Below are 72,089 nucleotides of genomic sequence, written 5' to 3' on the forward strand. Positions count from 1 at the left end.
AGAGCATTCACAAATTCCATTATTGATATTTGTTATGTATAAAATACCAACATATATATATGAACTTCAACATTTCTTATAAACATTTTATATCATTTATATAGATATTTGTGCAATTCTTCTCTATTGAAATCTAAATTATGAAGAGGCATGCCAACTATATCTTACGATGGTTGTGTCTCAGACACAATATTTAGTCCATAAGAGTGTTTACTATGTGTATGTGCAGACATTTATGTAGTTACATAGACAGTTATGTCTACACACATATATGTACACACAGATGTACATATGCTTGTAAACTGTTATAGACAATGAAAGGGCTAACAAAATTCCTTGATATTTCATGAAAATAGCCTAGCTTTTGTGTTCCCAGTTTTTTTGGGATCTACAAGTTCTCTTCTCCCAGAAGTATAGGTATGATACATATGAAACAGACTTTTGTATCAGTAAAAATAAATGCATTCCCCCCATTACAAAAAGAAAACAAATGTGATTTAGTTTTAAGGTTCTTCCATTTATATGCTGATTTCCTCTACCTAGAAAGCATATTCTCCACTTAAAAACACTATAGGAAATCTGGGCTTCCCTGGTGGCACAAGGGGTTAAGCACCACACTATGAAGCAATCCGAAGACTCTGTAGCATGAATTCAATCCCCAGACAGCCAGGGAGCAAGCCACATGGCACAGCAGACCTCTCCTGACTCTCGCGCTGTTCTGCTCAACAGTGTATTTCAGTAGATTTGCTGGTTCTGCTCCCCACTCTGCCTCTGGTGAATCCTCTCACCCCCAACCCCCGCATCTCTGGCCTGTATCCCAGCCCTTGTATACATAAATAAATCAATCTTTAAAAAAAAATAAACACTATGGGAAATCATAATGGGAGGCAACAGAAATGAGAACCTCACTGCTCAAGATAGGAGTCAATTTGAGTGCCTATCTTAGGGACTATTTCTTGTAGTCAAAATCCCTGGGTAAAATTGTCTCCCTAGGCCTCCCCAGTGGTGCAGCGGTTGAGTGACACGCTGTGAAGCTGTCCGCAGCCTCTGTAGCGCCGGTTCGATTCCCTGCCGGCCAGGGAGAACCCCACATGGCACAGCAGACCTCTCCTGCCTTGCCCACTGCTCCCATCAGCAGTGTCTTCCCTCCGTCTGCCTGTTCTGCTCCCGACTCTGGCTCTGGTGAATTCTCTCACCCTCCCATGCTTCTGACCTGTACCCCAGTTCTTGTATAAAATAAATAAATAAATCTTTAAAAAAATAAAATTGTCTCCCACTCTTCCATCTGTGAACCTGTTTACCCACCCCATATTTGAGCTTTGCTTACACTGTCTTTATAAAAGTCAAATTATATGACTTATACTTATTTTAGGCAAACATTATTTTATGACATTTTCAAATTATTTTACCTTCCAGAACTCAGTTATATTCTCAAAACACTTACAGAATTGGGTCTCCTTGGTGGTGCAGCAGGTTGAGTGCAGCACTGTGAAACAGTCCGCAGCCTCTGCAGCGCAGGTTCGATTCCCAGCCAGCCAGGAAGATACACACATGGTGCGACAGACCTCTCCTGTCTCATCCACTGCTCCCCTCAGCAGTGTTTTTTGTCTATCTGCCTGTTCTGCTCCCCTCTCTGTCTGGTAAATTATCTCACCCTCCCGCACTTCTGGCCTGTACCCTATTTCTTGTAAAAATAAATAAATCTTTAAAATATAAATAAATACTTACAAAATTGCTTTAGAAAGAACTGTTAATCCCTTCACATTAAAACTGTAAAAAATAATTAGTACAAAAAATGATGAATGACAAAAAAATCATAGCTGCTTACAGAACAAGACATGAAGATAATATTTCTAGGATGAAGATAACATATGGGCTATTTTATCTGCAGGCATGCCCCAGGCATTATCTAACAAGGTGGGGAAAGGTTATAGCAATCAGCTAGAGAAGATCCCCAATTCTCCTTTCCCTTTCTACTTCATATTTCTTAAACATTAAACCATGGAGATTCTTAAGCCCTAGAGTGACTGAATTTCAGAAACTTGGAATGTTTTTGAACTTTCTTCTTATCAAGGGAGAAATGCAGGGTTACCAAGTTCATACTGAAACTCAAGGGACAGAAATACAAATATTTCATACTATAAAAAATGAACCACCGTTTAGCCTTTAACTTTTTTTCTTTTTTTAAATTTTATATATTTTTACATCATTTTTCATTTTTGCACAATGTATGCATTTTCATCTTGGTTATAGTCCCCATACAATTCCCACCCCCCTTGTTTTGATCCTACTCCCTCCTCCCCCCATAGTGTGTCTCTGGTTTACAGTTGTTTGTTGATTTTGATTTTTACTTTATTGTGAAAACACGCAAAATTTGATTTAATTGCAGCAAAGTATAAGGTTGTAATGTTCCTATCCCATTATTATTGGGCAGCTGTTATATGTTTAGGGTGATGGGAGAGAAGATGGGGCAGGCAGGCTGATTTGAAGCAGGGCCCATATCAGAATCCAACATTCCCTTTGTTACCCAAATCTGTTACCTAAACATCCACTTTTACTGCTGATAGCGCTGCAAAGGTGTTCTGTTTAGTAACCAGAGATTATAGGACTGCCTTACAACAAATTGCTTTATAACATTGGTTCTCAAATTGTCTTTCATACTTAATGGTTTCCCATGGCCATTATTATTCAAGAGCTAGTGATGCTGTAAAAAAAAAATCTATGAATTTAGAAAGACACTATCCAAGTTCAATAATCACAAACAAATATGGAATATTATAATGTCAGAACAAACTCAGCAATTGAGGACCTATTAATAGATCCTGCTGATTTATTTTGACTTTTGTCATATATGAAGTTATTCTTTTGAGACTTTCCCAGCAGGAATTTCCATGGCAAAATGAAAAATTTTTCTAAGTCAAAAAATGGATATGATGACCTCAGGAAAGTCCTTCAGGTTTTCATATCCCAGGATATCAAATACAAGACAAGCAAACAAACGTACAGCAAAAAATATATATAAATAAAAAAATACCAGGGCCTCCCTGGTGGTGCAAGGAGTTGTGACGCAACCTATGAAGCTATCCACAGCCACTGTAGCACAAGTTTGATGCCCGGCCAGGGAGCTACCCAAATGATGCAGCAGACCTCTCCTGACTTGCTGGCTCGCTCCCCTCGGCAGTGTATTGCAGTCTATCTGCCTGTTCTTTCCCCCACTTTGTCTTTGGTGAGTCCTTTCATCCTCCCTCACCTCTGGCTTATACCCCAGTTCTTGAATGCATAAATCAATAAATCTTTTAAAAACAGCATTTTAAATATACACATTTTCTATACACATGTTCATATTGGTTTATATGAGAAAATGCTAAATCATAAGCTGATCTGATTTTTTCTTCACTTTTTTTTCTTGCTAGCATGCACATTTTAGGTTTGGCTTTCTATAATGTGGAATTAGCAGTATCATTGCAAATTTGAAATTGCCATATACTCTTTTATACAACTGCTTAGCATAGCACCCTCCATTTTTCTCCAGAGAACTACAAACAACTACACACTTACCTGATGCTGATCATACTGTTTATACAAAGCAGATGCTGACAGAGCTATATCTGGCATATAAGAATTAAAATTCATAGCCACATGTCAGAAATGTTGCTGAGGATGCACTGCTAAAAAAAAAAATCTAATATTTTAATACACCATGTGCTATACTCAAGCAAAATAAATGTATGCTTAAAGAGAAAAACATCTATTTTCTTCCTTTTTTAAGGGCTAATACAGCTATTTTGAGAACATTTGTTCACTGCGAGTAAGGGAATCAATCTAGAACTCTTAACAGAAATTTATAATACTTTCCCACTTATCCATTGTAAATCCTTTTTCTTGAGTTCTTTGCTTATCACTTCTATCATTTTTATAACATCATTCACCTACAATGATAGAAGAAAAATTGGAGATTTTTTTTTCCCTACTAACCAGGAATTATATGGAAATTACAGAATATAGTATGTGTTTGTCTCTCTCTCCTTTTTCTCTCTGAGTCCTTTTTCTCTCTCCCTCTCTCCATATTTTAGTCTTTTACAGACTAACCTCACATGTTAATTTCTCACCTACATTCTCCGAATTATATAACCATACAATATTCTTACAATACTTGTAATTCCTATAATCAGTTCTACCAAAATAAATGAAATGGAAATACATCTTAAAAAAAAAAAAAGATAGTAACATAAGTTCTAGATGTACTGAGGATAACAATAAAAAAGAAATATCCCCTCTGTAGCAAGAAACCTGATATCTGCACCAGATGGGTGTATGCAGCCTACTGCAGTCCTGATAAAAGATGGATAGAGATCAGTTGGAGGAAACCTTTTAAAGCTCTATTTTTGTTGGCCTGCTCTGTAAGAAAAGATAATAACAATAACCTAGATTGTAAGGTGAGTTTCTATGAAAACCAGTGCAGGCAGAAAATAGATTTCATTTCTGAATTACATACAGTTTTGGAAACCAATGTCACCCTAATCTAGTTTATATATATATACTAGAGTCTCCATCCTACACCAAGTCTTCAACATTATCACTTAGAAAAATTGTCTTCTCCAAATTTTTACTGTCTGTAAGATATTAAGATGGAACCCTGGCCTCAGGAGCCAAATGTAAACTAGAAAGATAAAATAATTTACATAAAATCAAGGTTAATCTATTGTCGATAATAAAGAAAATCAAATTTCAATCAGAGAATATTCTATGTGAAAAAGAATAACTTCATAATTCTAAATATCACTCAGAGTGAAAATATGTAATACCTTTGGATATAAAATTAAAAGGTTTTAATATATATGTAACAAAGTGGCATTTTTTTAAAGCTAAGTCTAAAGAACTGCAGAGACAGAGACAGATATGATAATTATTCTAAGAAACTAGAGAAAAGCTGCCTCCTCTGTAGATATATCATTTGGAACAAATTAAATCAAAACCAATACTAAGGTGGATTGCAAAGAAAGAAGATCTTCAAAGGATGTATGTTGAGTTTTTATTGCTAAAATTGTGTACTCTTTCTAAAAGAATGTATTATACTTATGAAAATTGACAATTTAACAGGCCATAAAGTAAATGCTAATGAATTCCAAATTTTAGGTAATACCAACTATATTTTGTAACTATTATGATGGGGGCCTCCCTGGTGGTGCAGGCTGTTGAGTGCTGCACTGTGAAGCTATCCGCAGCCCCTGCAGCTCGGGTTTGATCCCAGCCAGCCAATGAGAATCCCACATGGTGAAGCATACCTCTCTTGTCTTGCCCGCTGCTCCCTTCAGCAGTGTATTTCATCAGTCTGCCTGTTCTGTTCCCTGCTCTGTCTCTGGTGAATCTTCCCACCCTCCCACGCATCTGGCCTATACCCCAGTTCTTGTATAAAAAAAAAAAATAAATATTATGATGTAAGATCAAACATCAACTAATACAAGAATAAAAGCAAGAGAATAATATAAGATCTGTCTTCCAGGAAATAAAAAAATTGAATGGAAAAAATCAATAAATATGGAAGTCTTGAAAAGAGAAATACATAATAAATTTACAGATGCTCTAGAAAATAATTTTGATATTAAAATACAATTATTTAATTTATGTGATACCACTAGACAGATTTTTTTAGAAAATGTATTGCAATAATTATATCAAAATAATACAATAATTATACATCCAATTTATAAAGGATGATAGAACAACAGAGCAAGCATCACAGTCACCTTTATCATTTCCAGCATCCTCATCATCAACATCATCACCATCATAATAATCATCATGAGTGCATTTCCATGCATAACTTTTAAGATTTTAACATGATAAATGAGATAACTCCCCAAATACAAGTTCTTTTTTAAGTTTAGAGTACTCTAAATGTATAAAATATTGTGTTCGTGTAACAAAAGTTTTTTTTTTTTTTTCAAATCAGACTTTCACTATTCTGCTTATTGTTTTATCTTGCTCATTCACTTTAGAGAGGTTTCAATGGTAAACTAGTGTAACATAACTTGTGTCCTGTCCAACAGGCCTGCACTGTTTCAGAGTCACTTTGATGCTGGGTGAGCAAGTTATATTTGCTTTGTTGAAACTCTTATAATGTTATTTAGCCTTGAATAAGAATCCATGGGGATGATATAATTGCAGGCTTAGGCAGACTTCATCATCATGTACAAGTTTGTGCATACCATCATATATTAAGTGGCAATTAAATAGTTTTGGAATGAAATACATTTTCAGTTCATGTCTCTTACTGCATAACTCTTTGTCTCTGAAAAGCAATTCTGCAGTATGAACTCAGAAGTTCATTTTTGCTTAGTCTTTTGTGTTTTCCCTTTCTTATAAGACCAGAGGAATGAGTAAATGGGGCAGGGGTATTAATAAGAGAACAGCGATAATTCAATTCAGAATTTGGAGTTGACTTTGGTCCCATCCAACTTCCATTGCTGATACTTACACCTTTTTTATTCACAGACATTTCCCCCTAATTTTGCCATTAGTACACTCATTAGTCGTGTTCTCTATTCATATTACATGGGAATATTTGCAACCATCACATTCCTGCCAGAAATGCCTAATGGTACTTGCCAGTTATCAAATTATACACAAAATGCAATGATAAAATAGCATGCCTTAAGTGTATTTTGAGACTCTAGACCTGCATGGTCCAAGAAAGTAGTTATTAGCCATAGATGCCTATTTGAAATTTGATTAAAATACACAGAATTAAAAACAAGCTCCTTAGTGATCCTAAGTCACATATCAAGTATTCAGTGGTCATTTCCGATGAGTGGCTACCCTTCTGGGTTTTGGACAACTCAGACACAGAGCATTTCAATCACAGCTTAAATGTTAGTAGGATTGTGCTACTCCACATTCACAATAGTCTCTGTAATAATACAATCAAATATATTTGGAAAATGCTATGCATCTCACTATTTTATTGTATACTTGAGAGATATAGTTCACTAAATGCTGTAATCGTTTTATTTTTTTTTAAGATTTAATTATTTATTTATACAAGCACTGGGTATAGTCAGAAGCATGGGAGGGTAAGAGAATTCACTAGAGCCAGAGCGGGGAACAGAACAGGCAGACCGACGAAATACACTGCTGAGGGGAGCAGCAGGAGCTGCAGGAGAGCTCTGTCCCACCATGTGGGACTGACCCTCCCAGGGAGGCCAGGGATTGAACCTGTGCTGCAGAGGCTGCAGGCAGCTTCACAGCCCAGCGCTCAATCACTGCACCACCAGGGGAGGTCCTGTAATCATTTTAAACCTAATGTTTCCCAGATTAAATTACTTAATCATCATCACTCTATCTCCATTCAGGCAAAAGCTAGTGTTCCTTGGAACTCACTTTGAAGGAATGTAAAATAATATTTAGCATGATTTATTTCACTAAGCAATAGTAAAAGCAATTCACTTGACTCTCACTTATGATAAGCTTGAAATATAACATAAATATAAATTTAATAACTTTTTAAAACATGTTCCAACATATGTTCTAGAGCACATAAGCAGACTGACAGAAACTCTCCTTTTAAGATAAAAGCTACTCCAAAAATGCCAGGAGGCCTCTTTTGCTTTGTTTTTAATGGGGGGATTATGCAAAATTTCACAGTTTTAATTTGTATATAAAAGCAAAGACTTGTTGATCAATGGAGTTACTAAAAAACTTAATTGGCATGTATAAATATTAGCTGCTAGCTGGATGTTCTGACTTAGCACTCTAAAAAAAGTGGAACATACACAAAGTATTTTTAAAGAAACAGAGCGTCCAATTTATATGTACATAATAAATATGTTAAATGTTCAAAATTTAGGTGGATAATAATTTGTAATCAATACATTATCAATATTGAATGAAGTCGGTTAAGGTTTTATTTTGTTCTTCTTAAATATAAACATTTAATTATCATATTAGCAGTGCTGCTCTTAGTTATTATATAATATTATATTAATGGCTCTTTGATAGTAGAAAATTGCTGATTGTTTTGTCATTTGGATTGGTAATTTGTACTGCTTCAATTATTTAATATAATCGAATTCATGGGCCATTTTAAGTTGGCCAGCATTAAAAAAGAGATTTTAAACACTTCTAAATTTATGTCATTAGTGAATGATAAAATCATTTCCAGATTTTACAGTTAACCTGAAATGCAGCCTATTATTCTTTGCTTTATAATATATCTTCTCAATACTGAACATTAAAATTATATTGCGGTAAATGCATTTTCTGTGGTAGGAAGAAAGGACACATATATCTGAAAAACAAGGGTGATCACAAAGGGAGCAAATAAAAAGAAATCTTATCCTGATGTAGAGAGGGAAGCATCAACCCCATACTGAAGAGGTTAGCATTTCAGAAGTCACAGCAAGACAGCTTGTGCTTGCACACTGAATATGTAAAACCAGTCCTTTTGTGGATAAACAAAGCCTGTCAGAAATCAGAAGATAGCATATCAGAGCTGAAGTTTGCCCTTTTGGGCTGATATACGAATCATTGTTAATAGCTAACAGTTTGAAAATATAAGAATTAATAAGAAATATATAGAATATTTTAACCTTTATCACAGAATAAAAGTTATCTGTGATAAGAACTTTGCCTTTTCCACTGGTCTTCACCTATAAAAGTGAAGGTGGTGTAAAATAAAGTTAAATTAAATATGCAGTGGAATGGAACCAAGTATATGACTGTGTGTAAAAGACATGCATATGAAAGAAAAATCTTGAGTGACTGCATTACAAAAGGCATTTCTCAATTTAGAGCACTAGCTCATCAAACTATCCAGAAAACACTTTCAAACAGCTCCTGCAAAGAGGAATAAGCATTCCTTCTTATTTATTACTTAATTGTTTTGCATTTAAAAATAACATCTAAAAAAAGCGAAGCACATGTATGACTAAATGAAGGAAAAATTAGAAATAAGAAAAAAATAACACTTACCAATGTATTGCTTTTAATCATGTCCAAACCTAGAGACCCTCTATAATATTTTTTGTTTTTTCCCCTAGGTTTGTGAAATTGATCAAGGTGAAGAGACTATTCCAAATTTTCACAAATCCACTAAGTTCATTAATCATACATTTATTCATTTAGGAATTTGTATATGTGTGTGTGTATGAAAATATATATGTATGTATTTGCTCATCATATCTTACAGAACATTGACTGTCGAAATATTTATTAAGTTGCATTACTTTAGTTGAATATTGAAGCAAATTCTGACAATTGCTTTTAATTTATTTTAAGTGAACAGAATAACTAATATCAATGGTCCACCTTTAAACTATTATTTGCCTTCAGTCCCAACCTACTCTACTTCAAGATTAAATCCTACATCACAGCATGAAAGACTTAATTTATTATATATTTTTCACATAATTTTACTTTTTGTTTTTCAATTATTTACTTTTTAATCTCTTCAGTTAATCTGTAACTTCTCAAATAAGTACCCATTTATTGTCCCAATTTTGAATGAATGCCTCAATCACAGCTAAATGCTTGGCAGTCTTTTCACAATAAACTTGTTGAGTATCTGTAATATCTAATGTACTAAATGGAGTCAAAGAGTATATGATGTAGTCCTGATTGAAAGAGAAGTGATGGATGTTTTTCTTCTTTCTTTCTTTCTCTCTCTCTCTCTCTTTCTTTCTTTATATTAATTGAGGTAATATTTGGACATCCCCATCAAGTATTACCACCACAGTGCATCCACCACCAAATCACCCACAGTCCACACCCTTAGTCCACTGCACTCCCTACCCTCTATGTGCTCCCTGCCCTTGGTGCTTCAGTTCTCTAGTCTTAAGCTTGTCTTTACCAGACTCTTAGTTTAGTTACTTCATATTCCACATATTCGTGACACCACCCAGCATTTACCTTTCTCCTTTGACTTATTTCACTTAGCTTTATCCCTTGCAGCTCCATCCATGTAGTCGCAAATGGCATGTGTTTATGTTTTTTGGAGTTAGTTTCCCATTGTGTATAGATGCCACATAATCTTGTTCTATGCATCTGTTTTGGGCATTTAGGTTGTCTCCATAATTAAGATGAATGCTTTTCATAAAAATAATTCAAATTTATTTGACATGATGTTGCCATAATCAACAATATTAAAACTTATACTTTAACCATTTAGGCAGTTGACCACATGACCGCAGTTTAGGTGAAAGTTTCAGTGACAGCTCCAGAGCATCACTTTGGAGATATATTCTGTGATGCTTAAATTGTAATTCTGGGGCCTCCCTGGTGGTGCAAGGGGTTAAGATGCTGCACTATGAAGCTTTCCACAGCCACTGCAGCACGAGTTCGATCCCTGACCGGGGAGGTGACCCACATGGTGCAGCAGACCTCTCCTGCCTCGCCTACTGCTCCTCTCAGCAGTGTATTTCAGTCAATCTGCCTTTTCTGCTCCCCACTCTGTCTCTGGTGAATCCACGCACCCACCGCATCTCTCGCCTGCATCCCAGCTCTTGTGTGCATAAATAAATAAATCTTAAAAAAAAACAAACACACAGATAAATAAATTGTAATTCTGGCTGATTTATACATTTGTTTGCTGACTTTTTAAAAATTTTATTTAAATAAGTTTTGCTTTTATATTTAAAGTACTGCATGAAGAAAGCAGTACTTTGAGCAATTATAACACTCTAATATTGTTTTCTTTGTTCACTGTTAGTCATTTTATATACCTATAAGGTGACTGTACTAGGCAGTATCAGAAATGGCTCCCCAAGAGTCCTTCTTCTGATATTTATGTATCAGTGTAATGAGGCCTACACGGTAAAGAACAGATTTCAGTCTCTTTCTAGCAGTTAGCAATAAATAAAGCCCCTTAATCCAATAACTCAGGTGAACTGAAGTCTGTGATCAACCACATGAGGTCTGGAAGCAGATTCATCCCTGCTTGTCCAGGTAGTACATTAACTGCAACTTGATACCTTGATTTCAGTCAACCTGGCCCAGACACAGAGATCCCAACAAAACTGCCCATGGATTCCTAATCCATATGAATTATGTGATAATGACAGTTCATTACTTTAAGGGTAATTATTACATTGTTGTAATAATTACATTGTTGTAATAATTACTAATGAATTACTAATTATTAATAATTACTAATAACTAATGAAATCTTAGACATAAAACATATGAAGGAATATCCCTATATACATGGTATAATCATGGCAATAGTAGTGTAGCTATAATAACTTGTAATGAATATGCATGCCTAATTTACCAGACAAAACATTAAAGATACCATTGGGATATTATTAAATCTTTATGCTAGGTCATTATTACTATTTTTAGAAAATCTGGCAAAAACCTGTGGAAATGCTAGAGTATCTCCCTTAAAGTTTAGGATAATATGGTGCATAGGTAAAATCACAGGTTCTAGATTTTCCCTATGCATCTTTGTTCCTCTGTTCTGTTTATTACATAATTTTAATCCCATTTTTAAAATACATGTTTAATCTCTTTTGTCAAATCCATTAGGTTTCATCACCCATGAACTGACAATGCAGTGGTATACAAAGATTTGGTGGTGAATACCAAAGGCAAAATTCATATTTCTGTTGATTTAGATACCTATTGATATCTTCTTAATTCCACCATTCATGTACATGTCCAACACACATCTTTTGTGACCACCAAGGGCCCTAAAATTATGGACTATATGAAAGGTGTAATGCTTCTACTGAACTGTGGATCTAGATCATTAAAGACTAAAGTAATTAAGCATTGTGAATAAAAACAACCTAGAAGCAAGTCTTTCTCTAGTCTTTCTCATTTATACAGCATCTAACTGCCTTTAGATTTTAGAAGATTTTGCTTATAAACATTTAACCTTTGTTTCAATGATTAATTGGAAACAGGGACGGTCATTTCACATTGCATGATCACTTATTAATGTATATATCTCATATATTCCCAACTTAATGCAAACACGAAAATACAAGGAATTCAAGAATGCATAAACAGGATCTCCCTGGTGGTGCAGGGATTATGTCTCAGAGCTATCAAGCTATTGCCAGACACTGTGGCATAAGTATTATCCCTAGCCAGGGAGCTGTCCCTCATGGCACAGCAGACCTCTCCTGTATCCTCTGCTGCTCCCCTCAGTAGTGCATTTCAGTAGATCTGACTATTCTACTCTTCACTCTGTCTCTGGAGAATCCCCTCAACCCCCCCAACACCTCTGGCCTATACCCCAGTTCTTGTATGCATAAATAAATAAAAATAAATCTTAAAAAAATGCATCAAGTATATTTTACCATTCAATTTTTTTATAGAGTGGTTCCAAATTTAGCCTGTTGACAACATTTGACTTCCTGTGTACTGGAGGTATTCAATAGTACCTTCATTTCCAAATTCGCTCATTGAAAATGTCTCCAAAAGTTAAAATTTAGTTATACTTACTTCATTTTATATTCCTGTTTTCTATTCATATGGCAAACTAAAGGGTGTTTTGCTCTTCATTATTTCAAAAATAAGCCTGTTCAATCTATAAAAATAATTATTCCTAAAAGTGAAAAACTTAAGACCAAGATAAAAACAGTATCTGGAAAACATTTCATTTTAAATACAATATCTAATGTCAAGGCCAAAAATAGCTTAATGTGTTATTTCTTGATATATCTGCTGCATTGACTAAAATCACTCTACTTGAATAGGTAGATAAAAATATGATATAATAAAAAAACTTTTTTTGCTGCATATTTACATCTTATGTTTTCTTTTGGGTACTATGCTTTATTATTAAAATGAAATAGTTAATCAAGTTATGAGTATACTGAATTCAAATTACACCAGGATCAAGGGTAACTTTTACCAAAAAAAAAAAAAAAAGTTATTCAGAAACAACTTTCTACAGTGTAGAATTTACTATCAGTTTCTGGAAGGTGGCTGAAATAGGAAGATGCACCTATTTCAAATTAGGGTTTTCATAAGGGGACATGTAAGAGAATATTTAAAAAAGGAATAGAAATGTTGAATGGGTAGAGTCTTGGAAAAGAGTTTAAAGTTTTAATATATGGACTCAAGGGTGTAAGGGATGGGAATAAACAGAAATAACCACTTGGGAATTAATAAAGTTAATGGAAAGAAGTGAATTCATTCAAGTAAATAAACATGGTAGACATTTCATTCAGGGATAAAGTTGTTCAAGTTTATGATAAAATGCAGGTGATGGTTATGAAATAGATATTGTTAATGAAGTTAAGATGAAACACACTGAGTTACAGGATTCAGGGGGCCAGTATTCTGCCCCTCTGTCTACTATTTTCTATACTTACTCTTTTTACCACTGTAACAGAGGTGGAAAACACAAACTGGTTAGCAGAAAAAGACAAAAATGTGCATATCTGGAAGATATACATCTCAAAGAGTGGGTTTTTCTAAAAACAGAAATTCCACATTTGAGAAGGAAGTAACTTTGAGCAAGGAAAGTGGTAGTATACTACTATATACAACACTTTTAATAAGAAAGAGCACAATAAACAATTTTCATGTCAAAAACTCTGAAGAACTCAGTGACTTATTAAGGAGAGCATGTTAAAGGTAATTTAAGAGACAAGAAGAAAATATTCTAAAATCAGGTGAAATATAAAGGAGGATGAGTTTACATAAAATAGAGAGGAGGCTGTGGAGAAAGGATGAGCAAGAGGATAGAGGCCACCTTGCTGAAGCAGGGGTATAATCAAAGTCATAACTGGGAATCTGGGTTTGAAGAAATGGTGTGTGATTGGATAGAACAATGCGGTAGAAACAACTAGATACAACCTTTAAGTGACACTGGGTTAAGAAAATACCCTGTACTTAAACAATTAAAGACAATGGTTAGTTTTAGAGTTTAGATAATATTCTCTGTTTGCAAGATAGATTTTAGGTTGAAGTCATGTTAGTTGATTGTAGTTGTCAGTTTAAAATCAAAATAGAATGTCAGTGTTCAGGATATATAAATTATTGATATACTACTGTTTTTCTTTAAAATAAATGAACTAAAGATGAGCCACAAATAACATTATTTTTAAAAACCACTGGAGAGATGATAACACAAAGAAATGCACATGAACTTCCAGAAAATGACGGTCATTTGGGGGGTGGGAAGAAAATACCCCTCAGTTGTTTTTATCACTGGTAAAGCAGTAGGTTGAGAAATAATCTGCTATTTTGAGAGAGATGGAGAATTGAGACAAATGTTTGACATATCTTTTACTCTTAATGGAAGACATGATGGATAAAATTGTGAGGAGTTCAAGTCACAGCTCCCGACTACACTCACACACTCTTGATTTCTAATGGGCCTTCACCACTTGCAGGAGGTAGTGGCAGGGCAGAAGACTGACATCCCTGCTCCCTTACACCCTGCCCCAAAGGTCTAACTCATTGTAGGAAAGTATCATTGACCGACTGAAGGCAAGTATAAAGGGAGCAAAGAGAGAGACACCCTGGAATTCTTGAGACTTTCCTAGTATGCACGAAAACAGACTTCCAAAGGCAGAGAAAAAAGTAGGAACGTTGGGAAAATCCCTCCTAGAGATTACACTAAGGCGTTCATTAGGAGCACCACAAAATGCTTTAAAGTCTCTCCCGGGATCAAAAAAGACAAACGCATGCCATTTCTGGCAACATGAATGGAGCTGGACAGAATTACACTAAGTGAAATAAGTCAGAAAAACAAAGACAAATACTAGATGGTGTCATTTATGTGTAGAATATAGATAAACCAGAAAAAGTGGTAGTAGGAGAGCTATGGCAACATCACCTGAAGGGGGGTGGTGCAATATACTTCCAAACTACAAACAACAATGATGTAAGCTAATGTACTGCAATACAAACAAATAAATAAAAGAATGAATGAAGAAATAAATAATTTTTAGTAATAGGTGAATAACCAGGGCTTATGTTGTTGGTCAATAATGGTAGATTGTTAAGTAATGATTTTGTATTACAGGTGATTTTCTGTAGTTGCACTTCAGGTATGCTATAAAAGAATACATTTCTGATTTAATTGCATGAAATGAAAAATGTAGTCAACATTTCTTAATTGTATTTTTTTTATAAATGTCATTCATTGGTCTATAAGTTTTTGAAAGTGGTGGTGAAATGTCCAAGTGCAATTGTTGATTAGTTTATTTGTTGGTCTTAGCCCTTGGAATCAAAGCTATACATTCAAAGATTATTTTATCTTTTTTTATTTTATTGACTTATGTATTCAAATTTCCTAGAAAGGACCACAAAAGTAAACCTTCAATATATGTTCCTTGATTATATCAATATAATTTTACATTATGTGTTCTTTTATATATTTCAAGTATGTATATTTTCAGGACATTGCATACTTTGACGAATTATTTTCATTAATTCCCAATGTGCCTCAAATCAATAATTTGTTACTTAAATTTTTTGGAAATTTTGGAATTGCATGGAGGCCCTATCTTTCTACATCTGCTTATTTTTGAAATTCCCTTATACATCCTGTTTTCCTGCTGAGTTGAGGAAACTGATCTTTTCATAAATTTATTATGTACATATACATGTGTTCATAATTCATAAAATTCAATTTAAATCCTATGTAACTAAAACACAAAACATGGCATAGGATATTAACTGCAATTCAGAAGCTGCAATGCCCATCACAAGATATAATATCTCCACCCAAAAGAAAACACTTGTTTGATTTCCATCACCATGAAAAATTTTATCCTCTGATAGTAATATGAGTGGAACCTTACTGTATATTATTTGTGTAGACTACCTTCAGATAATACACTTGTGAGATTCAACCTTGATGATTCAGTTAGCTGTAATTCATTAATGTTTTATGTGTAGTATTAACTGTATAGTGATAATATTTTTATATGTAACTCCACAGAAAAATCTGTTCTTCCAGTTTGCATTTAATAAAAATGATGTTATGAACATTTGCATAGGTGTATTTTTCTATAAAAACATAGACAATTCTCTTGGGCATATAATGGCTAAGTCACAATTGAGTTTCAGTTTGTATTTCCAAAAAGCTTCTCAAACTTGTTATTCAGTTTACTCTCCTTCTAGATACTTCTAACAAAGTTACTTGTTTTACATAATTGCGGTTGCTTTTCTCAGTCTTTGTTTTTACTATTTTTCTACAGTTATATGGAGAAGCAGCCATCCAAAGCACCCCTATTCCTCCTCCACTGTTATACCTACACGTTTACAGTGAACATGTAAAATATCATCTTCTTTCACATAATCCTTATCCATGGTCAAACTTCATTTTCTTCAAATTTCCTGCACCTCTTATTTGGATTTGCCAGAATCTTGCTCATTCAGCAGCATCCTGAATTGTGCAACCTGATCCACAACTCCTGTATATCATTGTGGTGCTGTGGAAGCATCTTATACCCTTAAATCATATAGCATTATAAACCAATAAAAATAAATAAATATAAAACAAATTTGTATTTACAGAATGTTTTGTTCACTATTATTTTATGTGCAACACTGGTTTTGAATAAACAATTCATTTTGCAATAACAACATTAATATTGATGGTAGAATGACTGAAGTCTAGGAAGTTTGCTTGTTTTACATATTTTTCTCAGCTGGTACAGACTATTTTCATGGAAAATTGATGATTTAGTAATGAAATGACTACACTTGAAGTATATTGTCCTACAGGATGTGGCATATGCAAACATTCATTTGTATATACTGGGATAAACAATTATGTTGGGTATGACAAAAGTTTGCTACACAGGATAGCCTAGACATCTTTAAGGAGTTCCTTTAGGAATTCAGTTGAATACTGAGCAGGGCATGCATGGGAGGAAACTACTTAAGGACAGAGTTCTCAAGGGAGAACTACTGAGAGCATTAAAGGAAAACAATCTCCAGGGCGGCTCACAAAGTGCCAGGAATATTGCCTTTTATCACCAAGCATGGTGAAAAATATCATGATTCATGGGGCATCAGGGAGAGTATCCAGAAAGTCTTGGTCCAATAGTGGGAGATATTCACCCTAGCCTAAAGGCTCTTCCGTCTCTGACTAATAGAGTATTAAAGTAAGATTGAAAGGGAGAAAACCACTTTTTAAGACACAGTGAAATATCAGAATAGAGTTCCCCTTCCTCCCTTTCATCCTCCCTCCCATCTTTCCTTTATTCTTTTCTTTGCCCTTTTCTCTAGGTGTCTGCAAGTAATTGAATACTCATGCCAAGCCACTAGAGTATGATTTGGAAATTATGTCAGAGAGAACAAATGCCTTTTAAATGGTACCCAAATGGCCCCAAAGAATTAATGAACCTGATATTCTTCCTGAACCAGTTTCATTTTAAAGAAGCCCTTTCACAGATGAGGTGTGTGGCTAATTATAATTGCACATTTGGCTAGCTGCTTAGTCATGCAAAATGAGTGATATTATGGGTCATGAGTAACCAACCATCTTGCCATATGGACATAATTTTCTGAATAGCTTCTATCTTTTTTAAGACGTTATGAAAATAACTTCTTATTGAGAAATAAAATGTTTTTTGCAGTTTTACAAAATTATTTCCATTAAATATCATGGGGTAAGTTTAAAAGTATTACATTTACAGGTAACCATTTTCAAATGTCCTATTTAATGAAACAGAGTAAATCCTGCAATGGTGTTAAACAATATAACTGTCTTATTTTTTACATGGAAATCTCTAGCAGGATCTTAACAGAGTACAGTGGAGGATTTGGAAATCAACATGAAAGATACCAATAGAGGATAAGGTGATTCATATTTCTTCTCCAAAGTATAAGGCAGGCATGAGATATCTTTTATAACCATTCTGTGTCAGATTCTATTTGATAGGAAAATTCTCTGAGCATGATTAACAGTACCAGTCTTCTCTGTACATTCATGGGATATTTTGACATAGAAAGAGAACTTTTTTATATCTGCTATTGACTGTAATAGCAAAATTTAGTATTCACTCAGTTAACAAGTTATACTTCACATAAACTAATACTATGGCCATTAACATGAAGCCATCAAATAAAAATGTAGAGTAACTTCTTGCTCTAAGTAATTAGCTTATATAAATACTGAAGATGAAAATATAAATCTAAATGAGTAACGTTGGGGAGGTAGCATATTGAACAGGCACATCACTTTCATTATTACCATAAGCATGCAACAGTTAGAACTATTTCATAATTCCTGTGAATTTTTTTTTCATATTCTTTAGATAGTTATAGTTCCATGAACTCTTTAAGATACTCAAGGTGAAGATGAGAAAATTCTTTTATAATTCTTAAATCAGTGGTTCTCACAACTTATTGTCTACAACATACATTAGACATTAAATAAGTCAATTCTTAATATTACTTATAAAAAGAAAAAAAAATACTGCCTTTGGAAAATGTTCCATTTTTTATGTGTGTGTGCATATATTCATGTGTGCACATGTGTACATAACTGGACATATAAATGCTATTTAGGATTCTTTCAGTTTAAACAGCTCAATCTTTTTGAAGTTTAAAAGGGAATATGTTGATGTAATCAGATAAAAATGTTTATGTGAGGTATTGTGTTAAGTATGGTTTGATCCCAAAGCTTGTCCCGACCCGCGGGATTCGTAGGCACGAAAAGAGAAGGGCTGAGGATTGAAATGAGGGGCTTGAGACAACTTGACGCTAGTGGTTGCGTCTTTATTTTTCCTTTACCTTCTCTTACTTTTAAATGTCTTTCTTTTCCCTGTCTTTCTACCTTCCCTGGCCGCCTCTCTGCTCCTCTCACAGTATCTTCCTCTCGCAGTATCTTCTCGCAGTCTCCTCACAGTATCCTATCCTACTCTCCCGTGGTTCCCTTCTTATACCCTGGTAGCTCCTCCCATCGTACCTCCCAATCTCACGTGATTTACAGGAAAACACAGTGGTTTCTCAGTAGGGGAAACGGTAAATTGAAACCTAACTCATCGCGGGCATGCACAACACGGCACATGCTCCAGGCAGCTCCGGACAAAAGCTCAAACAATATGTGGCTTGGCATTCATGCCATCTGAAATATCTTTCTATTTCTTTAATTCTCAGGCTCCCTGAATCTCCTATGAGACATCAACCTTTCTTTGATGGCATCAAACAGAAATAGAGAGTGTGTCTATGTGTCTCCTTTGATATAATCCATAAAAATATAGTCTTTCTGGCAAAGATAAAGGCTGAAATCTAACCCTGATCTTTTTCCATAACCAGAGAAATGTGATGCTTGGCTTGGAACTGTGAATTTTAGGATTGATTAATTCTAAAATAAGGAATGAAGTTGATCATCCAAAGTAAAGGTACAAGAAATGTTACAGGGCAGTTCTTCAAATAAATTTAAAATTGTATTTCCAAAAACACAATGAATGCATGTATAGGTGAAAAATTATTTCCACTCTTAATCATGGCATAATATATATAACGTATAGGTTATATCCCAAACTAATCCTCTTCTCACTAGATATTTGAGTTAACCATTTGACAGCTTGGGGACACTGTGATCTATTCTTTCTATATCCTCTTATTTGATATTCTGATTCTCTGCTATATCCATCTTTGCATATTATGATGGCTGATATGATATGTGCCATTTTATACTTTATCACATGTTCAATTATTGATTGCTCAAGGATGACCCACTAATTACAGAAAATTTCTAATCTACCTACAATTGTTCAGAATTTAGAAGACAAATTTATGCAATTCTAAAATTTTATGAGGCTTCTGTTGTTATTACAATGATTGCTGATTGGGATTGTGTGTATACTTGATTTTGGATGAGTTGTTATGGTTGTTTATAATCTTGATGTAAGCATAATAATAAAAATTACAGAGGTTGAATGATGCCTCAAAAATTAATTATACAACATTAAGGAAAGAAGGGATGTAGGAAGACAGAAAAATGAAAATGGAGGTGTGGGCAAAGGAGTAAGGGATGAAGGATGAAAGGAAAAAATCTAAGACTATCAATCAAAATAAACCACCTCCTGAGTAGGTAGTGTGAAATGTTAGCCTACGTCTCTAATAATTTCAAACAATAATAAACACTCTCTCATAATTGAGTATCTTATTGTCTAAAAGGACATTTTAATTATCACATTTTTGTTTATTTTCTATTTAAAATATAAATTTTCTTTAGAAAAATTAATTAATATGATTGTATTTAATATAAAATAATATAGACTATGAAAACACACTGATAAAAGTTGGGGGATCATCACTTCCCATTTGTACATCAGAATTAGAAATTCTAACATTTATAAAATATTTACATTCTATTTTATCTTTAAAACATTTAAGTATATATAAAATGAGCAACTATACCTTTTTGCATTGATTTGAAACTCAAATACACTCAATAATTGTGTTCAATATACCAGGACATTAGAAAAATACTTGTATGTTCATAAAATGAAAAAATAATGCTTTCAACCATTATTTGTACATTTGGATAGTTACAAATAATTGTTTTTAGTTGTGTTCTAACAATTTACCCCAGATCCTTTTTAAAAATTACTATATACACTCTCACCTTCCCGCGCTTCTGACTGTACCCAGTGCATGTATAAACAAAAAACAAACAAATAAATAAATAAAACATGCCTCTATAAAAAAAAAAAGTTACTATATACAAATGTTTTGTTAACCTTTTATAGACATCAGTTCAGTTAACACTTTCAGCAAACATTGTTTTTAAGGAAACCAAGTTTAGACTAGGTAAGTCAGATACCCATTTTCAAGGTATTCTAAATGGGATCAAAGCTCTGACATTTAAGCCTTTCTCTTAAACACCATAAATTATAATTATAATAATTAATTAGTAATATTCATATTTTTACATTACAGTATTGCAAAATCCCTAGTAAGATCATTAGCCATTAGTAAATGTTTAAAGTGATATGATTAATTTCATTCTTCTCTAACAAATAAAGTTTATTCAAAGGTTAAAAATATTAACACAAATGTTTACTTGTAGATTGAAAAAATATATTTAGGATTAAACCATAATAATTTATACCTTATGTAAATAAAATTCATTTATTTCAATAGTCTGTTATAACAAAATTAATAACCATACTGAAGAAGGTAAGCCATGTATCTTTTTCTCATTGTTGATAATTCTACTTTGTTGTTCAAAGGTTTATACTGGAAGTTTCGAACTATTCAAGTGGATAATTAAGTTTGGGGGAACTCAAATGATAGATGGAATTGGTGTTAATTAAAGTACTTGCCTGGGGCCTGTACAGGGCTCTCTAAAAGAAAATTATTTCCCCCCAAAGCAGTTATCATGAATATTCTCCCTAATATCCTCTTCAAAAGTGTAGAAAATAAACTATTATTTGATTTCCTTTCTAAATGTGATTCACAACCTAGAAATATTATATATATAAAGACCTTTCATTCCCAAGTAAGTATACTATAGAGTAAGCTACCTAGAAAAGAATTTTAAAAAAGAGTGGGCCATCCAAAACTGGGGTATTAAAATATTAGGTTCTTCCAAGAAGTATAGTATTTTTATTTATAGTATTTAATTTAAAAAATTTCAGAGCTTAGCCATAACACGAGACTCTAGAGATTTTATTTTAAATAGTGAAGTGGATTTCTATCTGAAAATAATATAGTGTGCTACATCAGGAAGATCCAAAGAGGTTGAAAAAACCATGTACATAAAATGAATACCTGTAACTCATTAATTGATAATGTGACTTTCTATCAAATAATACTTTTACTATTTATTGGAGATAAACTCTAGCCAACCAGACTTGAAATGATTAGTTGTGAAAAAAAACAACATATATATAGCTAAGTCATTCCTTAGGTTTTGCTAATAATGAAGTGATACCTGGGTTTCTGGAGTTACTAAGTCAAGGCTGTTTTAGATGTCTTTCAGTTTTATGTTAGTAAATTCATTGTTCCTTTAAATTATCTAGTCATTTCCATTTTCTACCACTCAAGATTCTTAACTGATATACTACTTATTTTCCATGTTATAAATTTGGGGATGATTATTTTTCTGAAATGTTCAGATTTACCCTGGTTATTTACCCTTGGTTATTCATTTTCATTCATTGAAAAAAATAACTCGGTGATTAAGTTTTTGCATAAATCTTACTTTTTTATTTATGCTAAAGGTGGATCTTTGGTCTTGTTATTGGGAAATTATATATCAAACACTATTGCTACAAATATCACTATGACATGTTGAGCTAACCAAAACTCTACAACAATGTACAGTAATGATAACGAAACAAAACTAAGGACAACTAATAAATATAAAGTAAGAATGAAAGAACTTAACACCATAACCATGTCACAACCATACACTATGAATGCCCAATAAGAATCACTCTTTCCAAAATGCATTGCCACAATTTGACTTTTGCATTGCACAGGAGGAGCTCTGTAGCTTTGCCAGCCATTATTTGACATGTGCACTACTTATTATTATACTGAACAGACACTGTCAGAAAATTATTCATGTCTACAATTTACCCCTTAGGTTACTGCAGAGTACACCTTAGTCATCTGCGAACTTGAATATCAATGAGAAAATAATTCACATTCCATTAGAAAAAGAAAACAGGAAGGGCCTCCCAGGTGGCAGTGGCGCAGAGGTTGAGTGCTGGGTTGTGAAGCTGCCCGCGGCCTCTGAGGCACCAGTTCAATCCCCGGCTGCTCCCCTGCCAGTGGAGGAGGGTCCCACATGGCGCACAGATCTCTCCTACCGCCCGCTGCTCCCCTCAGCAGTGTACTTCGGTCCTTCTGCCTGCTCTGCTCCCCGCTCTGGCTCTGGTGAATTCTCTCACCCTCCCGCGCTTCTGACTGTACCCAGTACATGTAGAAACAAAACAAACAAATAAATAAATAAAACATGCCTCTATATATAAAAAAAAAAAAAGAAAAAGAAAACAGCAATATTTTAAGAATTTTTCCCACTGAGAAGATTCCCATTAAGAAGGGTGTTGACAATTCATGCAATACTACTACCTCAATTAAATATTAAAGTTTGTTCTATTTTTACTTATACCTGGGTTGTGCCTAGAAGTCCCTCTTAAGTTAAAATTAGCAGGTGGTCCTGGTAATATGTCTCTGAAAAGTGGTAGAAATATTGAAATTTAATTTTAGACAGTCTGAGATGTTAACAGATGCCAGACCTTGAGTCCTGAAGGCTTCTCTAAGTTTGGGCAGAGCTGCTAGGGCCTCTTGCTCTGAGATACTGCCTTTCCCTTCCTCTGGATATACAGCTAGAAGAGCTTTCCAGAGCTTGCCTGCTCTGGGTGGCTAATTTGAACTTTGCCAAGAGGTTTTTAACTTTCCCCCTATTTTGTAGCCAGTTTGAATTGTATGCTTATACTGTTGTAATGTGGAATACTCCTAATAAGTTCATATTGTTATATACATTTGGACTTGTGTCATAATAACACCTTCCCACTCTAGATGCCAAATCTGATAAAACATGAGTGCATAGCATTATAATTCAACATCTGTGTATGATAGTATATATATATATATAAATTTTTAAGATTTTTTTAAATTTATACAATAACTGGGGTACAGGCCAGAGGCACGGGAGGGTGAGAGGATTCATCAGACACAGAGTAGGGGGCAGAACAGGCAGACTAATGAAATACACTGCTGAGGGGAGCAATGGGCGCAACAGGAGAGGTCTGCGGCACCATGTGGGAATCAGTCTGGCTGGCTGGAATCGAACCCGCTCTGCAGAGGCTGCTGACAGCTTCACAGCGCTGCTCTCAACCCGCTGCGCCACCGGGGAGGCCCAATAGTATATATTTTTTATAAAGAAAAAATCAATTGGTTTCATCAGGTGATCCCATCTGTGGTATAACAGATTTTTCCCCAACTTCACACATAAGTGAATTGAATTTGAGACAGGCGGGAACCAGCTTAAGGTAGCCTCACTAATAAATGGTGAATTACAATACTGTGAGTAGGCTATAGAAAATTTTCATGCTGTTATATAATTCTCATTTTCTAAGGTAGGCAAACTTTTAACTACAAGAGAGAATGCAAGAGTTACAAAGAAGAGAGAGATAGTATAAGTAATTACATAGTAACAGGAAAATTGGTAAGTTAAAACAGAAAATGATATTCAGATAAGGACATATTTGAAGACAATCTTTAGATTTTGCTAAGGTCAAACTTGCCTTAATGCTTTGTATGTTCTTTACAAATTTGGATTTAATCAATCAATAAGATCAAAGGTTATTCAAAGAGATCATAAGATATACCAGCCCAGGTTTGGGGGGAAGGGCGTATTTGGAAAGCATTTTAACAGTGGGCATGATAAAAGACAGGTCATCAAAGTACATTTATATTTGAACATTACAAAGCTCTTCTTTGAAGTGCTTCCTGATGAGATCCCACATAGTTAAATATTCTTTCAAAATGCTCTCCCTGAATTACATCTAAATGGGGATAGGCAATGGAGGCAGACTACATGGGGTTCCTAAAAAGATAGAGCTTTATGCTTCAGTTCAATATCTTTTACTTATCTTACATGTTTTATTAAATGTTACATTTGTCATTGTTTTTCCATGACAATGATGATATTTAGCCACCCCTGATTATGTAATGGAATTGCATACTCCTTTGAATTAAGCAAATATATCAGAAATGTAAATATTCACCAGCAGACAAATTATAGTTTCATTGATTTGAAATGGAGATTTAAGTTTATTGATTGGCTCATAAAACAAAGACTCTGCTGAGTTAAATTATTTTTTAGCTAAACACACATACCAGATAACTATGATGAACACCTTAATATAATACAATGTTATTCACTAGTTAGATCTCAATACTGGGAAATACGGAGACTTAAAGTTTGAAAAATTAAATTAAGTTTGAAAAATTAGGTTAGCAATAATTGATTCATAAGCTCAAGATTATTTTAACAATTGAAAGGTCAAGCATACAGAAGCTTCAGTATATTAAAATGAATAATTAAATCAAAGGAAAATAATTATTTTTGAATGAGAAAGTTCCCAATTACATTAAAAATAAGAAACATAAGCCAATTTGTAGAATTGTATGTATATAATACATGCATAATACTAAGAATTAGAGATTTTTGATAACATGCAACTTTTTGGAAAATATTAACTAATGAAGATACAAAGATGTAGGTAGATAAATCAATGAAAGACATTTTAATCATTTGATATATAGTTTGTCATTTACCCAAATTAATTTAGTTTTAATTAGTCAAAAATTTAAATATATTGAAGTAGTAGTATAGCCAAATAAATTTTCAAATAATATTGAGGGCGATAATAACTTTCTGCATTTCAGTTTCTATTGTCCAGATTGCATTTAATGAAAATATTAAAATAAATCCAAAATAGTGTGTTGTTGATTTGCTTGTTTATATACATTAATTTATTTTGCATGTAAAATATTCAAATAATTAAAAAAGAAAAAAATTCTACAATATTAGTGTTAGTTTTAATGTCTCCTGAGCTCATAATTCTCATCTTTGATTGCTGTAGGCTTTTAAAGGTCTTTAATGTGGGACACCCTTACCTAAAATTTGTTGCTTTTTTTATCATGTTATGAATATATGAATGAATTTTAAGGAAGTATATGGATATTTAAGAATGTGTCTTTTTTCTATTTAAAGTTTTTTTTTTTTTTAAATATACAATTGTCACACAATTTTCTCTATGTACTTTTATGGTAAAAAGGGATATTTTTACTCCCAATTTTTTCTTTCATATTAGTCCTAATTGCTTGTTTCTGGAGCACACACAGCAGATATTTTCTTATCTGCTGGGAGAAAATGATGTTTTCAGATTATTGAAAACTTATGTTTTAGTATTCATTCCACTATTATTTTCTGTAAATGAATTAACTTTTGAAAATATATTCTACCCTTAGTTTTGTGGACACATTCTATTTCTAACATATTCATTTATAGAAATCATATTGTAAATCATTTCTATTGGGTAGTATCCATGTTTCATTCTCAGAAAACTTGATCCCTCTCAATTCAGCTACTGGATAATGAGGCAGAGGCAAAGCAACATGTTCATTAAAGCACTTAATTTTCCTCTTTGATACACTGAAAGATAGCTATCCTAATCTGTCTTCCACCCATGAGGGTTCATATCAGTGAGTCCTGGTCAAAGGAATATGAGGATAAATTATTTTGATTAAGATCTTTCCCACTCTCTCTGTCCTGCCTTACGTTACTGGTAATGAAGGATGCTATGTGAAAAGAGATGCAATGAAGAAAAATTCTTGGGCTTAATACTTATTTGGAAAAGAGCCACCAAAGAGAGTCATCTGACAAAGAGTATTCACACAAGACCTTGTGTAAGTGGGAAATATAACTGTATTTTTTAAAAGCCATTTTGATTTTTGAGGTTTCTTGTTAAAGCAGATGGTATTTTTAATATGTATAGAAAGGTGTGGGAAACTAAAGTTTTGTGTCAGACTGATTAAAAGAAGGGTGAGTGGGACACCTGAACTGGCCAAATTACATGTTTTGAGCAAATGTGATTTTTCTGCAGGAAATATGCAAACCATACACTGGTAATCTAAATCATCACTTAGCAGAACAAAAATTAACTGTGTGGAATGCACCTGAAAATTGTTTCAGGAAATTCAAAAACTCCTACAACTGAGATTCTAAAATTGAAGCCCCACACATTATCTTTATATAACATCTTTTAAAGATACTTATATTAACTTATACTTGCTTGAATGGGTTTCTAGTCCTAGTACCTAATTGCATTTAGGAAGAAAGGCTGTACTCCTCTAAATTCTGTTATTGGATCTTTTGCCGTCTGCCTGTGTAATCATTGTGACCGTTAGAATTCTGAGTCACTGGGAGCTGGATCCAGCTGCTTTTAACAGATAATGAGTTCATTAAATGGATATTGTATAGCTCAAAGAGAGGGCTGGCAATGAAAACCTGAGGCAAAGCAGCCAGGAGCAATGCCCCAACCACCATGCAAAGCTGGTCTGATAATAAACCACAGTCATTCCCACAAAGTACTACAAACCATGCTTGCACCATTGTCAATTGATAGAAAGTAAAACAGCAACAACTAGCAGAACCACTGCTGGAATGTTTTCTAAACTTCATGCTTCTGGTATTATCGGCTTACAAAAAAAGTCTGCTGCAGACACATCTGCCGACAGTCCTCAGATATCTATTGTGCTCTTCTGTGATAACACCACTCCTGGGTTCTATTTGGCACATAACTAGCTAGAAACAAATTTGTCCTAGAATACTGGTGAAAATAGATGGCTAAATTCTGGCTAGTAAGATGTTAGAAGTTGTCTTGGTAGGACATGTGGCAGCGGGATAAAAATGGATTACTCAGAGTCCATGTCCAGAACAACGAGAAGCCTAGGGGGACTACACCAAGAAAGTGCAGCCTAGCTCCAAGGGCAGTCTTGTATTTATTTAGAATCAGACAGAAAATAGAAAGATCAAAGAAGCAAGCAGGCAAACAGGGAACACACAAGTATATGGGGGATACATAACCAGCTGGCCCCAGCCAACGTTGAGAAATAAGTGAAAGTCAAGGAAAATCTCAGTGTTTTTGCTACTCTAGCCATAACACCTATTGCTGTTTCTGCACATGTTGTTTTCAGCATGTATAGATCCTCACACCAGGACTTTTGCCCTATCTTAAACTTTTCCTGTTTCTGCACATGCTGTTTTCAGCAGGTATGGATCCTCATACCAGGACTTTTGCCTTGGGAGGTTCTTATCTCAAACTTTCCCTGTTTCTGCACATGCTGTTTTCAGCAAGTATAGATCCTCATACCAGGACTTTTGCCCTTAGAGGTTCCTTATCAATTTTCCCTGTTTCTGCACACCGAGAGGCACAGAATAGCCAAAGCAAAGAATAATCAAGGCAAAGACACATAATAGCTGAGGCACACAATAATACAAGCTCCCACAAAAAGTGACATGACACCATATGTTAATTCCGTTAAGGAGAACTACTTCAACTTCCTTTTTTTAAGATTTATTTTTATTTATGTATGCATACAAGAACTTTTGTACAGGCCAGAGTTGTAGGAGGTATAAAGATTGCCCAGAGACAGAGTGGGGAGCAGAACAGGCCGATCCACTGAAATACACTGCAGCAGGCAACACAGGAGAGGTCTGCTGTGTCATATGCGTTAGCTCCTTGGCTGGGGAATCAGAACTGAGGCCACAGTGGCTGGTGATAGCTTGATAGTGCTGAGACTTAACCCCTGCAACACCAGGGAGGCCCTCCTTCAATTTACTGTTAAATTTATGAATTAACATTACTCTTAAATTTATGAATATTTCAAATCTGACTCTATCTATAAAGGAATAAAAATATGTATGCATTTAATTCTATATCACTGCTCTTTTTTTTTTTTTTTTTTTTTGTGGGACCTTTGCTGGGGGCCAGGGAACGCACTAGCGCTGCAGAGGCTGCGGGCAGCCTTTCAGCCCAGCGCCCAACCACTGTGCCACCAGGGGAGGCGCATATATTACTGCTCTTTTAAAATTATTTCACAGTTCTTTAACATTCATCTTTATATGTATTAATCATAAGCACTTTGTTTAGGACACAGTAATTACAAATATTATTAAAGACCTGGATAAACAAATATTGGCATAGATTCATTTTTGATAGTAATATTTTTGTTATAATTGTTATTTTATGTATATTACAATATAGTTTATAAAAACAATTAGTATTTTTGAAGGAAACAGTTTTCAGTTTTCCTGATTATTCTTTATTTATTCATTTATTTTTAATATTTATTTTATTTATTTATGCATATAAGAACTGGGGTGCAGGCCATAGGTGCAGGGGGTGGTGTAAGAGGATTCACCAGAGACAGAGCATAAGAGGCTGATCTACTGAAATAAACTCCTAAGGGGTGCAGTGGGTGAGACAGGCGAGACAGGTCTGCTATGCCATGTGGGTCAGCTCCCTGGCCTGATGGAACTCATGTTGCAGTGGCTATCCACAGCTTGAAAGCACTGAGACTTTAACCACTGAGACACCAGGGAAGCCCTGGTTATTCTTAAAAAAAAAAAATTAAAGCATTTTAATAAATAAAAATTATTTTCATATTTTACACATCTAAACAAGTATAAATCTTGAAAAATTATGTAATTTTCTTTGAGTGGATGCTTCTAGTCCATTAATATATTTCAAAATTGAAGTTTTGACTTTGAGATACTTGAGTTATTTTAATTAGCTTCATTGCTTTTTTTATTTTTATTAAATGTATGTGATACAAATATCAATAAACTTATTCACTAAAATATATTCATCAAATGTACTTCTAATTTCATAAAAGATATAAACACATGCAAATGAGGAAGGGATTGCAACTTTTTTTGGACTTGAAATCTATATAGAATTTGTTGAACATACCCCCTAATTTAAAATAAAATAACATTCTATGAATTATATGATGCTCTAGTGAACACTTTTGATAACAATATTTAGAGTACATTATATATCACATCCTTATTAAATTATTTTTATTATTCTTAAATGTTACACATTTAAATTTAGAATATCAAATTATCTGACTTAAATTTATTCAAGCATGATTTTATCTATTAATTCTTTAACAGGGAAAGTCATATGTCATGAAGTTATTAAGTCATCATTCAATATTAACATTTATAAGGAAAGGATTAAAGATCAGAAAAATCTTGTTTCTAAACAGAAATTTCATTATTTTCTGACTAATTAAAATTTAATTACACTACTCAGCAATAAAAAATATAAACTCATCCTATTTATACCGATACAAAGAAATTCCAGCGCATTTTTTAGAAGTTGGTATTTTAAAATATAATTGTCATATTCTAGGGAATATAAATGCCTATTCTAGGGAAATAAAATAAGGTAGCAATTTGTTATTCCCATAATTTATTTAAGATAAATGCTATCATGTCTTATTAGTCAGAAATAGTACATGGTTGTTTTATCGCTATGAACAGTACTGCTATTCTATTTATTACTTTCATTTTTATCTTTTTAAACATTTCTTATTGATTTAATATTGGTTTATATCATTGTTTGTATCATAGAAGTATAGGAGCCCCTCTGAGGTGCTGTTACCATTGTCAGCCTTTACCAAATAACTCATAGTCCACCACCGTAGACCCTTGTATTTCTAGCTTTCAAACTTTATAATGGTTCTTGTCAAAACCTTATAATCAACATTTTATCTATATTATTGTAAGGAAAATGATTTAAAATCTGGCTATTTTTTGCCTTCTATGTAGCTGAGAGCCCAGATGCTATGTTTTTTACCATTAGGGCATCTTGTAGACACGGATGGGCCTTGCATTTGCAACCATGTACCGGCTGTGTGGCTATGGGTACTTAGCAGTATAAAGGTACTTAGGCAGAGGAGTCGCTGTTCTGCCTCGCTCAGGGTTGGAGAGACTTACTCTCCCTGCCTGTGTATATGTCCCCTGTTCCAGCATTAAAGGACTACAAAAGCTACCCAAGAATTCTCTTATCATCTGAGAGAACTGACAAGGAACCCACCTGGCCTGGGATGGTTGCAAGACAGTTACACTTTATTTATGATTCAACAATTTAGCAAAAACATTCTTTATTCTCAAATAAACTAGCTAAATCAGATTCAGTTTTTTAGACAATGTGCTTGTTCATTTCATTATAGAACATTCCTCATTTTTTATTTAAATATTATGAATTATGAAATGGAATTTTTCAGATAGATCAGTAAAATATGACCAATACAATTTTTTAGGTAATATAATTGATTTGTCCATATCTCTAATAATTGTCAAATAAGAGCTATAGTAATCTCTCGTCTTTTTTTTTAAGATTTATTTATTTTTATACCGGAACTGGGGTACAGGCCACATGCGCAGGAGGGTGAGAGGATTCACTAGAGACAGAGCGGGGAACAGAACAGGCAGACTGACTGAAATACACTGCTAGGGGAGCAGCAGGGGAGACAGGAAAGGTCTGCTGCACCATATGGGATTCTCGCCAGCTGGCCTGGATCAAACCCACGCTGCAGAGACTGTGGACAGCTTCACAGTGCGGCACTCAACAGCCTACGCCACCAGGGAGAACCAGTAATCTCTCATCTTAATTGCAGTAAAGTGCTCTAATGTGTTAATAAAATTGTGTTATTTATGAAGTGAGATATATGATAAAAAGTTTTTTTTTTCAAGTTAAATGTATGTAAGGGTATAAAGGTGACTGATCTTGAAATATAAGTAAAAATTAGAAAATTAATAAAAATCCAATTATTTTGTTAGATTTCATTATCACTTCCCTTGTAGTTATCGGAAGACAAAATAATACACTGCTAAAACCAAATGAATTAACAGCTACTACAGTAAGAAGAAAATAAAACATCTTATAAGAAAACATAAAATGAGAAACGAAATTTTTTTAATTTAATATACCCTGAAATTGTGATTGTCATGAGCAGTCTCCACTGACATTTAAAAGATTCAGCATCGGGCCTCCCCGGTGGTGCAGTGGGTTGAGTGCAGCGCTGTGAAGCTGTCCGCAGCCTCTGCAGTGCAGATTCGATCCTGACCGGCCACCGAGAATCCCACAAGGCACAGCAGACCTCTTTCGTTGCACCTGCTGCTTCCCTCAGCAGTGCATTTCAGTCGCCTGCCTGTTCTCCCTGCTCTGTCTCTGGTGAATCTTCTAACCTTCCCGCACCTCTGGCCTGTACCCAGCTCTTGTATAAAAACAAACAAACAAATAAATAAATAAAAAGATTAAAAAATAAAAAGATCCTGCATCATTAACAAATTTAGTTAGCTTTTTTTCAGTTTTTCTCTCAGCCATCCACTCATCCAAATGATGTCTTGTAAGACAGCTTAAAAACACTGCTTACCTTTAAGCATTGATTAATCATATTTGTCTTTTGATATTTTCTTAGATTTGTTTTTAAATGTCTCCTCCTGAGGAGCAATGCGTTACTTGACAATGATTGTTGAAAGAGGAAGATGAATTAATTTTCCCAACTTCTCTACACAATGTTTGAATTAAAAATTTTCAACATGTGCCAAAATATTCTCCTTCTAAAGCCTCATTAACTCAACAAAATTATGTATAAAACAAATCAAGAATGTTTTATGATGTAATAAATCATAAAAGAGGCTTCCACAAGAACCAATAATTCTAATTGACACTTTCTTTTGCATCCCAGGTGGTTTTACACCCAGGAGCAATACATCAGAGTAAAATTCATGACAGCTAGAGCATGTATTTCTATTTTCAGGAGGAAACATTAGAGAAGGCCTGTGAGAAATTAGAACATAAAGTTAGATGTAGGTCACTTTTCAGGCAGATCAAATTTAGCAAATAGACCACAGGGAAGATACAGATGTGGACGTTTATTTTTATAACACTATCCAAGTTCCGAGGTGGTATCAGAAGGACTGTGGTATCAGGAATTCAGCTTGGATAATTAGCACATTATTACATTGATCTGAAAATGAACAGGTATTAATTTACTTTTATGATCTATACAATTACAATTAGCAGGAGAAGCTGGTAAGGGTATTCAAAAATTTCATTCATTGGGCTTCCCTGGTGGCGCAAGGGGTTAAGACGCAACCTATGAAGCTATGCACAGCCACTGCAGCACGATTTTGATTCCCGGTCAGGGAGATACCCACATGACACAGCAGACCTTTCCTGACTAGCCTGCTGCTCCCCTCAGCAGTGTATTTCAGTCAGTCTGCCTGTTCTGTTCCCCACTCTGTCTCTGGTGAATCCTGTCATCCTCCCCAAACCTCTGGCCTGTACCCCGTTCTTGTATGCATAAATAAATACATCTTTTAAAAAAAATCATTCATTAGCATAACTAGATTTCTTGGGTTCCCTTAGAAACTGACTGATACTGAGGTGTTTAGTTGAGGTGAACTAATACACTTATGTAACAATTACTTTTACTTTCCTCATTTAATAAGTGATTTTTATAAATTTACTATATTTTATTCTTTATATTGGTTTCTAATGTAAATGCTATAATTTATTCTTTATATTGGTTTCTAAAGATAAAGTGGTGGCCAACACTAACTCCATCCTCAGATGGAACACAGTATATTAGCAGAGGCTCCATAAGCAGACTCCATCAAAGCAGAGTGATGGTCATTATGGTAGAACTAGCAGAAAGGCCACTGGAAGGATATATATTCCAATTTTAGACTATAAAAAAAAAACTTTGATGGAAATCAATTCAATGTAATTTCTGGATAGTAAGAAGAGATAGTATAAACAACAGAAATATGTGAGAACATGCTATGAAATAAAGACCACCTATCTTAGTATACTGGTAAACTTTATAGTCATACAAATAGTGTTGATCTGAATCATTTCAAAATAGTTCTTTCAATATGTAATAGCCTTTCCCTAAATATTTTGCTTATCCAGTTATTTGGAATTCTGCTTATTGTAAATCTATGTATTGAACTTTCATAAACATAAATTCATAGCAACTAGCTAGCTGATATAGAAGAGAGCATTCTCAAATAAAAAGAAAGAAGTTATTACAACTATTACAAAGTAAGTGACTGGGGAAGTTGTTAACTCTAAATGCAGAAAATAAGTGTGTGTGTATGTGTGGGTGTACATGTAGGTTAGCATAAAGTGATGCACAATATTCCATCTATCCAAATAATGTGACAAATTGGAAAGAGTTACAAAAACAATCGAGTAATTTGAAATCTAAAAGCTATTTCAGGAATATATAGTGCACTAGGTAGTGATACTCAATCTTAAATAAAAGATATTTACTTAAAGTTCTTTGTTGATATGAGGGAAAGAATAGAAAGTTAGATTGTAAGAAATTATTCCATATGTTCATAGTTAATTTAGGCCAATCAGTGTGACCATCTATGGTGTACTGGTCCCAAATTTCAATCTTTAATATGAATCTGATCTGTATCTGGCCGATTAATTTTTGACCCAGTAATGTCAGAACAATAAAAATGATAAAACTGCTTCATGAAGTTAATGAAAGACTATAACTCCCAACATTTTAGAAATAAAAAAGTTTAAGAAATAAAATGATGAAAAATTTCAACCCACAGGTTAATGTATTTTTCCAACATAGAAAGAAGTTGTTTTATCTTCATTATGATTTTTATATTTATTAATTAAGATTAATCTTTCAGAGAATATAAAATATGAGAGAACCCAGAATATTAGGCATGATGTTCATTTGAAAGGCAACTGGAAATGTTAAAGATGTAAGGTTAGGTTGCATAGCATAATCAAATTCATTAAGTTTTGCAAATGATATTAAAATGTGTAAGATTTAATTTACTACATTTATTATTTTGGCATGCAACACTTACAAGATTTCTTTAAATGCTTAGAGAAACAATGCGCTTGATAAATCTTAAGAGTTTTCAGGAGGTTTTGAAAGTACTTAATATGATGCTAACTGTGGAAATATAGAATAAAATGCTTTTATATTTTAATTAGCTAAGCTTGTAAATGGAAATGACAGTTTAGGGGCATTTAACATTTAAATTTTTCAATGGAATATTACTTAAATCACAAAGGAAATAAAAAGTGATTTGCGAATTTAAATTGTAAGCTTAAAATAAGATAGGTTTTCAAATTTATAAAATTATTAAATTGCAATATATATAATCAAACTGCAATTTGTTCAGCACACACTCACATACATACTCATATAACACTTAAACATTAAAAATTCAAAATAACACAAGCCTTGGGAGAAAGTCTTAATCTCATTCATTTCCTTTTGCTGTAAATTATGGACAAAATAGACCCCATCTCAGAGTTGATTTGAGCCAGCTGAATACTGAATGATATAAGAAATATAAAAAAATTTAGAAGTTGCTAAGACTACAAAAATATGCTCCAAAATGACAACTTTATAACCAAAACTATGATATCATATTATAATTTACTAAAGTCAGTGAGGTTTTATATTTCATTGATAGGGGACGTTGCTATATTATTTAATGTCCTTCAAAATAAGAACTTGCTTTAGATTATAATTTTCTTTCTTCTACCAGCTGCTGATTGTTATTAGAAATGCCCCTTTTCAGATCATAAATAGGTGTACATAGATATTTATGATGTATCAATATATCACTCAGGGTATCTTTCATATGGGTGTACTGAATTGTTGAATATTAATTGTTTTCCAAGATCCAGTTGAATTTTAGGAATAGAAAGTAAACAAGAAGGCACAGGGTAAATGAATGCTTTTTTTTAAAAGAAAGAATAAAATGGTAATTAACATTCTTTGAACACTATCTACAGTATTTCCCTTCTAGTCATCTACCAAAAAATTCAGAAACGCTGATTTGAAAGGAAACCTGCACTCCCAAGTTTCTGATATGTCTCTCACACATTACCATTTTTCACTCCTTTGATGCATTTGAATTAATTAAAGTTCACTAATGAATTAAAGTACATTTACTGGTTAATTCAAAAGCTATCTATAAAAGTACAAGACCAAAAAGTTTAAAGTCGTGATTTATTAAGTTTATAAAATTATCATAAGTCATGTGCCTCATGTTATCAGTATATTATATATATTTGACAATCTCAGTTGTATTTATATACATATTAAAAGCTATAGATTCTAATTCATATTTATTTACATGAGGTACCTTTAATTTTTAAAATAAATATTTTACTTTCACATTATTATAGAATAAAATGTCAGTTATTTAAAAAAGATTAGAGGCTATTATGCATGATTATTTTTAACATGCATAGCGACAAGTAGAAATCGATAAAAACTGGAATCTGTAGCCTTTAAAATGTTAAATAGTAAAATCATAATATTTAATATTTTCAATTATTGTACCTATTACTAAAAATATTGTATTCTTTTTTAAATATTAGTAAAATTAAAATATAATCTTAGAACAAAATTAAAGAAAATTGAGTTTATTTCCTTGTTCTAGGCCACAGCTGACCTTTGCTTATCTGAAATGAAATTCTCCGGCTTAACAATATCACTTGCTTTTATTATAGCCCAATAACTATGTGTAACCCACCAACACTATGATTTTGCAATTAAAATAACAACATGAACCTTTCATACAACTTTTGAGTTTTTGGCAAGTTTGTGTTCAAAGTCATTTGAAAAGTTATAAGGTCATTTCCCCACAGTTTTCACGGCGTGTATTTTCTAACTCAGTTTATTGAAGTGAGTGTCTTCAAATCTGATCTTTTCTTGAGGTATCATCAAAAGAAAATGACATCAAAAAGCTTATCTTATACTTCTTACTATGAACTTTATTCTGAAAATGGGAAATGGAAAAAATTCACAGTTACATCTGATTGCAATCTGTTACAGTTTGGGTCTGGTAGATTTAGACCAAGAATTGTGCCTTTATAAAGAAGAAAAATTACAAATTCAATTAAATGGTATGGAAAATTGATGACCTGTCCCTCATATAGTTAGAGGCTTAATAGACCCATCTATGAAAGCTGGCAACTTTAAACTGGCAATTCATAATTATCTTTTAATTTTTGAATTATTTTCTACTTATTCTAATATCTGTCATCATTCTCCTGGAAATTTTTTTTTTTTTTTTGGTAATCATATCCTTCCAACCTTACATATCATCAATGAATCCACACATTTCTTTTGTCTTATAAAAGTTTTAAATACAAAGAAGAGAGAGTTGGCAGAGAATACAGATCAGCTTAACCAAAAATGTTTCTTTACCAATTATGACAATGGGAGTGAATATAATAGGAGAGAGGAAAAATGGGTAGAACAGGCATTAATACCCAAGCAGAACAATGATTTCAAGTTGTTTGTGTGTGACTGGATTTGTGTGTCTATTTACTTGCTGTTATAAATAAACAAGGTGAAAAAAAGGAAAGAAAATTCCATAGGAACATGGGTACTCCTATTTCAAAATCTTTCCAGAAAAAGTAATTTATGCTAGTCAGAGTGAAAAGAAACAAAGTGGAAGTATACATGCTGTAAAGTCCTCAAAACACACCTTAAATGTAAAGTCATATTATTTGATCTCTAAGAACACAGTAATTATTTGGGTTATTATTCAGAAAGAGCATTAATTAGGACATTGTAGGAGTATTTCTAGAATTTTTAAATGTTACTTTTCAGTAAAGACATAAAAAGAGATGGGACAAATATGCATAATGTTCACAAATTGTATTTCTCTTTTTAAAATATTTTATTGAGGTATAACTGGTATACAAAACTACACATGCTGAACAGGTAGAGGTCAAAGATTTGGGATACATATATAACCACAAAAATATAATTAACATATTAATCACCTCCAAAACTTTGTTTCTTTTAAATTTTTTAGTTGGAGTCAAGGTCCCAAAGACATCAGTGACATAAAAGTTGTGGAGTGCTTTTACTGTTTTCTTTCCATGCATCTTATGGTTTAAATATTTACGTCCAAGTCCAATCCATTTTGAGTTATATTTTGTGTACAGTATGAGACAGTAGTCTAGTTTCTTTTTTTTTTTTTTTAATGTGACTGTCCAGTTTTCCTTACACCATTTGTTGAAAAGATTTTCTTTTCTCCAGGGTATGTTCTTTGTGCCTTTGTCTTAAGTCAACTATCTATAAAGGTGTGATTAACTTCTGGGCACTCAATTCTATTTCATTTATCTGCTCATCTATTATTAGTCTAATATCATACTGTATTGATTGCTAATGTTTTGTAATATAATTTGAAATCTGATAGTGTGATTATCTCATTTCCTCTAACATTTTATTCAGGATCGGTGATTTGGGGTCTTCTGTGTTTCCATATAGATTTCAGTAATGTTTGCTTTATTTCTTTGAAGAAAGCACTGTGAAATAAAGTTACCTGGTTCTATAGTACCATTATTTCACAGGGCTTTCAGAGGTTGCATCTTTACATGTATTTTGGAATCATTTCAGGTATTATTTCTCTTTCAAATTTCTACATTCTCCACTTGGATAGAAACTGTATTAATGTTTTCTTGCCATTATACCATCAATGCTAAATATATTATGTGTTACATGGTAGCTTTTTGATAAAATTTTTATGTGAGTATTGAATATGTTTTGTCTATTAGGTTTGGTCACAGGTATAATTTCTTTCTAAAAAATGGCCCTTTAAGCAGCCAGGAATTATTTTGTTTAGTGCCTAAAGAATATATATAGTTCAGCTGTAATTATAATTTTAAATATGCAAGACTCAAAATCTGTCTTTTAACTCCTGTCATTATTATACTATTGTGTTTAAAACTGACTATTCAAGTCAGGTTATAGTTCTGTACTTCTAATAATGGTTTATCAACTCAGTTCCTCTCTTACATAAAGACAGACCTGATATTTGAGTTTGCTAGCAAGTAAAAAATATATATTACTTATTCATGAATTATTTTAGACTACACTTAAAATATTTGGGGAGGTAGGGAATTTGCTATTGACTTAGATATTTCTTTATAAGCTTATTTGATATCAATAAAAACTGTAAAATATAAAAAACATAGTATGAAGAAAATAATGTCACAATCTGGTGCACACTGTAACAAAAAAAAAGGTACATTTAATCATTCAATGAGAAATATATGACATTTCTGCATAATGAAATATGTTTGTTAACCCTTCGTAATGCACTTAAATTTTATAAATTCATATATGTAACATACATATGTTACTTATATTCTTGTAAAATATTGTGTTTTAATCCTAGTTCAATTTAATGTATCTCTCTGTAATTTAATTAAACTCTTAGCTCTTTTGCCCTTTTACAGTGGAGCTAACATAAGGATTTATCTTAAACTTTTGAAATTATAAGTAAAATAAGTAGTACTCTTCTACAAGGGCTTTGTTACAACTGCTGCCAAGATTTGTACATGTATAATGTGTATGTAAACTATTGTTTTAAAGAGAAAAAATTTCTCCTTGGTATCTCTAACAATTTCCTAACTAAATAGTGATTTGTATACAAAGCAATTTCAACTACTATTTAAGACTAATATTGCAGAGAACTGTTTTCTTCAATTGATGATGTATTATCAAACTGCTGACAGCTGTGACCATTGTGATTTTACTATTTATGAGGGATGGAACATTTAGGCAATTTCCTACCTTTTTCCATAAAATTAATAAATGTAAACATCTAAATTTCCAATGAGTAGAGTGAGCCTAATGTGTCTCTATTGTACCTTTATGCCAAAATAGAATTTTACAATCTTATTTGAAATTTTCTGTATTTGTTAATAATTTAATAATAATTTTAAAGCATCATGTACATATATTATTCTACAGTGACAAAATTTCTCATAATTTTTTAAGGATTTATTTATTTATGCATACAAGAACTGGGGAACAGGCCAGAGGTGCAGGGTGTGTGCAGATTCACAGGAGACAGAATGAGGAACAGAACAGGCAGACTTACTGAAAATACACTGCTGAGCTGAGCAGCGGGCGAGGCAAGAGAGGTCTGTTGCACCATGTGGGTCACCTCCCTGGGTGGCTGGGGATCAAATTTGTGTCAAAGAGGCCTTGAATAGCTTCACAGTGTTGTGCTTAACCCCTTGCACCATCGGGGGGGGGGGCGCCTCATTATTGTTCAGTATTAAATTTGCTATGGATAACCTGTATAGTCTTTGTCCTATTACATTTTTTTAATTAATCTTAATTTTTTATGTATTAAGGACAATGACCCTATTCTAAAAGTGTCTCTTATTATATAAATATTTTTATTCTCAGTCATTTGCCTTTAGACTTTGCAATGAAATTACATGTTTTCTGAGCAGACATTTATTTTCTATAGCCAAAATTATCTGTTTTGTACTATAGCTTCCTAATGTCTCAAGTTTCTCTGTTTTTTGTTTGGGATTTTTGTTTCATTTTTATGAAACAAAAAGTTGTATTTATCATGTCCAGGATCTCTTGAGTGCTAACTTTCACAAAGCAGGAAGGTTTCACTTACTATTTAAAGCAAATGCATATAGCCAATATGAATTTATTGGGAGGTGTTCACATTATAATAATATAAGATTTATTGACATCAAAAGTGGAAAGGTAATAAATCTCTTGACAAATTTTCAGGAGACTGGTACACAGGACCCAGTCCAAAGAGCTCTTGGGATTGGTTGATGTGTGGCAGGGGGTTAGGAGGAAGTTGTCACTTTCAGAGTTAAAATCCCTGGTGGCTCTTGCCAAACTATGGAGAAGGCCTCAGGACTTTGGATATGGAGTCCATAAACATTTCAAATTGCCTGATATTGGGCATCCCTGGTGTTGCAAGAGGTTAAGACAGAACCTATGAAGCTAACCGCAGCCACTATAGCATGAGCTAGATCCCTGGCAGGGGAGTCACCTACATGGTGCAGCAGACCTCTCCTGACTTCCACACAGCTACCCGCAGCAGCGTATTTTGGTGGATCTGCCTGTTCTGCTCTCCACTCTGTCTCTGGTGAATCTTCTCACCCCCTACACCTCTGGCCTGTACCCCAGTTCTTGTATGCATAGATAAATAAATCTTAAAAAAATCGAATTGCCTGATATGTGATGCCTATATTTAAACCACTTTTCACAGGTATATTACAAATTATTAGGTGGGGATTCTCTACACAGGCAAGTTTTTAATCTGTCCTTGCCTTTTGTGTGTCTGTAAGTGTGTCTTCTTTTTTATATATATTTATTTTTTTATTATTAGTTTGTTAATTTTATATATTTTACATCATTTTCCATTTTTGCACAATGTGTGCATTTTCATCTTGGTTATAGTCCCCATACAATTCCCACGCCCCCCTTGTTTTGATCCTAATAATTATAATAAAGTAAAAATCAAAACCAACAAGCAACTATAAACCAAACACACACTATGGGGGGGAGGGAGTAGGATATAAGTGTGTCTTCTTAAACCAGCAGTTTGTTTTATATTCTAAAATTAAGTAGTTCTACCTCAGTTGTCCCCTTCTTCCATCAGTGTCATTACAATGACAATACATAAAACATCTCAATCAGTCAGGATCATTACAATATTAATATATGTAACAAGTTGAAAATATCCTCACATCTGAAATATGTATAGATCTTTCCTTCTTTATACTATAGTTTGTCAGTGTCATATTAATCATCTATAAATTAGTTCTGGTATATTTCTGTTCTCTAGTTAAAATAAATTCCTTAATAATTATTCTAACACATTTTATTGAATGATTTATCACCTCTTATTTGAAATACTATTGTTATTAAACATTACTTTACATATGAAGATCCACACTAGACGATCACCTAAACTTTAATGTATTTCATTTATAACTATTTTTAACTATGGTATATAAATAATATTTAATAGACAAACTATGTTAGTATTCTATTTTTTAAATGTAAACATATTGAAGAGCATAGTTCTATCAAAAGTGTTATTGTTTCCAAAAATTTCTCCTCTGAGCAGTGAAGATCCTTGACTAAAGTAAAACAACTCTGGCACCTAAGCTTGATTGTCCGTGTAAAAGATTGTATGTTAGACCAAACAACCTAATCCTTTCTTCTTTTTCATGATAAATAGGCATTATTAGCATTCTGTAACTGAATGTAAGCATCATTATTTTTCAATATTGCTCATTTTAAGTGAATTTGAAAATGCATAACACTGCATGAGACTATTAATTGTGTCTTATGATACAATAAAGCAACTTTATTGTTCAGTTGAAACTACTAGAAAGTGCAAGATTTTCCTTCAGATTACACAACCAAGACCTAGAAATTGTGCTTTGTTCTTTCAATCCTATTGAGATTCTCACTTCACATCTCCTTAATTCGTCTTTTATGAACCACTGGATCCCCTAAGTACATTCTGGTAATTATAAAGAGCATTGATACTCTCAAAACTTCTCACACCTTTAATATAATATAAATTTCAGACTATCTTTGGTGATGCTAAAAATCATAATAATTATGTATTGCTATAAAAATGTTTATGGGTATGGAATAAATTATGAAAGCACTTAAAACACATTTTACATTTTTTGATAATTTACTGCTCAGGGTATTTCACTTGCTTTTTTCGAAATAAGTACCCTACCTGTGATATGAATATCACTGAATATTGAGGAAAGATTGTGTGAGGGAGTTTTCTATCCTTGCTGTTCTATTATTTTTAGAAAAAAAATATATAATATCTGGAATTCCATATACAAAATTCAATAACTAGACTCCAAATTATATTATGTCCCTTCCATTTTATTTTCTTATAATGCATACCTACACTTAAAGATGTTAAAATCAAAATTACTAAATTAGTTTATTTGTCAACAGATTTTCTTGTCATCATATACTGACAATTTAAAAGAGATAGAAACATTGTTAAATGTCATATTATTCCACTGTTCATTATTCTTATGATAGGAAGACTTGTACTTCAAATAAAATACAACCTAATTCTGTCCTAAAGTGACCACACATATCAATGGAATTTATGGAATTGTAATTCATTTATATAATATAGAAAAAGAGAACATTATTCATGAACAAGATGAATTGTGTTTGAAGTAGGAGTGCTTGCTATATTAAAATTCTAAAATAAAGAAATATACCCAACATTTACTAATATTTATGTTTAATTTTATATCTTTATCAATTCCTACTGCACCAACATGAGAGTAAAGATCTAAATTTAAAATCATTGCAAAGATTACTGAGAAACATGTACAAATGTTATTTGAAAATTCTGTTTTAATATACATGCATAACCTCATATAAATCATTAAAGCAAAAAGGACTAATTCATTTTTTACAAGAATAAAATATTATACATATATTTTCTTAATTATCATTTGTAATATATCTATGATCAAGAACTAATAAATCAGAAAAAGAAATGACAATTTAAGTATATATGTAGACAAAATATTAAATTTTCCCAAAATATCAATTAATATGCTTATCTCATAACTATTTATATTTATTGAGTTCCTACCAGGTGTCAAGCAATGTATTAGCTAATGAGAAATAAAATGAGTAACAAAAGATTATAAAATAAGAGAAAGAGCTTATAGCCATTAACAGCGTGTTTAGATACTCCAAGTTAAAATTACTTTTCTTCCAAAATTTTATTATAACATTAATCAATTATTATATACCACTAATTGCTTTTCGTCCTTATTATTATCTCCTTAGTTTTCTGAAAAATTCAAGGCCTTTCATACGTTTATGCTTTTTCCTTTGCCTAAGATCCATTTTTTTCCCTCCTGTTATATTCCTGTAGAAGTTAGCCTAACTAATGCTCAATTGTTTTTAAACTAGTTTATTATCACCTTTCTTGATTTCTTGATGAGTTGCTCAAGTATTTCTCCTTAAAAGTCTTTTATGGAAAAGGATGAGAGAACTACCTCCTGTCAACCTAAGTTGAAGAAACACATTGAGAATGCATGTTAAGTGTGGGAATGCTGCCTCTTATTAACGAATTAATGCCTTATGCATGTCATGCCTTGGTTAGATGTTATTTGTGTTGATACCAAGAAGTCTTACTATCACACCTCTGGAACAGACAATACTGAGTTCTAGAGGAAAACAACATTTACCCCAAGAAGTCTTCAAATTAAGACTATATATAAGACAATAGAGAGTGATTTCTGCGCCTTGTTTTGAGAACCCAATGCATCGCAGGTAGAGTTTTTTCACTGATTGTATAAGACAAGAGGGCAGCATTTGTTGGTCATATGCTGGCATCTTGATTGGACCATGGTGCATGAAGTTTCACGATCTAGAAGGATATGGGTGCAATTTTCCCCCAGACATCAGATGTGTCTATTGGCTGCTTTAACTGTAATTTCTTGAGATTGTTCATTTACCTTTGAATACTTTTGAGAAATCCCTTCCAAATAATTGTAAAAATTCCATTTTTCTGCTCTTGGAGAGTTCCAGTTAAAGGAAACAAAATTTGTCAATGCCTGTGTCAGCTCTGCAGGTAACCCCGGACAGGGCTAAATAGACAAACAGGAAACTTGAGGACAAGGTCTGCTCTCATCCATCCCTAAGCAAGGACGAGGATCCCACACTGGGCTGCATTGTGAACCACAAACTATGCATGGAGTCAGGGAAGCACAGGTTTCAACACAAAACAAGTCTTATTTTTAAATTGCTATTTTTTTTCTTATTAAATTCTCACATGGTTGCTGTAAACCTCTGCCTGTTTTCTAGAATTCTAGTAGTTTGACAGTTTTTGTTCCAGTTTTAATTGCTTCAGTGTAGTAACAGGCCTTAGAACTTCTTTACTATTTCCCCTGACATCATCACATCAATTGAATTTTTAAATGTTTAATTAAAAAAAAAATGTTTGCTTCTGTTTAGATCATTTCAATTTTATATTATGTTGCAGAATTTCTATATTGCAAAATATATTTTGCTATTAGTTTGAATTTTGCACATTAGTGAGATCACTTTGTAAGTCTTCATTCTTATTTTATTTTTATTTAGATATCACCAAATATTATAATGCTTTCATACAATATGATTGGATTGGGTGTATTTTCTTATTTTATATATTCTAGAATTGTTTTTGTAGATTAAAAATGTTTTGTGTTGAATATTAGAACTCAGCAGTAAAGGAACATGAAACTGTATTATGCTTTGTTTTATTGCAGGACATTTGTAGGGTAAATGGTTTTTCAGGCTTTTCTGCTCTCCCACCATTAGGATTGCCCTGCCTGATGGGGCACCTGCAGTTGTTACATTTTTGCAAACTATCTTGTTTACTTCTGTGGGCCATGGGAGGAACACTGAGATAGTCACCAAGAGAGAAGCAGAAGCAAGACAAGAAGAAGTAGGATAGAGGAGAGAGAGAAGCTAGAAAAGCCCAGAGTGAAGACTTGCTGGGGGCATGGAGGCATGATGGCCTCCTGGCCCCCTGGCACTCCTGTCTATCATGTACTTGGTCACTGCTCTACATGTAAAGCTCAATAAAAGCCTGTTAAAGCCACCGAGGGCTCCAGACTTTCCTTTACCCATCTGTGGAATCACAGATAACCTGCTCAGTGGCCCATCCTGCCGGTACACATTGTTACAAATGTCCAAATTTATTTAAGAATTGTAAGTCAATTATTCTGAGTTGGGGGAAAAGGTCTGCAGACAAGATTTTCCAGAATGTTCCTTTTAAAAATATTCACTTTTTAGCTTTGCCTTCACTATCACTGCTTTGGGTGATGTGTCTGTAAAGATGTCTTTGAGGTGCATGTCATGCAGTGTTTTGCCTGTATTTCCTTCTATATATTTTATGGTTTCAGGTCTTATGTCTAGTTCTTTAATCCATTTTGAGTTGGTTTTTGTGCATGGTGTGAGGTATTAGTCAAGTTTCATTATTTTGCATGTTGCAACCCAGCTTTCCCAGCACTATTTGTTGAACAAACTTTCTTTGCTCCAGTGCATATTCTTTGCTCCTTTGTCAAAGATTAGTTGACCATAAATCTGTGGGTTTACTTCTAGGTTTTCTATTCAGTTCCATTGGTCTGTGTGTGTGTTCTTGTTCCAATACCATGCAGTTTTGATTATTATGGCTTTGTAGTATAGTTTGAAATCTGGGAGAGTGATGCCTCCATTCCCTTCTCTTCTTTTTTTTTTTTTTCCAGGAGGGTTTTGAGCTTCTGCATAGCAAAAGAGATAATCACCAAAACAAAGAGAAAACCCACCGACTGGGAGAAAATTTTTGCACACAACACTAATGATAAATGACTGATCACAAAAATCTACAAAGAGCTGATGAGACTCAACAAAAACAAAGAAAATAATCCAGTCAAAAAATGGGCAGAAGAGCTAAAAAGAAACTTCTCCAAAGAGGATATACAAATGGCCAACAGGCATATGAAAAAATGTTCAACATCACTTGCAGTCAGGGAAATGCAAATCAAAACTACAATGAGATACCATCTCACACCAGTGAGAATGGCACATAATAAAAAAAAAAAAAACTAGCAACAACTAATGTTGGTGAGGGTGTGGAGAAAAAGGAACACTTCTGCACTGTTGGTGGGAGTGCAAACTGGTCCAACCACTATGGAAAGCTGTGTGGAGATTCCTCAACCTACTACAGATAGAGCTTCCATATGATCCAGCAATTCCACTCCTAGGTATTTACCCAAAGGACACAGAAACATCAATTTCAAAGAGCACCTGCACCCTATGTTTATAGCAGCACTATTTACAATAGCTGAGCTTTGGAAACAACTCAAATGCCCAAAAATAGACAACTGGATCAAGAAGATGTGGTACATATACACCATATTACTCGGCATTCAAAAAAGATAAACATATGCAATTTGCAGCAACATGGATGGAGCTGGAAGGGATCATGCTCGGCGAAATAAGCCAGAAAGAAAAAGAAAAATACTGGATGGTCTTGCTCGTAGCAGGAATCTAGAAAACCTAAATAAGGGACCATGAAAAAGAATAACTATAAGAAAGAATAAATCAAAATCAACAAACAACTATGAACCAGAGACACACTATGGGAGGGGTGGGGAAAGGAGGTATTGGGGTCAAAATAAGGGAGTTGCAATTGTATAGGAAATAAAAAATAAAAAAAACCAAAAATCAAAAACAAACAAAAATTATTCACTTTTACTTATTAATTTTGTTTGGTGTTTCTATATGAGATGAAACTAAACTTTGTCTATAAGACCAAATTTTTTTTTCTTTTATTAACTATTCATTTTTTTTTTTTTACATTACTGTTCATTTTTGTGTAGTATTTGATCTCTCCTCTCAGATATAGTCCCTGTAAACACCACTACATCATCTGTGTAGTGCCAGGATGGGCAATGAGCAGGTTTCCATGATCCTCACAGAGGGGGTAAAGGAGAATTGTGGCGCCTTGGTGGCTTTCTCAGGCTTTTATTGAGCTTTACATGCATTGCAGCAACCAGGTACATGGCATGCAGGGGTCCCTGGGGCAAGTCTTCACTCTGGGCTTCTCTGGCCTTCTTTTCTCCCCTTCTCTCTCCTGGCTCTCCCTCCTGCTTCTCTCCTGCTTCTGTTTCTTTTGGTGACTCTTTCTCAATACCCCCCCCCCCATGGCCCACAGAAGTAAACAAGATAGCTTGCAACAATGTAACAACTACAGGTGCCCCATCAGTCAGGGCAATCCTAATGGTGGGAGGGCAGAAAAGCCTGAAAACCATTTACCCTACAATCTGTGAACCATCACCATGGTCCCTTGTGCTCTTCCCACCCCTGTTTTGATCCCTTTTTCTCCCTCTTTCCTGCTGTAAGCCTCAGATCTATAGTTGCTTACAAGTCTCTTTTTTTATTTTGAACCCTGTGTTTAGTTTTCTTTTTTCCTCCTATGAGTGATATCATCCAATATTTTTCTTTTTTCCTGCTGACTATAAGACCAAATTAGAAGTTACCAGAATGGAATGGGGAAGAATGGGTATGTAAATCGGGTTAAAGGGGTCAACTGCATGGTGAAGGACAGAACTGGCCACCTTATTTGTAATACATACAGATGTTGATTTGTAATGATGCACATCCAAAACATATAACGTTATAAAGTGGTGGTATTGCAATTCAAAGTATAAAAAGTAAAAGATTTATATAAATAAAAGAACTTAAGTACATGCTATTTGTTTCTTGACATGGTTCTGTAAAATTTGGGGTAATGACAAAGACTTGGAGAGGCAAGAAAATCGGTGATCACAGAATACTACTGAGAAGGAGTCCTTCGGGGAGCTCTGTCATTGATATAATCAACAGCCCATTGACAAAATCACTGCATGGAAACACTGGCACCTCACTCCTCCACCCAGAGACCCACATAGGCAGGGCAAGACATTTCCTTAAGATAGAATCTTTTATCTCCTAAATCACTGCCTTTCTCACATTGCCTGAGAAAATCCCACCTATTTTAACACTTTAAAAACCAAATCCTACTGGTGGGGGCAGGGAAGAAGGGTGGGGTCAGGGGTAGGGAGAGCGAGGAGGCCAGAGAAGCAGGAGTCAAAAAACCCTTTTTCTGCCTAACTCTTCTCCCAGTTTCAAACCTTTACTTTTATTATCTAATAAAATAAACTCTTTGATTGAGCCATTAATTCAATTGAGAGCTCCTACACCATTATCTGAATAGACTGTGGCTGCTGGTAGTGGGTGTGGTTTAGTAACAATACCTGAAGGTGGGCGTGGGATTCTATATAGAACCAATATTACCTCAATAAAAAATAAATAAAAATTTTATAAAACAGTTCTGGGCCACTGACATAGGTTAAAATTTAGTCCTATTTCAATCTGTGCAGGACTTTCAACAACACCTTATTGATTTATTAACCTACAGCCAAAAATTATACACAGTTCACATTTTACCATTCATATGTTTCCCTGTATCGTGTATATGTGTGTGCACATTCATTTAGTCTGTTTTCTCTGACCATATAGTCTTGTTTACCATTGCTATCCACTTCTGCCAAACTCATGCTAATAATTAATAATGAGATTGTCCCAACACAAATCATCAAATGACTTGTGACAATTACAGCTATGGTACCACATTAGCTTCCTTACTTTCATAGTCCTTATGGACACTTCTTAATCTCTCGAAAACTAAAAGGAAGTTTCATTTTCTAATGCAGATTTCTAGATTAATTTTAATTAGAATCTTGTAAGTTTTAGAATATATAGTACATCAATTTCCAGGATAGAAACCTTTATTATGCTATCAGTACACTATTAGATTCTGTAACTAATCACTTTTAGAAATGCATATGAATGCTTATAATTGTCATTTTCCTACAGTAGTATATTCTTTTTCTGTTATAATCCACTTGGTGATCCTGTGTATAGAATGAGTTGAGCAACTTTTTTCATGTGTATGCTTCTCACTTATTTCTTAAATGAATTTTTAGATTGTTCACATTTACTCACACTTAGAGAATATTGTTATGTTACAAGTTATTATATGTATTTCAAATTCTGCTACTGGTCTGTTATTCATATTGTCTTGAGGAATTAATCAACCTCCAGTGGCAAATTATCTCTGGAGGAAGATGTGATTCTGCTGTTCCAAGTTGTGACTGCTCTTGCAGGTTAAAGTTAAAAAAGTTGCTCCAGTGGGTAAAACCTTCCTGAACCACAATTAACTGTTAAGTGCCCAAATTAGCTGATGTTGCCCTCACCAATGCTCTATCAACAATGCCCCATGAGTTGTTCTTTTCCAAGAACTTTTATCTTCTGATTTAAATCACCACATAAGAGATTCGAGGCCTATAAGCAACACATTTGCACCTTTTCCCCTGAATTCTTTACCCCAAATGTTCTCCTTTTTTTTTTTTTAAGATTTATTTATTTATTTATTTATTTATTTATTTATTTATACATACAAGCACTGGGTACAGTCAGAAGCGTGAGAGGGTGAGAGAATTCACCAGAGCCAGAGCGGGGAGCAGAGCAGGCAGAAGGACCGAAGTACACTGCTGAGGGGAGCAGCAGGCGGCAGGAGAGGTCTGCGTGCCATGTGGGATGCTCCTCTGGTGGCTGGGGAGCAGCCAGGGATCGAACCGGCGCTGCAGAGGCTGTGGGCAGCTTCGCATCCCAGCACTCAACCGCTGCGCCACTGGGGAGGCCCTTGTTGTACTTTTGTTTGCATTATTGGGTGCTAGACCTCTGTTGTTCTCGGAACATCCATTTTACCTTTAATTTCCGGTTCTCCTCCTTTCCAGATGTGCCCAAATTCCTATTTCTCTCCTGGTTTATCATTGTAGCTCACATGTGTGCATGTGTGTGTGATTGCACATGCACACCTTATTCTTTCTGCTCGTATCTCTCTATACTACTTGGCCATTGGACTAGAGCACATCAAAGTGATGTTATCAGTAAGTAAATGCTGCTTAAGGGATTAGTAGGTTATTGAATTAGTCACTGAATTGAAAAAAAATGAAGATGTGATGTGATTAATAAATACACTTATTTTTAGTATGTGCTTAAAACAATTATTTGTGCTTCATTTATATTTCTTTGAGAATTTTAACTGGAAAATAGTTTGGAAATCTGACAAAAGTAAACCTTCACAATTTTTTTCCCTTCTGTTACCAGCAAGATCAGAAATATCATGAAAAGTAAACTGTCACACAGTATATTTTCTATTTCAGTTGGTTTCTGAACTTATGCAGCTACATAGTCATACTCATGAATACACAAAATCACATTCTCAAAAGCTAAAAAGAAAAAAAAAGAAGGGGTGAAAGAGCAACAGTAAATTATCTTCAATCCTTTGTCTATGACTTCAAAATTAAATGATCTAAGATTTTAAAAAAAGAGAGACCTAATGACAGTCTTCTTTTCACTTGTAAGGGGGGGTAAGAAAAAAATGAATGAATTTTATAAATGCTGCTTAAATCATTTATTGTAGACATAGCCAAACCAACTCAAATTTCAGATAAATTGCAAATCCAGGTTTTTTTTTTTTTTTAGTTTTTAAAATATAAAGATATGTACACAGAAAGATAATATAATACCAATATATTATTTAATTATCCATCTCATCCCATTGTATTTTACTCCAGGCACAATTAAGCCTAGATGGCATAGTTCATATGCTTTATGAAGCATGGAACTTGTAACATATGAGAGAATCATGACCATTACTGCAGCTATTTCTGACAGAATGGGAAGATAATAAGCCAATCTTCTCTCTCTAGATGACTCCTGCCTGACCAGAGGAGATGAGGTAGTAGAGGAATAGAATCATTTTAAAAGAGGCATTTGTGCAGAATGGAGAGTGAACTATCAATTCAGTTGTACTTGACAGAAAATGACACTTTTGCCTTTGGGCTTCTTTTAAAAGTAAGAACAAAGTTATATTTAATACCTTCTTGATTTCATGCAAGGAACACTGAATTTTTCTCCACATATATCAGAATAAATGGTATTTGGTGCCCGTGTTATTTTCATAGATAACATCCTAGAAAATGGAGACCATGGATGCATTTAAGTTAATTTCCAGGGATTGAATTTCCTTATGTGATGGATAATATAACTGAGAAGGCAACGCAGCTTTGAATGACACGACCCTGAATGACAAGACTCTGAATGACAAAGACAGAAAAATCCTGAAATTCCCAAATAACACTTAAAATACATATCAATTCATGACCTAGTGAAAAAAACCCAGATTCTTCTGTGAATCATAGAATGTCACTGCTACTTTTATGTCTATCATTTTCCATATCTGTGTACAAAAAATGAAAGCTCTCTCTTCTGAATACTCATAAAAATAAGATGAATTACCTATATTGCACTCTTATTTTTCTAGTGCTTTGGAATTGTATGGATTTTATTGAATTTCTGATTATCTCAGCTTTCTAGTTTTTGTTTTTTTTTAATTTTTTTAAAATTTTTTTAAAGCTTATATTTTTTTTAATAGAGGCATGTTTTATTTATTTATTCATTTATTTGTTTGTTTGTTTTTGTTTATACATGCACTGGGTACAGTCAGAAGCACGGGAGGGCGAGAGAATTCACCAGAGCCAGAGCGGGGAGCAGAGCAGGCAGAAGGACCGAAGGACACTGCTGAGGGGAGCAGCGGGCGGCAGGAGAGGTCTGCGCGCCATGTGGGACCCTCCTCCGGTGGCCGGGGAGCAGCCGGGGATCGAACCGGTGCCGCAGAGGCCGCGGGCAGCTTCGCAACCCAGCGTTCAACCGCTACGCCACCAGGGAGGCCCTTGTTTTTTTTTTAAATAGTGTTCTATAGATTCTCAAATATCTTTTCAACTGTAATTAAATAATCTAATTATGGCAGGAATTATATCTGAATAGTGATGACTAGGTGGCTGAGCCTATGAGTGTGCGCGCGTGCACGTGCACACACACACACACAAGAATGGAGTATGTGCATGTGGGGTGTATGCTAAGGCATCATAAGTAAAGATGGAATGATTTTTTTTTAAAGTTTTAATTTGCTTGATGAGCTTTGCCTATCATCAAAGTCCTTGAGATAGTCCTCTCCTTACCCCGAGAAATTTGGTATCCATTTAAGGATACTAATTTAAGTAACCCAAGTTATGGAGGAGATAGAAATGTGTCTCAAAAAAAAAAAAAAAAAAAGATGTTGCAATCTGTGTTATTTCAGAATCCCCATAATTACTATTCTATCTTCTTTCTCACTTATAGAAGAATATAAGGGAACCAAATAAGACATCAGGGGAAAAATAATAATACAAAACACAATAACAACAACAACAAAAAACAATTATAATCCAGAGACATCTTGCAGGGGAGGAGGGGGGATCACAGGGAGGGAGGGAGGAGCCATGAGGACTGTGGTGATGGTGCACCAGTGAATTGGTAAAGGAAAATCTATGGGGACTACACCTGAGTGGGGAGGGAAGACACTGCTTAAAAATGAACAATGATGTAAAATATAAATGGATAAATAAATAAATAAATAATGTTTCTTTTTAATAATGGAAACTTAGACCCAAGTTATAAACATGGTAAAATAGCTCATATTTTTAAAAGTGCTGTGCCTGACACAAAGCAGGTGCTTAATAATGTTTATTTACTAAAAACAAAAATTTGCAACTGATCATGGAGAATTACTCCAATAACATGTTAACCCCAAAGATTCCTTTATTTTTATTCATTATCATAGCACTATTTGTAAATATATTTATAAGAGTGGAATATGTGCATGTGGGGTGTATGCTTTCTATATATAGAAAGGAAGTCACAAAACATTGCTTTATCTTTCACATTATTCCATTTGTCATCTATGCATATAGAAAATGAATAATAGATGTTATTTATCTGATGCTTTTCTAGTTGAAATCTGCTATCTCAATCTTTAAGGGAAGGTTGAAAAATTTTCAAAATGTACATATAACATAATTATATGTATAATCTATCATAACATATGCTTACATTAAGTTATATTACATGTTACATATATAGCACACACAATTACATTGTATTGGGTATTATATTATACATTACATATGTATGTAACCTTGTAATGAATTTGGGAAGCTAGTCAACAGAATTATTTCAGAATTGAAAAATGATGTCCTACATAGAAAAGAGTCTATCATTCCTGAGTCATCTGAGTGTGTCATTATCTTTTATGAGTTCTTAATTACACTATTATGATTGACAATGATAAGTGTGAAAATATCACACACTTGAACAAGATTAGAGTTGTAACTTGTTTTACTAAGTTCAAATTTCACAGACATTCTGAAGATGTACAAAAAGATACAGGCAATATTAGATATAATTCCTGGTTTGAAATAGCTATTAGAAAATGAGCACATTTAGTTAATAGCTAAAGTTCATAGGCAGATGATGGTCATGCATACATTACAGCATGAACCATGAGGATTGTAGGTCACTATTTTTTCAATTTTTAACCACAAGAAGTAAAAAGTTTTGCAAATATCAATGTGTAACTAGTAAACGAAGTTGCAAGTTAATTTTTTATTACAGAAATGTTGAAAACCTACATAAATTTTACCAAAAGAAATACACACACATTCATAATTTCTTTTCCAAAAATTCTCAAAGAAAATAATCAGAACTATATGAATTAGTATATGGTTGTTTGTGATATTTCTGCATTTTGGGGTTATGCTGAAAACTATTTTGTTAAAAAATAGTTAACTCAGTTTATACTTTTTCCAAACCTGCTAGTGCCATATGTACATGTTAACTTTATGAACCTGAAAATTCTGAATTCTGTAAGACATCTGTCCCGAGAGGTTTCTAATAAGTATTGTGGAACGGAACACCAAGAAACACTAATTTATATACCTCCTGTCCACTGTGAAATGACTAATTTTAAAATTTCTAAATACCTATATAATATTTAACTACATTAGACCTGGTGTACATAATTGCCATATGTACCAACAGACTGGCATTGAATGCATAACTATGTTTTATTATACCCATACCAATCACTTTGCCCAAATAGTATAGGTTATGCTGATAGCCTCACCAGCTATTAATTTGGTTTCATTTCATTCTCAGACATGTAATAATTTTAAATGAAAATTTAATCCTTTTCTCTCCTTCTCTTTATATCTACAAGTCTCGCTGTCTCTCCATTCCGGTTCTAGGGGAATTCTCACTCTTCCTTCCATAATGCACAAACAGTTTTAGACTACTTGGACATATGACTGAGGGACAGAGAGGTTCTGATATCAAACATATATTAAATACAAAGTTATTTGCTGTATCTTTTAATAAAAAATAAACTAATTAGGAATTGATATGCTTTAGCACCACAATAGATCACTCAGGAAACAGATAAGTCTTCAACCCGAGCCATAGATAGGGTTTGGAATGGGTCAAGTATAAGCAGACAATGGGATGAGAAGCAGTGGCACAGTATTTTGTGCCTAAAAATGGAATGAACTCCTTACTTCATCATGAATAAGACTGCTCCTTATATCTCCTATAGTAAATTTTAAAGAGATTTTTATATACCCATTTTTATATTTTATATATAAAATATATATTTTTATATTTCCCTTGTTTCCCTTTCAAGATAAGCACCCAGACACCAAGTAACCTTCTACTTTACTCTCTATCTCAATATATGTGGATTAGTTTAAGATGCATGAGGTTTAGATGAAGATGTACATATTTATAAGCGTCCCAATTTCCCAGTCATTGTCACTTCTTATAGTTACTGTTACACTAATGGAAGAAAACAGATGTAATGCAAAGTAAGTTATTTTTAGTAAGATGTTTAATATAATGAAGATAGTTTTATTAGTGATATATTTTGTACATCAAGGCATTTTTCCTGTAACAATGGGATGCTTTTCTTAATAATTTCACTTATTTCTGCTTTTGATGTTTGTTTTGTTAGGAGAGAAATATTTTGTTTGAAAGATCACATTTCATTAAACTGTAAACTGTCTTCTCTAAAACTTCTTCACAAACTGACCACATCTCTCCAAAGACACTTGAAATCAACCTGTCTTGGACAATATAAGCTGTTTACTTCTACTCTATATGAACCTGATCAAGTGTAGCAGATGCATTACTAATCTGGATTTGGAGAAGTGCCCTTAGCAGATTTGAGTGAACAGATGAGCAGTGAGAGAAAGTTTAGGCATTATATAATCAACGATATCTACATGACCTTTAGAAACTTTCTTTACTGATGAAATCATCACTTGTAACTTCTGAAGTTATTACAAAGTAACTTCAGTATATGAACTTACCTTAAAATAGCAATAACATTTATAATGAAGTTTTCCAATTGAATTTCTTTGATTTCTGTTGAAAAAATTATATTCAATAAAGCTATGCTTGGATTCTTTCATTTTAATAAGTCTCTAGAATAAAGCTTGGTAAAAATCCTGTCCCCTTTAAAATATACCATCCATTGGAGGCAAATTCAAAATTCATTAGAGGGAAAAAATGTTCTTAACATATTTTAAAACATCATTTTATTATATATTGCAAACTTTTGATTATGCTCTTTTTTAGAAAACATACGGCTACATTTTTTTCTGATGAATTTAGTTTGCTGTACAGATTTGACTGTTTATTTACATTTACACTTTGAAGCAAATTCAAGTGTACACACATATGAAGAATAAATTTAAATGGTAGTCCAGGCTGAAAGCTGTACGCATTTAGATAAGCAGGTACAAGTAGTAGGAGGAAAAATAACCTTGGAAATTGTCTTCTATATTTGCTAATTCAATACATTTAGCTCAATCTAGCAACACTTATTATGAGTTTTCAATTTCCCTTTAACATAAAATTTCATGTAAGAGATGTTTATAGATTGATTTTTTCAACTTGATATTCATAAGGTTATTAACATATTTTGAAAGATGATGTAAAATATATGAAAGAAGATAAAAGACTCCACATCCCTCAAAATATTGTTCTTATATTTCTATATAAATGACAGAAAACATTAGGTAATATTTTTCAGCGTAAGCCAAAAAAATATTATTTTAAAAATGTAGTAGAATAGTTTAGCAAATAATTGTTTAGAATTTGAATCAGGCTATCTGCTTTTCTTTTCAATGGGTAGTGCACTGGACATACATTTTGTGGTCTCTTCGTATTCACACTGGAAATATGCAAAACAAACACTGGAGACAATAAATACATAATACATTTTAAAACAGATTTGAAATATTTTGACATGCAGTGCCGTGACATTAATTCTAAACAATGGTTTAGTTAAAATATTTCATCACTTTTCTTTAGATTGAATAAGTGTCTATATTTTAATAGCAACTACAGCAAAATTGAGGCTATTTAAACCTTCAATAAATAAACAAAATATCTATTTTTATATAAATTATGTTATTTCAAGGAACCCAAGCCTATTTAGTGGCAAATGAGATTATAATTATTATAATTCAATCAGAACTCCAAATTGGTAATGAAGAATTTGGATCATTTATTTCTCAAATGAACATTGCGGGGTTTTTCTTGCTGTTGTTTTATTGTGTTTTGTTTTGTCAAAAGGAAACTAGAAATCATGGACTGACTTTCAATACCTAAGCTGATGTCAATAAAAACATTTAATTAATAACCATGAACATACAACCATAATTTGATCTAATTTCAGAAGCACAATCAGGCAAATCTGTACTCATAGTATAATCACCTAAATGTACATTTGCTTAGGTAGAAGTAATAAAGTTTGAATACAACAGCATATTTTTGTCTCTTTTAAAATTATGTTTCCAAAATAAAGCATAATTTCCTCTTAGAATTATGAAGTTATGAGATTATCCCATTTTCAAATAAAATCCATTGCTGCTCTCAATTATTTGTCACACAAATAAATAAGGTGCATTATCACTAACACCACCAAAAAAATGACTCAAAGGGCCATTTTCTCTGCAATCCAGGGGTTAAATTACAAGTGTTCTCTTTAATGTTTTAAATTGGATAGCAGGAGGAATATTGGCAACATTTAATTCACTTAAACAATACTGTCTAATAGATTGTGTTTATTTAAATATGGATGTCAGAGACACTTGATAGAAAATTTAAATTAGGTTAATTTTAATGAGCATTTTGTTATTATTCTTCTTGTCCTATGTTCCTCAGAATGGATAAATAATTTTTAGGTATCCATTTAGTATTGAGCAATGTGCATTTCCAGGAATATTTCAGGCTATGAACATTAACATAATCTGATAACCTTCAATATTCATGTGCAATATTGTGTCACATACACAAAGTGAGTTGAAATGCATCATTAAGCGGCACCATATATAACTGGTAGTTTTCTATTAATGACTTATATACAGAAAAAATAAGAATAATGATATGAAACAATTTTTTTTGTTTTAAGCTTTATTTATTTTTATATAAGAGCTGGGGTACAGGCCAGAGGTGTGGGAGGGTGAGAGGATTCACCAGAATCAGAGCGGGGAGCAGAACAAGCAGACAACAGAAGTACACTGCTGAGGGGAGCAGCGGGCATGACAGGAGAGGTCTGCAGCGGCATGTGGGGTTCTGGCCTGCCAGCCGGGATCGAACCGGCACTGTAGAGCTGCGGACAGCTTCACAGCGTTGTGCTCAACCCACTACACCACCAGGGAGGCCCACAAAACATTGTTTTTAACAGAAGGTAATTTTTTAAGGAATATATATTTGTGGAAGAAAGCATAAGGGATAGATAATAGGCCTCATTACATGCTGGATCCTGAAAGTAAGGGGTTATGCTATATCATTATATGTTATCCTATCAATGTTACTATCTATCAATGTTACTAAAATTCCAAAGTTCAAGGGAACTTCAGTCACTCATTTTATAATTCTGTTGCTTTCTACACATTCTTAAGTGATTATAAATTCATGGCATAAAACATATTTGGTAATGATGAATTCAGTATTCATTAAAGATTATCTTTATTCCCACAGCATGATAAATACATTATAAATTGTTTGGGTTAAATGAAATAATTAATTAGCTATGAATAAATTAACACCCTAAGTTACCATATAGAGGACATCCATGAATGTCACAATTTCCTTCATGTTCTTTTGAAGATTATCCGCTTAAGATTTTGTATATCGTTACACGACATATTTTAACAACCTCAAAGAGAAAGAGATAAATTGATAGTCTTTTTGACCTACTGATCCCATTAAAAGAATATAATAGAAACTTAGGTCTCCTAATTTTTCTCTTCATGGAATTAATGAACTTGAAAATGAGTTTTCAAGTAATTCACCCCCTTGCCTATAAGTTGATGGTACTGATCCTATGGAATATATCAAATATTGTTGAAATATTTTTTTTTAAATCAACAAATAAACTTAGTTACCAATAAATGAAAGCTAAAGGTGAGTATTGGATATTCAATATTGAAATCTTGAAAGTATTTTCTTTTTTTGGGGGGGGATAATGTGATGAGCAATTCTGATACCAATGTTTTTGCATTATAGATTTCTGCACATAAATAAATATAATCACAAGGGAAGTCAAGTTCCTTCCTTGTGGGAAATGGAATTACAGATGTGGAAAGAATAAATACTAGATTATATCAGTCATTTCACACAAATAAGCAGGTAGTTATTTTACCAACAAAATGGGTTTATTCAGAAGCAATAAACAAAAGGAATTTGGAACTTGGATCTCATGACAAACCATGTTCACACTTTCCTAGAACAAAAAAGTAATGTTCTTTTATAGGTTTTAAAGAGGCTTCATAAACAAAGAGTTCTTTGAAGGAAACCTAAAGTTTGAAGTGCTGTGGCTTTTCATCTCTCATTGACTGAGCTCTTACTGGACAAGAAGAAGCTGCCTCCTTTCTCCCTTGGGATACTTCTTGTCTGAGATACAAAGCACAAATCTTCTGGATTACGACATGTGAGTTGCATGTACTCTCTTTTGTCTCCAGATTTTATTTTTTTAAAGATTTATTTTATTTACTTATGCAAACAAGAGCTGGGGTGTAGGCCAGAGGTGGAGGGGTGTGAGAGGATTCACCAGTGACAAAGTGGGGAGCAGAACAGGCAGATTGACTGAAATACACTGCTGAGGGGAGCAGTGGTAGAGACAGTAGAGGTCTGCTGAGCCTTGTGGGTTGCGCTCTGGCAGGGAATCGAACTGGTGCTACAGTGGCTGAGGATAGCTTCATAGTGTTGAGACTTAACCCCTTGCACCACCAGAAAGGCCCTGTATCCAGATTTTATTGAAATGAAATTTTCATTGAAATGAGACTTTCTTTACCAGGAATAAAATGTGCACACTTTAATTTTTAACCATTCCATAATGAATGGTCTTGTTCTCTTTAAAAGATTATTATTAAATGTATATTAACAGTTTACTTTTTATTATGTGTATTATTTTATGGTATATTAAAAAAATTAAATTATTCGGATCACATCATGCTCAAATATTGAAGATAGGGTCTATAACATAGGTCTGCAATACACTGTGAAATACTGAGTGGACTGGGAAGAAAAGTGCCAAGAGCTTCACGTTGCTTTTGCATAAAAATAAATGGGACTAAAGACATTCCTTAAAAAAAAAAAATCTGGTTTTTCTTTCTATCTACTACTATAGAGCAGAGATAAGTTATTTCTCTCTGGCAAAAGAGAAGGGTAATATTATCTCACCATTCTTTTACTTACCCTGAACAACCTAGGAAACTGTTCTTTAAAATTGAGCACATAGGCTTCTTGTATACTTTTTCTTGACATCACTAAGAGGCATAATGGTTACAAGCTATGTATTAATTTAGTCTCTGTCTGTGTTCAAAAGCCTGTCCCAGTCCCTTTCAGAAAGATTGTGCCCCCTGCAGTTTGTTCCTTACAGCCTAAAGATGTCAAGCCATTTCCAAATGATATCTGGGAGAAAGTAAAAGTCAAAAGTACAGTAAAATGAGAGTAAGTGTAGAGAAGGAAGAAAAAAAAAAAAAATAGAACGTCTTAAAAGCAGATCTTTAAAGCCTCAGAACCAAAGAACAGAAGCTAAGAAAGCTGAAAGCAAGGAATGTTAAAACAGATAAGTAGATAGCACATTTGTTCTTCTGTGAATGCTTAGTGTAAAACAGGGGAGTATAGAGAAATCAGCGATATTAAATTTGTTCTTTAGTTCATTCAAATATAAGCTCATTCAAACATTTCTATGAACATCTATCACAAGTCATTAAACAAGTGTTGTTTAATTGAACATTTTTATGTCTAAATGTAGATAAAACTGATTAAAATATATTTATTCTAATGTTTATTCAAAAAACATCCTTCAAAGAATAATTTGGGTATCTTACATAATGTATTTTTAATAAAAATCTGTCACTATTTCTCATAAAATCCAAATAGTTTTCATAAATAAGATGTGTTAATATAATTCCCTGTGAGTTAATAGTAGAACTGATAGATGTGTAAAGCAAGTTACATTCAGTAAGTAACAATATGCCCTAAAGTTAACATGTGGTAATGATTCTTTTTTATTTTTAATCTGTCTTATACTTTCTTTCAAAGTAAATTACATAAAGTTCACCACTGCTTGTGGAGAAAAAAATAAAATAAAATACTACTACTTGCTAGTAAATTCAACAGTGTTCAAAAACTAATTGAAATATGTATCCCCTTTGCTGTTATTAAGTCACCTGTGCACATATGGGTTTATAATATCTTACTTTATTTGCATAATTGATAAAATGTGTTTTTAACTTGCAATTGATAAAAACTGTTAGGGCCAGGGAAAAAGAAACCAACAAATAAAAGAGAGAGAGAGGTATAATACACCTACACACAAATATACAATATGCATATATCAATTATTTTTCTTCTTTGGCATTTAAATTATCTTTGAAATAGCTTACTAGTGAAAAAATAAGTCAAGTGTAAAAGGAATATGGATGAGTTAAAACATTTTTATTCGAAATATGTTCAATGACATCTACTTCTAATATCTTTGTAAATGTGTTATTTTGGTTACTCACTAACATTTTAAGGACAAACCATTTAGATATGCTGTACTGAACTAGTTAAACAATTGCATGGTAAGATGCAATGATCATGAAAAGTTTTGCAGTGGAGGCTGTCAAATCTTGGGTAAGAAATAGACAGTCTATTTGAAGGAAGAGTATAAGATACAAATGGAAGGAAATCATCTGATGGGTTTAAAATCACGTGTTAAGAGCGTAGATGAAAAAAAATTATTTTAAGGAACTCACAATCCATGGGAGCTATATTTGAGTGAGTATAAAGTATAATATACAACATGAGGTTGGAGTAGTTGGTATAAGTAAGGAGTTTATAGCTGATTCCAAGTGAAACAGCTACATAATTAACATTTATGAAAAATCATGAATGATTTTGTATGGAAAGTGGATTAGAAATAAGTGAGATATAAAGAACAATGGCAGTATATTAAGCTACTGCTTTTGTGGTATCTGAAAATTTACTCATACAAAATTTCATTTGACATTGACAAAGTGTCAGTATTTTGAGATTTTTATTTAAGAAATGATATCTGAAAAGTTTTATCGTGGTGAAAAAAAAAAGAAAATATCTGCATTTAAATCAAAATTAAAATTTTCATAAATAATATTAAAAATCCCCAAAGACTTGTGTAATTTTATTTTATTTTTTAATAGCTAAATAATGTATAAATCCTAAAGATACATACAATCCTTTTGAAATATTCCATTTCAGTCCAAATTTAAGTCTTGATTTTTTTTTTACAAATCCTGTAACAAAATATAATTTGAGTATAATATACTTAATTGTGCATATATAACCAACTGTTAAACATTTAGTTAGCACCTATTATGTACCATGTACTCATCTAAATATTATTTAGCTTTACTATCTTGTTTACTTTTACTTTTTTTTTCAAACCTAATACAATTTATCCCATTTATAAACTAACTTTATAGTATCTTTAGTATATGTGCTGCCGAAGCGAGCACTATAGTATCTTTAAATAATAAAATTATAAGATTATATTGTTCTGGATATTTGAGTTGTAGAAATCCTTAAGTTGAGGAGAAAAAGAAGCAAAGAACAAACCCACCCAAAGTGAAACAGGTGGTTGAAACAGGTTTAGGGGTTCAGTTGTGTGGTGGTGAATGGAAATGAGACTTTTGGTGACACTAATGAGTGGTATACATAGATGTCCATGTATAATGCTGAATACCCAAAACTTATATAATGTCATAAATGAATGCTACCAATAAAATTTTACAAAATAAAATTTATAAATAAATACTTAAATAAATTGAAAAAAAGAAATAAGCAATATATAAATGATCAATAAGAAATACATTAGATTGGGAAGTAGATGTTGGAGTCAGATTTCTGCTTCATTTCCAGGAAAATAACCTACAGTACTGCAGAGATGCACTGGACTAGAAGGATCCCATGAACTGGGGAAAAACTTGAGCACTTCTTGGTCATTGGACACCAACGCTGAGTACTTTAGAAGAGATGCTGCCCCAGAAAAAGGACAGATTGCACAGTGCCACTCCGCTGCCCCCAACCCTTGGGACTGGAATTGATCCTGTTAAGCAGCACCAAAAATGTAACAGAAAATGTATACTTATAAATAATACACAGTTCTATAAACCTATTTTATATCAATAATCAAAATAGGAACTATATCAGCCATTTTGGAGGAGACCTGTTAGGAGTTGGTCATGGAGGTGATGGTGGGCAAGGACAGAAGTGGAAGAATCAAGACACAGTTTGTATTTCTAATCACAGTACTTGTTGATGAATAGGATGCACTGTGTGTTTCAAAAATGAATTTTGGGAATGGGATCCAGGTAGTCATGCGTGAGCAACTGCACAAGTTAAGATGTAATTTACTGAATTTTTAAAGGACAGACATAAGAGGTTGTTTGTTAAATATGTTAAATAAGTTTATATATATATACATATATATGTGTGTGTGGGTGTGTATGTATGTGTGTGTCCATATATAAATCAATAGTAAAATACAACAGACCCAAATTAACCTGGAGTATTATATGCTGGAAAACATACAAAGGAAGCCTGGGTGTGATTATATAATGGTACATTGACTGTAGTGTTCTTCATATACTAAAACTTATTCTTACCGTATATCCAGCATTCTGACTAGCTATAATTTCAATAAAATAAAATGAAATTTCCACACAAAAATCTGCACACAAATGCTTACAGTGAATTTAATGCAGTGTGAAAACAATACGCGTGTCTTCGACTTGAATAGGAGAACACACTATGAGACAGACATATAATGGAATCCCATTTATCAATAAAAAGAATAAATGAGTGACTAATACAACAGAGATGAATCTCAAATATATTGAGAGAGAGGAAACAGACTAAAAAGAATAGGTTAATAACATTCAATTTATAAGATGTACTTGAATATGCAAAATAACTAAGGCAAGAAATTTATCAGTTGTTGACAGTACAGATGGTAAGAGAAGGAGATGAACTACAATAAGACATGAGGAAAACTTTTCTGGTATTAAAAACATTATATATCTTGATTTCAGTGGTCGTTTCACAGATTTTATCAAACTTCAGAGATCTAGATACAAAGATAAATTTTAATGTATGCAAAATTTCAACACCATAAACCTGGCTTAAAATAATATGCACAGTACAGCTATAAATTGTATAATTATGTATAAATGCACTCTATATAAATGTGAGTCAATTTAAGTCTTTATTAAATTATTATTTTTTCTCATTTTGTGTCTTTGAGACTCAATGACCTCATTGGAGATCATAATTTCTCAGAGAGATATTTTGAGATTCCAATAAAATGATAGATGTGAAATAGTTTTGGCAACTTGAAATATATAGAAATATTAGGTGTTAATACAAAGCTCCATAAATTCTGAGTTAATTTATTCAAATGTTTTAGGAATTCTGATTTTTTTTCCTTAAAAGGTTAATCAGAATTCCTCAAATGTATTAGTTATCAACTTTGTTTACCTATTAAAATCAAATAACTGGTCTATATTTAAAAGAGAAAATACAACGTGAAAATCTGATATAATCCACCTATGTCAAAATAAATAAATTTTTTGGGGCATTTTTTTTCCCCACCACTAAACCACCCATGCCCCTAACCTATCAGCTCCCTTTCCTATCCTCTCCACCCTCTTCCCTATGCACACTGGTAACCATTATTTTATTTTTGCCAAGTTCAAGCTTTTATGTCTTCTATTTTGTGTGTGTAATTGTTCTTTTGGTATTTCTATTCTTCAGATAAATGAGAATATCTGAAGACTGCCTTTCACATTTTTATTATATTTTCATCAAATTAAAATTCACCTAACTTATTTTATTATTTTTCTACAAGTTGACCAAAATTTATGTTTTATATTAAACTCAAAAAAGTTTTATTTGTTCGTGGCTGGCCATCGAGGGTCCCACATGGTGCGGCAGACCTCTTCTCTCGTGCCTGCTGCTCCCCTCAGCAGTGTATTTCATCAGTCTGCCTGTTCTGTTCCCCGCTCTGTCTCTGGTGAATCCTCTCACCTTCCTGAGGATCTGGCCTGTACCCGAGTTCTTGTATAAATAAATAAATAAATAAATCTTAAAAAAAAATTACAATATAGGCTAGGCCATCATTACACCAACAATAGCACAATTTATCACTTCATTGTTAGGAGTAATAAAAAGTAATTTAAAGCATTAACACTAAGTAAACTCTTACTCTTAAAAATTTCCTAGTGAACAAATTAATGAGAACAGTATATCTTGAACTAAAAAATAAAAACTCAACACAGGAAAATGAAAGAAAATGAAAAAGATAATTCAGTATCTTATTGCATATGACACAGGAAGTTGATGGAGGACTTGAATTATACACATTCTTGATTGTGGCTTGAAAAAAGGTATTAAAATCTCAGTTTTAAATGTTCTGAATTTCCTTCATATTTCATCTAGTTTTTTATTGACAAAAATGGCATTTCTAAGAATTTGTATTTATTTTTGGTACAGAATTATATCCTTTTCTTTTTTTTTTTTTTAAGATTTATTTATTTATTTATACAAGCACTGGGTATAGTCAGAAGCACGGGAGGATGAGAGAATTCACCAGAGCCAGAGCAGGGAGCAGAACAGGCAGACCGATGAGGCACACTGCTGAGGGGAGCAGCAGGCGAGGCAGGAGAGGTCTGTTGTGCTATGTGGGACCCTCCCAGGTGGCCAGGGATTGAACCAGCACTGCGGAAGCTGCGGGCAGCTTCACAGCCCAGCAATCAACTGCTGTGCCACTGGGGAGGCCCAGAATTATACCCTTTTCTTAGAGTATGATTATGGGTGATTCGATGGTGAACATGGTGTGGTGATATATCTGAAGAGGTATGAACCAATACCACTTAATCATACTAATCCTGTAAACCAATTGCCTCAATAAAAAAATTATTTAAAAAATACAGTAATTTAAACTATCTTCTTTTGAATCTCCAAATCATATATGGAACATAATGGTAAAATACAGCACCCACAACAAAGGGAATGCTTTACAGGAGGTCTTGTTTCATGAGTACCAAGGATTTCATAACTATTGTGTATATTCACATCTCACTGGGGTAATTAATTGTTATACTCATAAACATGCTAATGACCCTATTATGATATTACTTAGCAGTTACACTATTTACTATACATAGCCATAAAAATTTATTATTACTTAAGTCTTAATTGCTTGATTTTTATAAATTCTTCAGAGATATTAATTTCATAATATACTCTGAGACAGTAAATATTATGCTAATTTATATGTCAGCGGATAAGCATTCATTTGTCACCAACTATGAACTTCCTGACTTTTTAAGCACAATACACCAATATCACCATTACGTGATTTACTACTTTTTTTAATTTCAATTTTATTTTTCATATTCCCCATACAATTACAACCCCCTTATCTTGATCCCAAGCCCTCCTTTCCCCGCCCCCCACCCACCATAGAGTGTCTCTGGTTCATAGCTGTTTGTCGATTTTGATATTTTCTTTCTTATAGTTACTCTTTTTCCTGGTCCCTTATTTAACTTTTCTAGATTCCTGCTATGAGTGAGACCACCTGGTATTTTTCTTTTTCTTTCTGGCTTATTTCCCTGAGCATAATCCCTTCCAGCTCCATCCATGTTGCTGCGAATTGCATATGTTTATCTTTATTGAATGTTGAGTAATATTCCATGGTGTATATGTACCACATCTTCTTGATCCAGTCATCTATTTTGGGGCATTTGGGTTGTTTCCAAAGCTTAGCTATTGCAAATAGTGCTGCTACAAATATAGGGGTGCAGGTGCTCTTTGGAGTTCATGTTTCTGTGTCCTTTGGGTAAATACCTAGGAGTGGAATTGCTGGAACATATGGAAGCTCTATCTTTAGTAGGTCAAGAAATCTCCACACAGCTCTCCATAGTGGGTGGACCAGTTTGCACTCCCAGTGCAACAGTGCAAGAGAGTTCCTTTTTCTCCACAACCTCGCCAACATTAGTTGTTGCTAGTTTTTTTTTAACATGTGCCATTCTCACTGGTGTAAGATGGTACCTCATGGTAGTTTTGATTTGCATTTCCCTGATTACAAGAGATGTTGAACATTTTTTCATATGCCTGTTGGCCATTTGCATTTCCTCTTCAGAGAAGTTTATTTTTAGCTCTTATGCCCATTTTTTGACTGGGTTATTTTCTTTGTTTTTGTTGAGTCTCATCAGCTCTTTGTAGATTTTTGTGATGAGTCCTTTATCATTAGTGTTGTGTGCAAAAATGTTCTCTCAGTTGGTGGGGTTTCTCTTTGTTTTTGTTATTGTTTCTTTTGCTGTGCAGAAGCTCTTTAATTTGATGTAGTCCCAGCTGTTTATCTTTGCCTTCACTATCACTGCTTTGGGTGATGTGTCTGTAAAGATGTCTTTGATGTGCATATCACGTAGTGTTTCGCCTATATCTCCTTCTATGTATTTTATGGTTTCAGGTCTTATGTCTAGTTCTTTAATCCATTTTGAGTTGTTTTTTGTGCATGGTGTTAGGTAGTAGTCAAGCTTCATTCTTTTGCAGGTAGCGACCCAGTTTTCCCAGCACCATTTATTGAACAGACTTTCTGTGCTCCAATGCATATTCTTTGCTCCTTTGTCAAAGATTAGTTGACCATAAATCTGTGCTTTTATTTCTGGATTTTCTATTCCATTCCATTGGACTGTGTGCCTGTTCTTGCTTCAATACCATGCAGTTTTGATGATTATGGCTTTGTAGTATAGTTTGCAGTCTGGGAGTGTGATGCCTCCATTGCCTTCTTTTCTTTTCAGGAGAGCTTTGGTTATTCAGGGTTTTTGGTAATTCCATATGAATTTCATCAATAATTGTTCTATTTCTTTGAAGAATGACATTGAAATTTTTATTGGAATAGCATTGAATATGTATATCGCTTTTGGTAGGATGGCCATTTTAATAATGTTCTTCCAACCCATGAGCAGGGGATGTGTTTCCATTTCTTTGTCTCTTCTATTTCTTTTAACAGTGTTTTATAGTTTTCTTTGTATAGGCACTTTACCTCTTTTGTTAGATTTATTCACAAGTATTTGATTTTTTTTTTTTGTTTCGGTAATAAAAGGGATGGCTTTTTAAATTTCTCTTCAGAATTATTGTTGGTGTATAGGAAGATTACAGTCTTTTGTGTGTTGATTTTGTATCCTGCCACTTTACTGAACTGATTGATTAGTTGAATTTGTTTTTCTGTGTAGTTTTTGAGGTTCTCTATCTTTATTATCATATCATCTGCAAATAGTGATAGTTTGACTTCTTCTTTTCCTATTTGGATTCCTTGTATGTCTTTCTCTTGTCTTATTGCTCTGGCTAGGACTTCCAGTATTATATTGAAAAGCAGTGGTGAGAGTGGACATCCTTGTCTTGTTCCAGATCTTAATGGAAATGATTTCAGCTTTTCACCATTGAGAGTGATACTGGCTGTTGGCTTGTCATATATGGCCTTTGCGATGTTGAGGTATGTTCCTTGTATCCCAAGAATTTCAAGGGCTTTTATCATGAATGGGTGTTGCACTTTGTTAAAAGCTTTCTCGGCATCTATTGATATTATCATATGGTTTTTATATTTCTTTTTGTTGATGTGTTGGATAACGTTGATTGATTTTCAGATGTTGAACCATCCTTGTGTCCCTGGAATGAATCCTACTTGGTCGTGGTGAATTATCTAATGGATACAGTGTTGGATTCTGATAGCTAAAATTTTATTGAAGATTTTTGCATCAGAGTTCATTAGGGAGATTGGCCTGTAGTTTTCTTTCTGTGTGTTGTCCTTGCTCGGTTTTGGTATTAGGGTAAGCTTAGCTTCATAGAACTTTTTTGGTTTTATCCCTTCCTTCTCAATTTTTTGGAAGAGTTTGTGAAGGATAGGCACTAATTCTTTTCTGAATGTTTGGTAGAATTCATTTGTAAATCCATCAGGTCCTGGGCTTTTGTTTTGGGGGAGGTTTTTGATTACCATTTCAATTTCGCTGCTTGTAATTGGTCTGTTTAAGTGTTTTATTTCTTCTTTATCTAGCTTTGGGTGATTGTAAAGTTGTAGGAATTTATCCATCTCCTCTAGATTGTTGAACTTGTTTCCATATAACTGTTCATAGTAGTTACTGATTATTCTTTTGATTTCTGCTGTGTCCATTGTGATTTCTCCTCTTTCATTTATGATCCTTTTTATTTGTGCTTTCTCCCTTTTTTCCATTGTGAGCCTGGCTGGGGGTTTGTCTATTTTATTGATTTTTTTCAAAGAACCAGCTCTTGGTTTCATTGATCTTTTGGATTGTTTTTTTTTGTTTGTTTGTTTGTTTCAATTTCATTTATTTCTGCTTTGGTTTTTATTATTTCTTTTCTTCTACTGGTTTTGGGGTTTTTTTGTTGATCTTTTTCTAGATCTTTGAGTTTCGAGTTTAGGTTGTTTCTTTGAGTTCTTTCTTGTTTCTTGATGTGACCATCTATTGCTATATATTTTCCTCTTATTACTGCTTTTGCTGCATTCCATACATTTAGGAAATTGGTGTCCTCCTTTTCATTCAATTCAAAGAATTTTATAATGTCTTGTTTGATCTCCTCATTAGTCCAGTGGGTTTCCAGTTGTGTGGTTTTCAATCTCCATGAGGCAGGAGAGTTGCTTGCCTTCTTTTTATGGTTTATTTCTAGTTTGATGCCTTCATGGTCACAAAAGATGGTAGGTATGATCAACTTGGTGTATCTGTTGATGTTTGTCTTGGGTCCCAGTATGTGATCGATCCTGGAGAATGATCTGTGTGTGCTTGAGAAAAATGTGTACTCAGATTTTTTTGGGTTTAGTGTTCTATAGATGTCTGTTAAGCACAAGTGCTCTGGATCCTTATTTAGAGCATTAGTGTTTTTACTTATTTTTTGTCTCATTGATCTAGCCATTGTTGATAGTGGTGTGTTGAAGTCTCCCACTACGTATTTGTTTTCTCTGATGTCTGTTTTCAAAGATGACAACTGTTGTCTGATATACTTTGGTGTTCCTTCGTTTGGTGAATATATGTTAATGAGTGTTATTTCTTCTTGAAGTATTGTCCCCTTGTTCATAATGTAGTGACTATTGGGGCCTCTTTTTATCTTTTTGAGTTTGAAATCTGTTTTATCTGATATAAGTATAGCTGTTCCTTCTCTCTTTTATGGTCCATTTGCTCGTAGGATAGTTTTCCATCCTTTTACTTTGAGTCTATTTTTATCTTTTGTAGCTAAATGTGTTTCCTGGAGACAGCAAAAGGTTGGGTTTTGTTTCTTAATCCAGCCTGTGACTCTGTGTCTTTTTAATGAAGAGTTTAGTTCATTTACATTTAATATTGATATGTTAGCATCTGTATTTGCCATTGTGTTTGCCTTTCCTTTGATTTCATTTATTTATTCTTTTAATAACTTTTTTTTTTTTGGCCTTCTTTCATCGTTATTTGTTCCTACGAGGTTCTGGTTTTAGGACTCCTTGTAGTATTTTTTGGAGTGGGGGTTTAGTTGTAATGAAATTCCAGAGTTTGTTTGTCTGGGAAGGTCCTTATTCTTTCTTCATAGAGGAAGGAGAGCTTTGCAGGATAGAGTATTCTTAATTGGCATCTGTTTTCTTGGAGTCTGTTGACTATGACCCTCTACTCTCTCCTTGCCCGTAGTGTTTCTTTGGAGAAGTCTGATGTCCATCCGATTGGTTTTCCTTTGAATGTTATCTGTTTCTTCCCTCTTGTCAGCTTCATTATTTTTTCCTTGTCTTGGATTCTTGGGAGCTTTACTATTATGTGTCTTGCTGTATTTTTCCTTTCGTCATGAGCTGCTGGGCTGCCCCTGCACAGCACCCAGGCAAATGACACTCAAAACAGCAGCCGAGGGACTGTACAAGCGGCCACACTCACCGAGCTCCTGGGACGCCAGGATCCGGGCCTCCCACCTTCTCCACCAGGCCACAGCAACCTTTTGGAAGATGAACGCGGAGGGGGCCCAAATCTAACCCCAAAGGCTGAATTACCACAACTGCTCCACCAAGACTGCTCTCCAGCCCCCTTCTGCAGGCACATAATAATTTACTACTTATTGATTGTGCATTTTATGAGCTTGTGAATTAGAAATATCTTCTTCTTTAGTGACTTAATTTCAATTATCTGAGTGGCGTATCTACCAGAAACTATATCCAGTCAACTCTGACATTCAAAATGTGTTTAAAATTTTCTAAAGTATAGTTAACATTACTGAACGGTAAAATTGTTATTTAGGAACCAAGTCCCTGGCATCTAAAATAAACTGGTACAAGAATAGAAAGAGAGTTTATATGCTTAGTCCCCACCAGTTAATATCCAATATCCAAATCTCTATAATTTGCCATCAAACATATTTACAACAAATCAATTCAATTACTTTCCAGACAGTGATATTGCTGACTAAACTGTGAAAAAAAAACAAAAAACAAAAAACAAATCAATGCTGGGTTAGTAAATTCATTCAAAATCTTTTAGCATAAAATCTCTCAATTTAAAGGATCTGAGGATCTTGAGTGCAGGGTAAAGATAATCAGCTTCATTAGCCAAATAGAATGTGGAATAAAAAACAAACAAACAAAAAAAAAAAAACAACAAGAAATTGTCCATTCCTAAACAATATTATATTTTCATTGCTGGATGAAAATATAAATAAAGGATGTTAGTGCTACATATATCTTGATACACTGGTGCTGGGGTTGATTTTCATGACTGGACAAAATAGACTCACTTCTTTTCTTCTGCTATTTACTATTGTTTTCTTTTACTATTACTTCTTTTACTAACAATGAAAACTGTTCTTTGTAACATTCCCATGTATTCACTTATTAATACTGATATAGATACAAAGATAGTGATTATAATTTTTAAATTTCTACAAATGCTTTATTATCTCAGAAATTTAAATGCCTTGAATTTGTTGTTGTTTAACATTAAAAATTATTTAGAATTTTTATGACTACATATTTGTAAATACTTGCATTTCAAAGAGTTAAACATTAATATAACATTATGTGAAAAGTTTATATGCCATTTTAGATTGACGACCAATTGATCTATGAAGAGGAAAATGACCATTCACTGGATATTATATATAGCTTCTTCAATTTTTCCATTTTTTTCCTTGCTAGTAATGGAAGAATTTTAATGGTGCTCTGTATCTACTATATTTAATAGTAGCAATAGATTTGCAATTTTTTAAGCTTTTTATATCTGCAAATTCAAGAATCTACTATCTTGAGGTCTCATCATAACCTTTCTGAATCATTCATGTTTAACTTAGTGGTAAACATGCATATATAAATCGTATGAGAATAATTATTCATCAAGTACCATTTGAGACATTTTTCAATATTCCATTTGTATTACTACCATATTATATTCAGAATATTAGAACATTGATTCTTTTTAATAGTAAAATATTATGCCTGTGAAAATAAAATGCATGATATTATGGTTTTCATGGTTTATCTTCTTGATATATGTTTACCTAAAATCATGATTTTTTCCATTTTGCTTTAACATGCCTGTACTCTTCTGGTTGGTGAGTTTACCCAGTTAACCCAATGGACAATCAGTGTTTGTAAGTTTTTCATGAACATTTGGAAAATATGTAAAAAATAGAAAGCCTAGGAGTAG

Source organism: Talpa europaea (assembly GCF_964194135.1).
Source record: "Talpa europaea genome assembly, chromosome: 10".
Classification (NCBI taxonomy): Eukaryota; Metazoa; Chordata; class Mammalia; order Eulipotyphla; family Talpidae; genus Talpa; species Talpa europaea.